This window comes from Stegodyphus dumicola, chromosome 12, assembly GCF_044657685.1.
Source record: "Stegodyphus dumicola isolate Sdum_Otavi_A_Nest chromosome 12, ASM4465768v1".
NCBI classification, from domain to species: Eukaryota; Metazoa; Arthropoda; class Arachnida; order Araneae; family Eresidae; genus Stegodyphus; species Stegodyphus dumicola.
Window position 1 is genome coordinate 83684408 of NC_140779.1, and position 72089 is coordinate 83756496.

Genomic DNA, 72089 nt, shown 5'->3' on the forward strand with positions numbered 1-72089 from the left:
ACATCCATTTTATGTTAACCTAACAAAAAACATTTTATAACTGAAAACTTCGATACACAAAAAATAAATCTCAAATCAGATCAATTCTCCATTCTTATTAAATTGAAATTAAGTGTTTTTTGCCCAGCTGCAGGGATTATCTTCAGAAAAGGTTCATTTTGTTGATTAAATGGTTTCGTAGCCACCCAGACGGTATAGTAGTTAGGGGAGTCTACCATGGTACCGATGTGTCTGGAATCGAATCCCGGGTATGACATGGATGTTTGTAAATGTATAGTGTCGGTGCGGCATGGTGGCACGGAAATATGCGGAGAGCCGAAAGTAATCTCGTGTGGATTGGTGAGAGAGAAGACTGCTCTCCCTCAAAATTGGGGGGTGAAAAATAGAAGTTCAACCTCTCTTCCGAGTAGGCTCTGGCAACCATTGTTCCATGCAATATGGATACAACGGCTCCGCAGCGAATAACAAAATTGCAACACTTATATGCGAATAATTTTGTATGCCTGAAAATATTAAGCATGTGCTTCTTAATTTATTTAAACTTCAAACTTTGACCGTACAGCGACTGCACAATAATGAATTATTATACATTTACATAGTTTTATCCATAACGTGCAAACGACTTTCGTAACATTCTATATCAGCGATTTCCAACCTTTTTTTCTAATGCAGCCCTTTCATCATTGCTGTAGGATTATTTCTTTATTGTTTTCAGAGTTCTAATATTATCGGTACTTTTATTTCAATTTAGATTCTTTTAACGTGTTTCTTAAATCAAACAAGAAAGTATATAAAATGTCGATAAACACCAAAAATAATAAAAACAGTTTTTATATTCACAAATATCACATTATATTCGTAAAATAGTTATTCATAAATACCTTCATAAAACCAAATCCTCAACAGGTAAATAAAACGGTGAACGAATTCCCCTATCAAACTATAAAAAAACCTCACCCCCAGCCAAGTATCGCTCTTCTATAGTTCATTTCGTAGCTAGCTAATGAAGCAAAGCTTGCAAGAGTTATCTGCCTAAGGCCGAAAATGCCTTTAGGTGAACGGCGTAAGGGAAAATTTCAAATATTTACACCATCAATAAGAAACACCATGCACATCGTTTGTTACCAGTCACTTCTGCGATTTTAATAGGAGTTTAAACTACAGGTGTTTAACTTTTTATTCATTGGGCATTAGTTAGCCTGTATGCTTGGAATACAAGAATGAACCATGTAGGTACTATTTAATACATGGAGTGCAAAAGATAACAATCGGTCTCATTTTCCAAGAAATTCACAAATGTGAAGCTAGTCATTCAAGTTGAGCTTTAACACTGAATAATTTGCTTCGTTTTATACCACTCACTTCCAATTTAGAAATTATAGAAACATCTTCCTATTTAAGCAATTGTAGGAATTGACGCAGAGGAAAAAGGACAGAACATTAGGCAAAGAGTAACTAGTTCTACATAGTTTTAAATTAGATATTCTTAAACAAATTTAAACTCTGCAAATCCTCTAGATGCTCGCTTAAGATATGAAACACTTCAGAAAACAAAAAAGGCAGTAAAACGTTAAGAGCGAATGTCATTTGTGTTCTGCAGTCAGAGCTTAGGACACTTTCGAGCAACTGTAGAGTCATATGACCCTGTCAATAAGACTAAACTTTGCTGTAAAGACTCGTTCATTGAGATGAAGTTTAGATTATTAGCAAACCAATATTTCATCACTAACGTCTTTTAAGCTATGTAGGGAACTGAATTATACTTTAAGTTACAGAATTATGCTGTTTGTGACCAACATGATATTCAAATTTCTGAATGAGAAAAATTTCCGAATGAAATTCCGACGTTTTAAAAGTTTAAATGTAAGAGAGCTTCGTAAACAATTGAGTTTTGGAACTTACAAATTTATAAAAGAAACGAGAGGCAAATTAGCCTGATAGTATAATAAATATCAGATCGACTTATTTAATTTCTACCATCTCGCAAAAATCTTATTCTCCAAGTATTTTGAATAAACCTAACACATAGAATATTCAAAGAATGAATATCAGATGGAATTTGCGTGATATTAAAGATTTATTAGAATCGGATAATGAATTGGCTTCTGAGGAAGTGTTTTAATGAGGAAAAACAGCAACAGGTTAAGAAATAAAATTTATTTGAGGTATTGTATAGAAGATGGTAAGAGATACTAGAATAAGGTTTACGATTAAAATCACAAAAATTCAGATTTCGTGATAAAATTAACTTCGATTTATTAAATATTAAAAAAAATTAAATTCTCGGCATTAAAATGTAATGGCCAGCGTTCATAAATTCAGGAAATGTTATAATAACAGCCAGTCGATTTAGATCAGTTACTAGTCTTTAAGCCCTCTTCGGGCGGTGTTTCTTTAGGAGGTTGATCCTTTAAGCCCTCTTCGGGCGGTGTTTCTTTAGGAGGTTCATCAGTTGCTTTTATCATTTCACCGTAAGCCTCCAAAAAAAGTTTCCGTACCGTTTCGAGCTTCTTCTTACGGTCATTTGCACGTGGAATTTTCTGATCCTTTTCTGCAGGTTTTTCACCAGGTTTCCTGTAAAAGAGAATCACGTTATAATTTTGTTAAGTTGTCAAATAGTTTAAGACACAATAACACGCCGAACAAATACTAATTCAGAAGTCAAACAACAAAATTAATGCAAACATTGTCATAATAAACATGACGTTGATTTGATAAACATTCCGCTTCCACTTCAGATAAAATTTCAGGAAGGTGGTTTAAATTCAGGCAAAAGAAAGGGTTTATATACAATACCGTAGAACTACATTCTAACTAGAAGAGAAAGCTGAATAGGCTTGAAAAAGGTCTCTTGGTTCCATATTAGATTAAAATTCGAAGCACGGATTTTCGAATGTGTGCAAGCTTTTTTTTTTAACTTTGTATTAATATATACGGTATATATTAATTTGTATTGCATTACACGCCGCAAGTCTTATTTAACATTGTAATTGAAGCTGCATATTGCAGATATGTTCGAGCTATGCATTTAGAAAATCTCCATGGTTAACATATATAATGAGCATTTTGATGGGTACAGAGAAAGTATGCAAGACTATGCGCTGTCACTGTCAAGTTGGTTGGTTAATTTTTTAATGGCACAAAACTTCGAGGGTTATTTTGCGCCAGACAAATCTTGAGTAAAATTCAAGATCAAAACACACTATCAAGTGAATTGATGAAATGGATCTAAGATACTGATGAAGGCATGGAGAAATGACTTTGAAATGTCCATTCACTCTAGCAACAGGTAGATCAGGATAAAAGGGAAATAACTTCAAATCGTATGGTAAAAAAGGATGTCTTAAAAACTTATGAGGTTGATGTGGGAGCTTATTCCAATGAGATGAAGGCATGGAGAAATGATAGAAATGCTCTAGCAACAGGTAGAGCAGGATAAAATGTAGTTCAAATCATATGGTAAAAAGATATATAAAAGGCTGCACAGCCTGACGCCGGTATAACGAGAGAAGTACAAAGGAAGTGAAAAAAGTGCTTCGGGACCTCTCCCCCACACATGCAGGTTATTATATTGAAGACTGCTGGGTGCCTGGACATGCTGGCATCAATGGCGATGAACTCGCCGATATCACAGCAAAATCTGATATTACCTCAGAAAATGCTGTCCCTTTTACAGACATACGAAATCTTAAAAATCTTATAAGGTTGATGTGAAAGTTTCTTCCAATGAGATCTGTTAAGATGACATTCGTAGAGTTAAAATAAATTTCACGTTTCTGACTAAAAGCGGGACAGCAGGTTGAAATACGATTGACTGAAACGAGAACGTTGCAAGTGCCAAATAGGCTCATTATCTCCTTTCAAGAGATACTAATGTGTCAGTCTGCAATGACCAATGCGAAGGCGAGTCAGCAGTACATCCTCCTTCAGATTCCCTCTCGACTCCCAGTACTCCAAATTGGGTTTTACCCGCCTTAATTTGTTCAGAGTTTGGCATTCCCAGAATTCTTACCACCTGGACAAGATCTTTGCTCTGATGCAATTCGTATGTCTGTAAAAGGGACAGCATTTTCTGAGGTAATATCAGCAGATTTTGCTGTGATATCGGCGAGTTCATCGCCTTTGATGCCAGCATGTCCAGGCACCCAGCAGTCTTCAATATAATAACCTGCATGTGTGGGGAGAGGTCCCGAAGCACTTTCACTTCCTTTGTACTTTTCTCGTTATACCGGCGTCAGGCTATGCAGCCTTTTAAAGCGAAATCCACATGTAAGCGAGATTACCAGACGCCAAGTTCTGTTAAGCCTATATAAACAGCTTTAATATAAATTATTTCTAGTTGATACATTTTAACATAAAAGCATTTTACGATATATTAAAATACTCTTTGATGTCGCAAAAGTAGCATAAGAAAATGATGGATGTCGCAAAAATTTCGCAAAATTGCAAATATTAAAATTTTAATAGCACAAGTTTGTCAAAAGTCACAAATTTGCGAAAAAATCGCAAGGTCTGGCAACACTGCAAAGAACTACTAAACGAAAATAAACAGATCTAAATCTGTGTGCGCATTTTTTAAATTCTTAGTATTAATACATGGTTCGCTGCGATATTTTTAATCATGTCCCAAAATCATAAATCCAGAATGAATTTCAAACCTAAAAATTTTGTACTCGAAAGGCCGTGAAGCACTTTAAATGTGCATCAAAACGATATATTAATCAGCATTTCTTAATTTGGAGCTTTCTCCACAACACTACTTTTCCCTTCGCGAGGTGATTAAATGTGCCTATTTTACCCAACTTGGGTACCACCAAGATCGAGTTGCGTTATATAGGACCACGGACTGCGAAGTACATGTAACAAACATTTGAGAATACATCATGGAATAATAAATAGTTGCTCAAGATTCTTGTGAAAGTAATTTCGAATATTTGTGTAAACAGGAAATGCTGGTTCTCACGCAAAGATGCAGTTTGCCAGTTTCATCGATTTTTTATACTGGAATCTGTGCATAGCTTTAAGATGGTTAGAAATAGGAATGTATGTAACGAACATCTACAAGCCTATTCGCCTATTCACGGAGTGACCAGAGAATATGCCCACCATGCTGTTGTAGCCCATAAAAATTAATCCTAGAAGTATGGCGCTGTGATGTCCAGTCTTAGTGCAACCAATTCTGGAAGTTAAATTACTGGACGGTTTGAATATGAAATTTGATAACAGCATCTGTAATATAATTTGATTCTTCAAAATTTACTTACCTTGCCATGAACTGGTCCGATGTAAAATAATCGAGGATGTTAAATCCTAAGTGCATTATCTGTAATATGAGAGTTATGAGAATTTGAAAAAATTTCGTTAAAGCTTTGAACTTAATGTTTCTATAATATATTTCGCAAAGAATCAAAAAATACATAATTTCTTTTAATCTGTTTCATAATAAAATATTTTTAGTTTGAATGAAATAGTTTCACAAAATTATGAGAGCGTGACAGAGGCAAAAAGAAGCTATATAATTTTAAATCTTGCGAATGACAGAAGCTGGATGTGAAAATATGGGCAAAATACATAATATGGTCCCTTTAATTTCCAAAAACCCATTTTAATTTGGATTGATATAGTATACTTAATGCAAGTGGAAATTATTAGCACGGAGTTATTTTTCGAATTCTTGCCTGTGGTCTCCAAAACACCCATACGGAAATCATGCTTATACATGTAAAATATGTAAATAACATTTCTAAATTTAATTTGAAATAGCTTTTTGCTTCACTATTCTGTTACCACCAGTTTCCATCCTAAAAATAATCGCTTACATACCCTAAACTTATCCAAGAATTAATGCTCCCAGTAAGATTGTTGTCAGAAATTAATGTTTCAAGATTCTTGCGATGCATCAAAAACGTTTATCTACAAGAAAATCACTTCGTAATGCTAATGATTCAGATATTTACATTGAAGTTATTGGCTTGATCTAATAATTTCAAATTCAGAGTCTAAACTTCAAATTAATAAGGATTAAACGTAACTAGAACTATTATCCTGAATCGGACAAGTGTGCAGTTTCACCTCTCCTTATGTCGCCTCCAAGATCACTCTCCGTTGCTGCTATTTTCTCCACATTAAGAATAAAAATATATTCAAGAAGGATGGGTACACTTACCGATAATTTAACAATGATTCATAAAAATGTTAACCAATAATATTTTGTAACCAACTGAAGTAAAGCTACAAGATTATATCATTCTTCATTAATCGGTTGTCATGGTTAACTACCCATCAATATTAAAATTTTTGTGTAATTAAAGCCAAGTATTGTATATTTGTTTCCATATTTATTACATTCCATTACCATTGAAAATATGTAATAGCATTAAGTACCATACTGTTGCATTCTAAGTATATTCCGGGTAAAGAATTGGTTCCCATAAACATCCTAGCAGAAATTTGAAAACTGATGGGCACTGAAACCGAGTATTAAAAATTCGTTAAATACAACGATTGCTGAAAATTTCATGAATATTCAGAGAAAAGAGTTTAGTATTGTGAATCACGAATTATACGGTTTATCTACGTAAGACAAGGGATGTCTTTTTAAGGAGGACTTTTAAAGCAAGTGGCCCGTATGCACGTTACAAAGAAAATAAATCGGCATTAACACCGTTGCAGTCGGAACATTCACTAGGGTTCGAAACTGGGTCGAACTACCAAAGCACAGCAGCTTCATCCACTCGACTACTGTTGCAGTGATTGAAAGGAATGGCATATTAACTAGTAAAGAAGTTCAACACTTGTGAATTAATCGTGCACAGGAATTAATATTTGTAAATAATCAGTTAGGGCTTTCTTAACGCATGGACCCTCTGGGCACTCGCCCGCGAGCTAGGTGCCCCTTACTAATCCATTTACATTTCTGAAAGTTGTAGGTGCTTCAGCACTCTGGTTTGCCCAAGGGTTTATATGTTGTTAAGATAACACTATACAGAGTATTGACAAAGCGTAGCTAAATTCGATCATTTAGTCTAAACAGCAAGATACAGCAAGCCCAAGGGTTTATATGTTGTTAAGATAACACTATACAGAGTATTGACAAAGCGTAGCTAAATTCGATCATTTAGTCTAAACAGCAAGATACAGAGAAAGTTTTTACAAAACATTAATTCACTATTAGAAAGTTCATAATTGGAGGAGAAAATTATTACCTCGCACCTGTCCTGAATACGTTTCGGTAAATCATGTCTGCAAATAAATTTCGATCAGATGAGATTCTATATCATACAAGAAAAATATGCAAGATCTCTAAATGTTACCACTTACGTTCCATTCAGCAATGCTTACCCGAAAAGGTACCAATCATAACCTATAGTTAAATAGGCCATTTCTATAGGACTCAAAGATGCATGGATCAAACCATCGGCCCAAAGCGATAAGCGTAAAAGGGATATGAAGAATGGTGTTCGATCGCACCCAATAACGCAATGTATAAGAACTCCTTGTTCTGGAAAAAATTATAAACAATTTACTACACATTGCATATTTATTACACAATTTGTTTGAAGTTAGAATTTGTGGATTACTTTGTTGTAAAAGCTGTATATTATCTAGCATCTTCTACTTTAATTTTTATAGTTTTAGATAGCCTTCATAAGCTTAAGCATTTTAGCATGTTATTAGCTTAAAATTAGCATAAGAATATCATGTACAATGATGTTCTAGGACCCAGATTTTGCTTTCAAGCTGTTTCGATAAGGTTTCGAATTTCTTACATGGAAAGGTTATAAACTTAAATGGTTTATTCGATAATCTTAATTGTCCTTGGGTTATGAGTAAATAAGTTGTAGATTAACAGAAAAATTTCAGTTTCCAAAGAATGTTTAAGTTACCTGTTATGATTAGGTCAGTGAAGCACCAACATTTCAGTAACTCCCGATTTGAAAATAAACAGCGACTATACTAACTAAAAATGTTAACCAATAATATAAAAATCTTAATATATGCACAAGCTAATGATTTAGTTCTAAAAGCAAATGAGTTCCGCTTTTTATCAATTATTTAACTTTTATCACAAATGTTACTGGAGATGCTTATCAATAGAAATAATTTTAATTATACTTACTGGAAGTCACGTAGGCCAATAGAAGCTGTAGATAATTTTGCGTCAGTTTAGGAACACTCCATTCCTGGAAAATACCAAAGTTACCCCATGTTTATAATATTTAGGGATTCAAGTTTACAATTCTTACATGCACTTTATTCAGCATCTTCACGAAAACGTTACATCGTTTCCTGAATATAAGGTAGTACATTAAGTTATCCATGCATCATTTATCATTCATTATTTTAAAATTTATGTATTACTTAGAACTGGTCATTCCATTTTAGAACGTTATAGAATGGATGGTAGAAGCATATAATTTTAATTTAACTCATTTTCTTAAATTTATGCTAGAAATAGTGACGAGGAAACTGAATAAGAAATAAAGAACGATTTTATTTTTAAAAACCAATTACTTTGTTATAGATAATTTTTAATCGTACTGCAAGTTCACAAATCACACTGAAGCTATTGTGCAGAAGAGGAAAGATTTTATGGCAGACTTCCTATGAAAAATTGCTGCATATTCATCTTACACACGGGAGAAAACGTATATAAGCAGCCCCGTCATTTACTGGAAATAGAATTGGATGAAGTACTGTTTTCTACAATTTAAGCTACTCTAACGTAAAGCAGAAGAAAATGTTACCTTTCTGATAAATTAAGACAGAACTAACATCTCTGCTGGAAATTACGAGTGTGTAATTGCGATTCAAATTTGAGACAGGTTAAAATCTAAAAAGCTTTAATTTATTCATGTTTTTAGAACCAACAACCAACATAGATCACCTAGACATTACAATATTTCCTTTACCAATAGGTCCATCAAATCTCGAAATCTCTTGCTTCGAAATTCGCCCCCGACATACAGTTTAGGGAAACTTTTCAGTCGACATGGTTTAAAGTATTTACGGTATAACTTCTAATTTTAAAATTAAATTTCAGTGGTATTTTACGGAAGAAATTTCTTCCTTCGTCAATTGCAGCGTGATTAACAGGCACAATTACTGGGCACACCCACCTGCAATTGCATAAGCAGGTATGTCCAAACCCCAAGTTTAAATGCTTAAAACTGAATTCTGACTCATTTCATGAGAAACTAAAGATTTCCATCAATGTAGAGTCATCTTTCAAATGAAAAATCGAGTATTAAAATTAAAGCTAAGACAAAAATTTGTAGCCAAGTTGGATGGTTTGAAAATTATAAACTGGAAAATTCCAAAATATGGTTAAGCAACTCCATGTTTCGACACGAAATACACTTTTAAGGAACTTTAACACGGTGCTAGTTTGCGGATATTAGTTGAATGAAGGGTAATACGGGCGAGATTATTATATGGTAAAGCTAATTTTTGCATGCCATTGGTTGCAACAACATTGGGCATTCATAAGAAAGTTCTGCCTTCAGAATAGCAAGCTTGTGTTACTAGAGATTTTTAATGCGGTTAACCTGGAAATCAAGAGACCATTATTCCAAAATACAGGGAAATTTGGATTCGCATATATTTTTATCAATAATAATAGCAAGATATCGTCGGTATAGTTGCGATTAGTAACAAACTTCCTGTCTTACTAATTGCAACGACTGGTTGCTGATTTAGTTGAAATATTAAATCTGCTCTCAGAAATAGTTTACGGCTTTGATAGTTGAACATAACTAGCATTAGCTGACAATATTTTCTTGCGATCAAACCTTGTCTCAAGTAGGAAGTTTGCGATTTCAATTTCTATTTCTTAAGCCTTGCCTTTTACGTTACCCGCTCAGACCTGAAGGTCAAGCAAATTGTAAGGCAAGCTGCGAGGGTTAAAACTAAGATGCAATTTTAGTTACGGAGAGTTCTGTTGAACTCCCTTTGCACAGCCATTTGCTGTAAAATGTCCTTAAAGCAGGAGCGCAGACGTTAGCCAAGCGCTGCAGGTGCAGAATTTTTTCCTTTGCAGTTCTGAAGGGGTTTTTGAAAATTTAATATTTCAACTAAATTAGCAGCTTGTCGTTGCTGATTAGTAACAGACAGGAAGTTTCAAAACGAATACTACATAGCTAATGGTTTCCTGCAGGTCTATGAAATGGCATTTTGAGTAAATCATTTTCCCACTTTATTATGGCTTAACGCTTTGCAGATACTAATTTTAACTTTCTTCAACAATTAGGAAAATAGGCGGCGATGAATAGGTTCGCTATAAGCGTTTCGAACAAGAGCATCATAATTCTGGTTTACGTACGAGACTTCAATACTTGATTAAAGCGAGCAGCTCAGAGAGTGCCCCCAAATCGGAAGATCAGCGGTCAGAATAGGCAAATTTGTAAATCCAGCAATATACATGTCTATATTTGCAGTGCCGAATTTCAGCAGTTCTGATGTTCAAACGAAAACAAATCTCCGTACACACGATAACGGTAATGCATCAAAATATAGTATGAAAATAGAATAGTGTATTTTAAATGCATCTTTAAATTCCCATTTTAAATTGTGTTCGGTTTCTTTTGATTTGCTGATAATTGTTTACCGATAAATATTCATGTCGTGACAATACATAGGATGAGAAAAATATTTGTCTCCCTATGGTAGAAAGTCATCCATTTCCTTTTAGAAAACGGCTGGACAATTTTGGCGTAGTGTAGGCTTTGCCTTGCGTACATTAAACACGTATACGAGTGCGTTCTCATCGTTTTAAAGGTTACCGCCAGGTTTTCATAATTTCCACCAACTTTCAAATTTCGCCGAAGGGATTGCAGTGGCTATTTTAACACATACTGAGATTTCATCAACATTTCTTTAAGGTGACTAAGTAATTTAAGTTTTTAAAGTTTATTTAAAGTATTAATTTTACCAATTCGATAAGACTAGAACGGAAGCTATTAAAACGTTTTATAATTTACATGCAAGGTGCTAAACACTTTATTAATTTTCAAAAATCTTTTACCTTGTACTTTGAAAAATTTATGCCAGGTGGAACAACAACATCAGTTGTAGGTAGTTTCAATTCGACGCCTACTTTTTTCTGAAATAATTGATTGTAAAATTATAAGCTGTACAAAATAACTAGGCAAAATATTCAACAATAAAAGCTTAAACTTAAGATTACAAACTAAAGTGTTAATTTTTCAAGTTACTGGATTCATTAGATGTTGTACAAATTGATTTAAATTACAGTTAAATTCGAGCATTTACTTTAAAATACTTCTAAACTTACTGAAGTGGCAACCCGCCATTGTGAGCTGAATGTTAAAAATTTTGCCACCTTACAGGTAGCTGTGTCATGAACGTCACGGTGAATAATTACTTTCAGCCTCCCAGTTTGAGATTTAGCTTATATTCAAAGTGGTTTTTTTCTAAAGGGAGAGAAGATATGGTTTGGCAATTGCGGAAAGACGAGATATCACTATTAAATTTTTCCAAGATAAAGGTGACATTCATTTTGAAAAACGTTTGAAAACAACTATTTTTACAACTACGGAAGAAAAATGGCGCATCAACGGAAAATTATGCAGCGAGCTGGAAAAGTTTACAGAGTGAATGTTAGTTTCGAGTTTCGCGCTCGTTTAAGTTTCTGATAACTTAGCTTTTACTTCTGGTGTCGAAAGCTCACGTTGAGAAAATTGTTAAACATAAATTTCAGTACATCTATCGGCTACAATTTTTTTTATGAACGCTTACGGGAATTTCTGTACTTGTCTTTATTTACCTGTAATTTAATAAAATAACCACTATCCTTATGGCCGGTGGCCACAAAAGTTCTTACCGAGCTTTTATTTTCGTAATCTTTGGTTCTAGATGTACTGACGTACTTTCAACTGCGAGTGGAAGTAAACAAGATTAATCACTGCAGCTTTATCCTTTTATATTACATACAATGATACCAACCGTAGAAACCATGGTAAGTACTTATTTCATAAATTCCCACTTCTCAGAGCGATAGATTATAAGTCCGATTATTACTGAAGTACGTGCAGAAGTTCTCGCTTTCGGTATGAATAGGGAAGTGCAAACTCCAACTCCTAGGGCTGTATTGTCACCATCATATTCAATGACCTCTTGCCGTTTTTTCGGTAAATGAAAAGCCTTAGGTTTGGAGTTGAAATCATGCAAGTCAACCGAGTTTGCAAAAGTCGGTTGATAAAACTAAAAGAACTTTTTATACGTTCTTCTGGTCCGTATACTACGCTATAAAATTTTTGGAGTCTGTTCAAAATATGAAGCACAAAAGCAGGAGTCCCGTACGAACAAAATTGACACTGATGCTTTGTATTAAATTCGAATATATTCAAGGCCTGTAAACAAATTAAAGAGCAAAATGTTTGCAATTATACGTAATTAAAGTACAATTATCAGTTTACAAAAATGCTTCTGATATTAAGAGGTTAGGTGACAAGCATTTTATGCAAAGTGTTCATGTAAATTGCTTTCAAAATGGAAATCTTATTTCCAGAATCTTGTACAATTCGCGTTCTAGAAAACACAGGCAAGCTTCAGTTTCAGCACGCAGCCAACTTGTGTCATCTGCAGCACTTAAAAATAAATATTTCCTACGGATGGAATTTTTGTACGTTTCTCGAATTAAGATTCTGAAGGAACAAAACTTCATGAGAATACCAAGTAATGTTTCGACTTTGAAAGATTACGCGAAAACTTCAGTAAAAATTCTTTCGGCCAAATAATATAACAAAACTAAAGACGAGTAAATCACAAAAGAACATTAAATGTCGTTTAAGAGGAAGTTGGTTTGATTTATGAGATTCCGGCAAAACCTCGAGGGCTATCTTCATAACGAGAGGATTGTCTTCATGGAAAGCTTTTTAAGGGAAATTGGTTCGTATACGTGTTGCACGCGGGAAAAACCACAAAACACCAAACACCCAGTTGGTTCATAGGATGTCAACCTCGGACGGAACTACCAGTGTTCGGCGACTTTACCGCTCAGAGGCCCCGTTTAAGGAATATCGATTATTCCAATTTATTAACAGACCCTTCAATGTAAATTAAAAATGAGGTCAGAAATGACAAATTTTTGAATTAAATAGCTCGGTCAATCTTTCGTAAGGGATTCAAACCTTTAGAACTTTATTGTTGACTAAAACATTTTCATAAATTGGTCACCAGAAGAACGTAGAAAAAATTAGTAAAAATTGGTAGAAATTTCATGTCGCAATTTGCAATATTGGTCTTTAAATTTTAAAATGGGAAAGCATTTTCATTTGCATCATTTGAAACATTTTTTACTCGGAAGTACATGTCTACGTCCAGCGTTTTCGAAAATGGTCGATAAGAACTTTTGTGGGCACCATCATTACGACTGTCATTTTGATATAACCTTAAATTTGTGCAAACGTTTACGTGCGGCTGAAGTAGCGCCCCGTTAAATGAGAAGAAACCCTTTTCAATTTTGTGCAATTTATCAAATTCTTTGAAATGTTACAATTTGACACTAGTCTTTCGAGAAAAGGCAGGACAAATCTTGGGTCTCCAACTTTGAACTAAACGTTCAGGTCACGTTTCTCACACAGCCTGCGGTTTCCTTCTAATTTAAAAACACAGACGTACCTGAGTCCAGTCGTAATGTAGTTTTTCAGGATCTGGATTATAATGGTACGCTATAAAATACTCGATACCTGGAACAAAATTCAGAGAATTAGCTTTTAGTTAAAATATGAAAATTTTCCACGATTATCGCTTTCATTACATTATAGATTGATTAAAGTTTTGCTCTTGGAAGCATGATTTTTTATTAATGATTCAGAACAAATTGAAATTAAATGCTGCGGGGAAGAATGTGCAGCCATGGATTTATATCTATCCATGCCAAAAACTTCTAAGAATGGAACATTGATTTTTTAAAACACATTTCAACAATTATATCAAGCACTTTTATGTAATATTGTAGTTTCATATTAAACTGAATAACTATTGCTTTAGATTTAGATGTCGCTGTTTGTTACAGAATTTTCCCATTAACGTTATTAGAAGTATGAGAAAATCAGATAATTGCTCCTGTGTCATTTTCCCGTCTGTATTACATAAACATATTTCTTTTGAAGCATCACAAATTCTGGAAACATATATAGAAGAGGCTGAATATTATTTTACCCTTCACTATAATAACACGTAAGGTGATTCACTAACAATACGATGCTTCGAAGGACTTTTATTCTTTTCAAATTAAGAGTTCATTAGACCAAATTAGTTTATTTTATATTATAAAAGACTAGTTTTACTAGTCTTATATAATATAGTGAGAACTAGTTTTCTAGTGAAAACAAGAAAAACTTTACCGGCATCTTTAGCACTTCAGATTCGTTGTTTTTAGATCTAATTCAGAGTTTCTTTCAGCACAAAATATTTTCAAATTGAAAATAAAGAAATCAACATGCCACTAAATTATGACTATATATAGGGTATTAAAATATTGGCAGACTGATTTCAAACAGTGTTGCGAATGCCACAACAGCTAGAGGAATCCAGGTCGTATTTTGTGAAAAACCCATTAAGTTGTGCAGATGAAATCGGACTCTGTGTAAACGATTTTCAAGATGTTTGCGAAACAGACGCAGGGTTAAATGTTTCATTCCAAATGCACACCAAAATTTAAACTGTTTTATTACGGTTCTACCCAAATTGAGTTTGAAATTCAGTTATCTGTAGTACATAGGTTTGGAATTATCCTGCCCCAAGGCCTAAAGTGGAGCTATCGCCAGTTTAACTCAGAATTGCTCCGACAAGGTACCTCATAACGACCATCGCTAGCCGAGACAAAAAACCCACCGAGTACTGCTTTGCGACTGTGATGTTTCTGTCTCTATACAGAACGTTGTTGCCTCTCCACCTCCTCGAGGTGGGCATCATCTGTAATACATCCAGAGATCTGCGCTTGCCATGACAAAATGCATTAGGAACTTCCAATCTTGTGAAATACGAAAGGCCACAGCTGTACGCAGCTAATTCATCGGCATGAGCAGTCCTCACAGAACACTGTACAAGGCTGCCACATCTGATACAGAGAAAGAATTTAAGGTAGTGCCAAAACCTTTCGATTAGCCCAAGTATAAACTAAATCCTTATTTAGTACGGCAGTTTCTAAAAATTCGAAGTGTTTTGTCAACTGATAGTAACTTAATTTTCGCCGTTTACAAACTAGTATAGCATAATCTACCTCTAAAAGGGCAGATTTTCAATCATCTTTCAAGACACAAAATTTAACTTCTACGATTGATAATAAAATTACAGGCTATTTACTCACCTGGGTATGGTACGAGAACAGTATTGAAGTTTTCGTACAGCTGCGTGCAAGCTCCAGAGGAAGAATTCACACTGTAAAACAAGCGGATGTTAAAACCTAGCAACAAGGTTCTACACTATTTCGTAAAAATAACAGAATAACTTACATGTCAGTATATTTATCCTTCATGTTTTTTACCCTCAAATCATAAATGTAACGCACATCCAAATACTGTAAAAGAGCTACATCATCCTTTAGTTCCTTTAAATAGTTTAAGTTCCTGAAAAAGATACTTTCAATAACTTAAAATATCACTTTCAGACAACTCTAGGAGTTTTAATATGAAGAGAAAAAGTAGCAAATGTTTTAGATAATGCTTTCACAATGGTTGCATTTTTATCGCTTACCAAGACTAATGAGGGAAATTTCTATACAAATAATCTTTGATAAAACAATATAGGTTAGATAAGTTATTGTCAACAATTTAGTTGCAATGAGTTAAAATCATAATTTGATGCAATTAAAATGAATTTCATGTACATACATGTGATCTTAACAGTTCGCTTAAATTTAGCATATAGAGGGAAAACAAGTTGTCTAACATTACTGAGACTAATTTCGATCTTTAAAAACACATTACGGTTCGGAGAGGTTAATACGTTTGGATATAGGATATGGCAAAGCATACGAGGGCTTAAGTGAAGGTATGTTTTCCAAGATTTGTTTTAAGGAAGCTGGCGCATATTTGTTACACTTGCTGAAATCAAGTAATCCACTCATGCAGCCAGCACACTTGCCAGGATTCGAACCGGGTTAAATAGCAGTGTTGAAACGTCTTAACCTCTCAGCCACTGACGCACTAGAGTTAAAGGTGTTGGAAAACTGCTATAACGTGATGAACACTAGTTCTGGAAGACTTCTTGCAAAATGCTATGAAATAGATTTTTAAGCCTGGAAAGAAAGTTTAAGGTTGAGAATCTACTATAAATTTGGTGGAAATAATTCCTAGATACTCTTCATGCGAGAAAACTTATTCTCTAGAATTGTGGAAAAACCTAGTTGAAAATAGATGAACTGTTGATTTAGATTTGATAACAAAGCACCCAAGGGCTATCTAAGGGAAGGGATGCCTTAGTAGACGAATTTAAGCGAATCTGGCTCGTATCCACAGTACACATGAGTAAAACCGCGAGAAATCCCATGCAACCAACCCGTTCACCTGAAATCGTACTCCGGTCAAACTACCAGTGTTCAGCGACTTTAAGAGTCGACCGCTGGTGGACCCTGTTGAACGTAAGCAAATCTGCACCTAATATAATTCCGAAATGGCATAAAAATGTGTGGTTGATAAGAAAACCATAAACAGCCTCCGAGCAAACGAAGATGGTTCGTACATTTGATAATGGAAAAGCATGCTAAGGGACGCCATCGTGTGGGGCTAAGAGAAACTGATTAGTATCAGTACGGCAAAAACCACGAAGACGCCCATGTGACAAGCCCATTCGCCTGAAATCGAACACAAGCGGAACTAGCAATGTTCGGCGACTTTTCCCCTCGACTACAATGAGAAACGTAGGAAGATGGGTAATTAGAAATACTTTAACCCTAAAACCGGTAAATCGGCTTTAGAATCCAACGAATTCGTAACAAATCTGCAAAGAGAAATATTATCCTTTCAGTAAAATATTTATATGTGGAAAGGCAAAGAGGAAGATCGTGGAGAACTAAGGGAAACTAGTTTGCTTTCATACTGCATAAGGAAAACCACAAAAACACATGCAGCCAGCCCGTTCGCCGAACTAAGTATATAGTGATCTTAATCACTCGAAAAATGGTGGGGGGTCAAACATCGTAGAGAAAGCCATATATTTCGTTAGTATATGCATTTTAACGGCAAAATGAATCTTATTTAGGTATCTTAAATTAAAGATTTAACAAAGCGCTCAAAATAATGGCATACTATCGCACAAACTTTCTGGGAAAAATAATCTCAAGCATAATGTTCATAATAGTATATTTAGTATAAAATTCCCGAAATCAAAATGTCTCCCTAAAGTCCGGACATCAATTTTATTGAGTATATTCAGGTTCACTTGCAAGACATAATTGAATAAGTATCCTTTCCCTCCCTCCAAAAAGATTTAGCAAAAATCCACCATACATTAGGAAAAAATAAACTCAAAATATTGTTAGATCCATGCTTGAAGACTTGATCAGCTATAAACGTAAAAGGAGGCCGCACATTTTATAAAGTATTCTTAGCGGTTAAAAATTTATGCTCCAATATTTGACCACAACTCATTTTTTCACAATTACACATTAATATTTAATATTTTTAAAGATTTGTCGATCGCTCTAAGGCATGCCATTAAAAATTTTTAAATTGAACGTTTAGTTCCTTTAAAAAGTGTTCGAAAGCTTACGCTCCAATACTGAAACTCACCAAATACATTACAAAACTTTCACCAGTTCAAATTTGGAAAATAGAATCCTCTGTGCTTTGGATATATTGAGCTTAAATACTTGTTTTCAATTCACATTTCGTTGCTGTAGTGCTAGCATGACAAGTAACGAGAGATTGCCTGTGTAAAGACTACAGTGAATAGTTTACCGCTTACGTTAACTAATTTTTTTTGTAAAATGAAGAGATACAAAAGCATGGTTAACAGGTTAATTGCTTCAGTGAACAAAACACGGAGTGCAGTTTGAAAGCTTTATTGACAAAGCTTTGGAAAAGATTACCATCCAAACGATGTCTTGAACGATCCCCAAAAGGCGACGTCCGAAAATTTGGCGCTTGTTATATAACTGTTAATATACCTTTAAACTTTGGTGGTCGTGTGCTTAATGCATGATATAATTAAAGAAAATAAGAGTAGACAATCTCCTATAACAAAAGAATATATTAAGTACTAAATTACAATTTAAATTACATTGCAGAGATCAACGCAGAGCTCGGAACACAGTTCATGCTACCGTCGCGTACAGTTGTCTGACGAGAAGTCCGAGTGAGTCATGACGTCGCTTTGCTGCTCCAATTAAGAACTGGATTTTACACGTGGCGCCATCTCATTAATAGAAGTTGAAGTATCTGTCGGAACGCCACAGTACTCCCCCCCCAGTACCATCGGTACGTTATAAGTACTTTGGACTAAATTTAACCTTTCTTCCAGATCTGGTAGTTTTTAGGTTGCTCTTTAACGGGATGTAAGCTTTCTTCCGGGAGTGATGTTGATGAGGAAGTTGTTGGATCTTGCATTAGAAATGCTGGTTCGAGACGATCGATTCCAATCACCGATTGTTTGCCATTGCAGATGGTGAAATGTTTCGGTGTTCGTTTGACAACTTTGAATTGACCATCATATGAAGGTGTTAAAGTTGGCTTAATTGCATCGTTGCGCACGAATACGTGCGAAGATGTCTCAGGCGCAGGATGTACAAAATAGCTTGGCTGGTTATGCGAAGATGCTGGGGTTTGCGAGGTATTGCTCACGGTCTCACGTAAACGTTGAAGGAATGTTGGAGGGTCGATAACTGGAGTAGATTCTGGGTGAAAGAATTCACCTGGCAGACGGAGGGTTGCACCATATAACATTTCAGCACAAGTGCTACCAATGCCTTCTTTGAATGCTGTGCGAAGACCAAAGTTGAAGTATCTGTCGGAACGCCACAAAACTATAAATATATACGCATTCCATAAAATGTCCAGCATAAAAGAGAGTTAACGTAGACGATAAATTTAACTTGCTATAGGGAAAGTAAGTTCGAAATGAATATTTCATTTATGCTTTCTCATACAAGGCAATAACTAGTTTGCAACTTAACCTGGACTGGCAAAGCAAAAGGACTACGTAAAGGAACCTGGCTAGTGTTTAAAAAGGATTACCAAAGAGGTGTGTGCAGCATGCCTAATTTCAAGTCTAGGATGGTTTTTTGGTTTGACTTAAATTCTATTTAGGATAAATAATTTAGCGAAATTAACAAAATTCAGATCAGAAAGCTACATTACTTCAAGAACAGAACAATTTCCTTTTGCTTACAAGATTAGGAGTAGTTTAACTTGCCCACTTACGCGAGTGGAGCAAATGCCGTTTTTCCGAGAATTGAACATCGTGAGGGTAATGAAAAGAGCACACGGTCGAAGTGCAGCAAATGTACAAACTTTTAAACTGTATATATTCTTGCCATATTTCATGCAAATTATTTTCACGTTCTACACACAAGTTGCACATACCAAAATCTACAACCAAATCTTTATCCATCTGAGAAATGCAAGTAGATCTGAAAAAAGGGATGCACCACCAAAGGAAAAAATCCAAGGGTCTTGTTACTGGTCAAGAATGGAACCCGAGGGTTGATGAACGATGAATTTCTATTTATATGTCTATTCAAAATCAATTATGTCCATAATACCCTTATTTTAGACCTTCCTACACAGGTAAAGTTTTAGAGATTGGGGTTGTTGCCGTATTCTAACGTGCCTAGTGCAGATAGATTTTCTTGCATATAACCAACGAATTTTCGATACAAGCATAAGCTATCACCAAACAATTTTAAAACAGCATACTGATAAAATCAAACGAAATAATAGAATGATGGACGCAGAGATGAACAAGTACATAAAACCCATATAATTATTTTAGATTTAAAATGAAAAATAAGAATTAGGTGCATTAAAATACACATTACTGAGATACTAAGAAACAACTTCAGATCAAAATTAAAGAACAAAAGTCATCCGTTTCAGGTGCTGAAATGGCACCGATTTCTTCGATTACATGGACAAGAAACATTCGCTAAAATGCTTCACTCGAAGTCTTAAATACGTAAACTTAAAAGCGACGCACCGACACAGCGCATGGATAGAAATATTCTCTGGATATTCTGACAGCAATAAATAATACACGGCGAGATGCAATAAATATAAAATTCAGATGGGTAGAAAATTTTCTACCAACCCACATTACTGCATGTCATGTATCTCGGATATGCCTCATTTCAAGTTACGCGAATTTCGTATTCACCCTGTATATCTACGAGACTGTAGCCAAGATATAAAGCGACAACTGCTGCCAAGGGTTACAGCTCTCTATTTCCAGGGCAATCTTTGGAACTAAATTAGCAGGTGAGAAATATTGCAGCAGTGTAACTGCATGAAAGAATCCTAACCGAACCACTAACGTTGGAAGATGAGAAAAATCGTGCTCGACTAAGATAGTGAATCTCTTTATGTATAGGGTGAAATTTAAACTGTATGAATTATAAAACCAAATATCAACATGAGAAAATTCTATTTAAAAAATCGATGTGAGTAAAAGTTAATATAGCAAACTCAAAATGTTAGGGCAAATGAATCGTATACATAGTCATTTCATAACAGAGTATCTTGGCTTAGGCAGTGAGTGGAAAAAATCAACTAAGGCACCTTGACAAGACCAGCTGAAAAGTTCATATTTGTACAAGATAAAAACATGTACTTCATTTCTCTTATGCAAAACTGGGATAATTATTGAAGCAACTAGTTTAGGTGTTTCAGATTTTAATGTATCAAAACGGTATTTCTTAAACCTTTATTCACAAGATTAAACGTCAAGAAATGTATCCATGTTTCCCAACAAATCAAGACTACTTGCAAAATATTTGTCGAATTTTAATAGTGCTTTACATACCACAATCTGCACAAAAAATAAGATTAGCCATTTTGAATATAAGGAATTTTAATTTTAAATAACGCTTAACTTCTTTTTAAATAAATGCAGAGAGAAAAACGAAAAAATCAGTTTCTTCCACTCGAAAAAATTTAATCTTTCATTCATTCCCAGATCTTTTATTGTTATTTCGCACGCAAGGCATGTAAAACCTTTTGCAATGCTTCACGAAATCAGTTTACCGTAGAGGCAGTTATTAAATGCATGAAGTCATTCAGCACATGCTAGTGGAGCTCTCCGAATAAGTGACTCACTTAACAGCGTAAATGGAAATAATTGGCTAGCTAGTTAAAACACCCAATATTGATTTGGTTTGTTTTAATTATGTCAAAGCACTCCAAAGTTATCTGCCTAAGTTGGGATGCTTCGTGGAGGACTTTAAAGAAAATTGGCTCATACTTCACTATATACGAAACCCTGAAACGAACTATCAATGTTCAGTAACTTTACCCCTCGGTCGCTTGTGGGCATTGCTAGTATTGAACTCTGGGCTACTGTAACAAAATCAGGAAAGAGTAGAGGCTACCGTAACAAAATCAGAAAAGGTTTTACGGGTAACGTTGGTAATTTAAAACTTTCGAAACCTGTCAAGGAGAATGAACTGTTGAGTTTTAATGACATGGATTTTAATTCTGCTATAAATTTAAAATACCACGGTAACATTCTGCAAACAGCTCTTTCGTCTTACTTATAACTTTCGCTATCTCAGCTGTTCATTTTAACTATTGCTAGAGCGATAAGATACTAATTCTAGATTCCTTATAGTCTACTTACAGTAATATAAAAACTGCAGTGTCAATATTCATCTCGTATTCAAAATTTTCTTCCTGAAAAGACCTGAAAAATAAAGGAAATGTTGACATACAGAAAATAAACTTAAAATTCATAAATTGCATGGTACAAAGTATTTCCTCTACTGATAACCGATCATATAAACTACGTATGCGATTTATTCAGTCATATTATTTCAAAAATATTCAAGTACTTACAATTATAAAAGTCCTAATATATAAACTGATGCTAAGTAGTTTGATATTCGAAGGTTACCTTAGAAGAAAATGGTTCGGAAGACTGTCCATAAAAGAAACCCAAGAATTCTATTCATGATGCCCTTTCATTCGGCTAAAACTAAACTTGGAACTATCAGATTTTATTTAGGTTGGATATATCTAGTGATTTCTGGTCAGGTTTTATTGTACGCGTAATAAATCGATGTATGCCAGAGAAATTTATAGCAAGGATAGTAAGATTTATGAACCACAGAATTCCAACGCATCGGGCGAATTCATAAATGAATTTTCAACAGGCTGCATTGGATTTTATCAACTCAACGATAAGGAATGATTTACCTACAAATGAATACAAAATAACAAAACTTATTAATTTCCTAGTGTGAACTTTAATTCTATTACCTTCAGCTTAAAAGTACTTGAATTGTTCAGATAGCAAAAACGTTTGAGTTGGTTTGAATTCCGATTTCAGGCATCTAAGAATCTGGAGTTTTTCAGGCGCTCGAAACTTCTGTAAATTACAAATCTTAGGAGTGAATATAAAAGAATACCAAGAAATAGGCAGCTAATCTAAAGATTTGCATTCGGAATGCAGATAATAACACTAGCATTGCACTGTGTTACTTCATCTGCCAACCAATTTGTGAAACCAGTTTGAAAGAATGTCGGTATTTCTCATTAGAAAAGCTACTTCATTCGTTTGCAATTGCCGACAGGAGGCTGATGAAAAGAATGTGCATATTTGTCTAAAAACACATTTAAGGGTTTGTTAATCCAACTGAAGGTTGTAATCCAGAAAAATTAACTACAAATTCAATACATTATATAATTGAGACGCTGCTTCATTTACGGGATTGCGTGGATTATAAATACTTTGTTCATGTCAGGTTGCATAGCACCGTCTCTTCAATCACTCGATTGAACCAAAACCGAGATCCACTTTAAACTAAAGATTATATCTCTATGCTGGATTTTGTGCATAGTGTATAAAAATGTTCGTGACTTATATTATGCAAAGTTATTCTTGTTCAAAGTATTGTTAATGCCATCATTTAACGACCGATCACTCCCGCAATAGGAGACAAATACATTCGATTAAATAAACTGATCTTAAGATAGGACATATCTTGAGCATAGCCTCAAAACGAAAGTAGTTCAGAGAAATTCTTCGTAATTGACTGGAAGTTTAAACGAGGAAAATTAAAATATTTACTTACGTTTGTTGTTTTCCTCTTTCAGTCCATCGTATTGCCATACTCTCATATACAGACGAAGAACGGCATATGAACTAAAATTGAAAGAGAATGGAATCAATAACTACCAGCTCTTTAAGGTTGAACTTTATAAATTTAAATTCAGTCAAGTATTTTACAGGATTACAGATTCATGTACTTCCGGAACTGATTGAACTTTCTTGCATGTGTCTGATTATGGAAGCCTCGAGGCTATCTGCCTAAGGGGAGGAATGCCTTCGTGGAGGACTTTCCAAGGGAAGCTGGCTCGTATACACGTTACACATGGAGAAAACCACGTAAACGCCCATGCGGCCAGCTCGTTCGCGGAATTCGAGCCTCGGACCGAACTACCAGTGTTCAGAGACTTTACCGTTTGGTCGCTGGTGGGCCTTTCTTGCATTTGAAGAAAGACGATTCAGGTTGCTATGATGTACCGATCTGATTTTAAGCTTCTTTGAATATATATACGTGTGAAACACAAGCCAACGCTTTTTTTAATATCGATATTAATAAAAAATAGTATTAAATATTTACTTCACAGAAAAGGAATCTGAGCATTGTCGAAAAAGGAAAAAATTAGCGAAGTGTGCTAACTTTGAAATTTCGATCATCGTAAATTGTGCGATCTCTCACATTTATTGAAACGAAATAACACCTGTGAAAAATGTAGCAAAATAAAAATATCGCCTTCAAATTCTAAAACCTGAAATAAACTAGAAGTAATCAGGCATACGGTGACCATGAAGGAAAAGGCATGAAAACGAAACGAGACTAAAGTCCGAAATTATCGACAGTTTATAATTAAAATGTACTGTAAATACTTTGGCCTTAATGAAATACAGTTTTCAAACCACTGCTAAATATAAAAACCGCTTATTATAAGTCTGTTTATATATAAAATCCTTAGGCATATTTATTTTATTTTCGCAAACTTAAAATCGCAATTAATTGTTTTAAATTGAAACATTAAAAGCTTTAACATCTCTGAATTCTTAAATTTGTAAAACGTTTCATGCAAGTCACGAAATTTTTAACAGTCACATGATACGGATAAAAGTACTTGAAGTTACTAAAAATAGACTCACGCAAGATAATTTTCAAAATTTGGGATTTGTACCGTATTTCGCTTTTACTTAAAGGGTCTGCTAAACAGGAATTCCATCTCTATCTTTCTTTAATGTTGTTCAATGATATTACTTCGATTTACTAGTGTGCAATGGACCAATGTTTAATTTTTGCCCACATAAAGCCTTATGGTTCATAATGGTCACCTGCAGTTTCATTACTTTAGGAACATAATTTAATATTGAAAGAATACATTGGACTAAATATTTCAGTTTATGAAAAAATTATAAGTTAGTTATGGGCCAGTTTTGAAAGCAGACACCTTTCATTTAACTGTTATTTTGGCAAAGTCAAGTGTTCAAAGAAAAGTTCGTAAATTCACAGTATTCCTATTAGCGAGTGAATTGAGTGGTCTTAATCCATATATACGACAGAACTTTATTATGCCGCTAGTAGCTATTGTATTTAGATTCATATACATAAACACTATTTACAGCCTTTTATATATACAGAATGTTGAAACTTGCAATTTCTTCATGGGACGTTAACCAACTAATGGAAAAGTTTCTTTCTCCGAAAGTGAAATTCAATTTAATCGCTAAAAGGCAAAATTTGTAGAAATTTAACTGCATGTACTTAAGTCATTTAAATGAATTATTTTAATGATGAAGCTTCACTTTCATAATTTCAGTAAAATTGAGAAATAATCTTGATAATTCCTTTTTAGATTGAAGTCGCATGTTGCAGGCTCACGAACTGGAAATGAATGCAAGTAAGGCCACGTAGTGTGATTTGGCTAATGGCGAACGTTCACGTTCAAACTTTGGTAGTAAAATTTTTACAAATACACTAACACATTGAATAATAATTGATAAGTAAAGTACTTAATCTGCTTTACCAGGTAGTCCAAATCCATTCCCTGCTTTGGCAGGAGAAATAAAAGTATAAGAACGAAAAATTTCCATTTGCCGTTTGTACAGATTTACTATCACCATCGCGAGTTGTGAGGAATCATTCCATGTCTTAACAGTGCTTTCAACTGTTGTATCATAGTTTACAATTCCTTGATTGGCTAGATAAAGCGCTGCGATTAAGATTCGGTCATTTTATCTTTAATTCTTCATGGACGTGGAATTTCAAACAAACCACGGAGCGTTTAAGGTTGCTCTAAGTATTTTGTTTTGCAGGACGCTGATCTTTAATCTGTCTGCAAAGCAGTTGTCTATGCTGGGACGGCGTACAGCAAAATGGGGAGAATTAAAGTTACGTAAAGAGTTCTTTTCACGCAGATGTTCAATTTAGATTTTCTTATAATGCAAAATAGCGCCATAAACGCTGCAATTCCTTATTTTCTGTAGCACTAACATTTTCTTTAACCATTTCATTCTTCGCTTTGTACGACCATGAACACAATATTTTAATTTTAGAATGAACACATTTTATTAAATGTAACTATAGGGATCTAGATATTCTATACATAAATTCATCTAAAAAGCTCTTGCAATCGATTTCGTAAGCTTAAAAATGTCATTGCATTTAAAATGTTTTTGTAATTGGAAGTACACCTTGCCCACCTAACTGTTGCGAAACCAGAATTTTTAACAGAGTTATTTATAAAATATAATCTAGTAAGTAGTTAGCTATTTGTAATTAAATGTGATATTACATACGCCTCTGAAGGAGAGTAAATGCATAGCATAGCAAAGTTTATAAATGGACATCTAGGGAGAACTAGCAAATATGCTTTAAAAAGGAAAACATTAAGGATTCTCAAGCTAGGCACAATACAACCCCAATTTTAAGCTTATTATGAAACATCTTATAAATTAGCAAACAGATTAACACATCTGATTGCAACGGATGAACTTATGCGAGAAGAATGATAATACAAGAATAGTATTTAATATAGTTACATACATTCAATATGTGTATCTCAAAATCGAGCGGTTAAATTAAGAGCATTATTCGCATTCCATACTGAAAATACAAAATATGGTAGCAAAGCGGAATAAACCAATAGTCTGCAATTATCTGCAAATTTACGTTCTCATGCACACCATTCTACTCTGGTGCACGTTGTTCTGAAACAAAGACAAATATATTGAACTATTAGGTCGACTATGGCAAAGTACACGAAGCTTAAAATAACACACTACTTAAAAATATAGGTTTCCAGGGCATTATGTATTTCTACGTTCTTTTCTGTAAATGGAATCTTAAGAATCATACAAGATTTAATCTATTCCATTTGGAAAAGTGGATTTATGTTTGCTACACTACATAAAAGGCCAGAACAGCTGTTTTTGATGCTAGGCATCCAAAAACTCTTCCCATTCTAGCATGAAAGAGTTTCGCTAGGGTGAATACACTCTAGCATGAAAGTGTTAATCAAGTTTTAGTAAAACACTCTTCCCACTCTAGCATGAAAATAAAATTTATCTCCCAGATGATCGAATTATCAAAGCAAAACTATTTGAAGTATTAGTTGTGAATAACATCCTAAATGAGCCTGTGTACAAATCCAACAGGTACACTAAGGTAAGGAAGGTTCAAATTTAGTTACTGAACTTTAAGGTCGCTTCGCTTTCAAATTAGTAATTAAGTTACAATTAAGCTCTGTAATAGAACTCCAAGATTATTCATTTGAAATAATGTTAAGCTGTAGTACCTTGTCAACTTATGGTTTTCTGACACACCTTGCTCTTTCTATATGTTTTTAATTAATATGGTGGTCGTTACTTGAGCTGAATCGTTACTTCCACTTAACGACATTTTTTCAATATTCCTGGTAAATATACACAGTTTGCATATACAGACTACGGAGACTTCGTGGCTCATTATTTTGATTCAATTAAAGTAAGTGTTCCTAATTGAGCACTAGTTTTTAAATTTAAACCGTTTACACTACTTCCGAGTTTCACTTTTTCGAATAAGGATTCGTCTTTTAATGATTAACAATTAAATCTAAACTGGTTTCGTTGTAGATCTTTCCTAGCCATGATTTATGAATATAAACGTATTCTTAAAAATGAAACAAATTTACAGTAATTTTTGCCATCATTCCATCTAAAGTATCCAGCATTCAGGTTCAGATTTTGCCTTATATTAGAGTGAAATAACTAATGACTTAAAAATTTACAACTGCCCATCTTTATCAGCGGAAAAGCAGACGAAGTGTAAATCAGGATGTTAAACCTCCATCATGTACTACGTAAAATTCATAACGAATAGCTGCTACAAAACCGAAAATAAACGTCGACATTTTCGCAATTAAGCGGGACGATTCGATGAAATTTTAATGTCATAATGTACACCTTATATGAATTGCAATTATAAGTATTTGAAATTCAGTAGAAATTAATCATAACTTCAAAGATCAATTATGAGATGCTTTTTTAACTCGGCTTTTAAATGCCGTAGCAGACAATAGGTTTATTTAACGTCTAGATAAGCTTCCTTCGTATTTAAAATTAAATTAAACAGCTAATGCCTAAAAAGAAGTTTACCTAGCCAACTAATCTTAGTACGAAATTCTGCCAATAAGTTGATATTTGAATGCAGTTAAAATATTGAGAAAAAGCATTTAGACTTATGGTCTCCAACAGGTCACATTTGATTAGAAATAATATTTAACGAACTAGAAGATAAACTTACGTTTCCTTCGAACAACAAGGCAGGTACTGGAAACCTACGTCTGCGCCTCACTTTACGAGTATCCTGTATCATTCTCTGGAACATTAGAGGTTCAAACCTACAAATTAAATGGTTTGAAAAGTAAGTATGCAACTACGCAATTTTAGAATGCAATTGTCGAATAGTTAAGCGAAGATTAATTTTAAACGGGAGAGCTTTAGAATGCTAAATTTGAACCAAATTACCGGTACATTGTCGTTATGAACGCGACGTGCTTATACACCGCCAACAATTTATTAACGCTTCAATGGTAAAATATTTTCGATAACAGCAGATCAGTTGACCAAAATTAGATTTCCGGCAGCAATTGTTTAGCAATCGCAGCTATACTATCAGAATATTAATCTTTCGTATGAAATTATTTTGTCGGCCATAATACCACATCCTGACCAAATATGTACAGCTGTTCTGTCTTGGTAAGAGAGCCTATTTTCGTAGAGATATGTTGGAAAAAATACTTCAAGTTTAGCATTATAATGAACTTTTAGACAAATTGACGATATAAGCTTTTAGATTTTTCGCTTAAATGAAATAATTATTACAGGGACAGTCGCCAGTTAAGTATTATACTAGCGAGACTAGTTCTCGCGAAAGAAACAAGAAGTCAAGTGACTTCCCTCGAATCAATTCCCAGTTCATTCCTAGTTCTTATTCCAAGAGGAATTAAGCAATTTGCCGACATTACATTTTGAATCATCTTATGCAATGAAACATTGTACGAAGTACCTTTCACGGGAAATGGTTACCCTCGCCCCCCAAAAAATATACAAAATCTGAAATTTTTCAAATTTTACATACATATACAAGTATCGAGAGAATTTGGGTAATGTTCCTTAGACTAAAAATATTTAAAAACGGCCTATCTTTAGAATTTCTGATACACAGCCTCGCGCCCTGGTATAAAAATGCCTTTTAGTACAGCTTTGCCATTATTTCCCATTTGCTTTGAAATCGTAGAGTTCGTTAATCAAAAATGCATTAAGGTTTTACAAAATAGGAAATAGAAAATTTAAAAAATTCGGTTTTTTGCTTAAATGAATGTTTCCAGGTTTCCATCTTCGTGTGCAGGATTAAGTTATTAAAAATTTGATGTCTCTGGATACCGTCGTTTTTTTACATTACCAAAAACATGTAAACATTCACGCAAATTCTTAATTATTTAATTTCTTTAAATACAATACAGGGCGATATATTTGGTCGCAACAATTTTAAAAGTGATTCGCCTTTTATAGTGAAACGCCAGAAAGTGCCATTTTGAGAATTAATAGCCTCTTTTGGCGTAAAAATTGATGCAATGCATATATGCGCTTTAACCAATTGGACAAAAACTGACCCTGAAAAAAATTTCATTCCACCCCTGCTTCATTGAATAGGGCATTAATAGAAAATCTTACTACGAGAATTCAGAGTAACTTAGGAGTTGCATCAATGCTCTTAGGAAAACATTAGTAGCATTATTGGGAATGCATCGGTGACTACCGGCTAATAAATGCCGCATCATTAATATTAAAGCTTAAATTTAAAAAGCGAGTCAAAAACTTGAAATTGTAGTCTTACCACCTTGAAGATTTTAACAATCAAGGTTTCAGAAATTTAAAAAGGTATTAAAATTAATATAAAATAATGTGAAAAGGAAACAAGAATTTGTAGGTAAATTTTACTTCGGGTTTGAAAGTTGTAGTTTGCTTATTCATTTAACAATGAAACTTTTAGAAATTTAAAGGGAATTAATTTAAGGCAATGGAAATTAAAAATTTTACATCCAAGTCAATTGTTTAAAACGGCAAAAATAAAAATAAAAAAATGGGTGCTTTTTTTCATGTAAATACCACGTGGAGACTTTGTTGTTTAATAATGAATTAGTGAGTTAAATTACCTTAATTATTGAAGGCGTAACCGAATTTCACTGGAATACTTGCTTCAGAGATTTGCAACAATTGCAGAAACGTTTATAGGTTTTTAGAGGATATGGAATCCAGTTAGAGAAAACTCTCTCCAAGGGTTTTATTGTTGGCAGGAATTCGCCCAACATATATCCCAGAGTTTTAATTTTAATGTACTGTAAAACTACACTGACATATTGCTACTCTATTTAAAGCAAAAATCGTAATTCTACATATATACATTTTCCAATAGTTTTAAAGTGATAAGAAATAAAATACCAAAAAAGTATTTAAAACATTAAGCGCAATTCCTAATGGCATGGAAGTATCTACAAGTTTCGCTTATACAGACTTTGTTTAACAAGTATTTACTACATTTAAATTAAATGTGGTTAAACGCAAATCTCGGTTAATTTCCTTCTATAAGCAGGTCTTCAATTTCAAGTAACTGGGATACACGTGTCCATAGATATGGAGTAGGATGCGTGATAATCCCGAGAAAAAGGTTAAATTAGAGGAGTGCTGTGAAGTTTGATTTTGCAGTTAATAGTGCTCATCTTCAGACGTTGTCTAAGGGGACGGATGCCTTCGTGGATGAATTTCTAAGAAAACTGGCTCGCAAATATATATATTACACATGGGGAAAACCACAAAGATGCTTATGCAGTAAGCTCGCTCGTAACATTGAAACTTCGTAGCAAACTACCAATGTTCAGTGACTTTGCGGTTCGACCCGCTGGGGCCAGACTTCTTAAAGGAAACAGTTTTCTATTATTCCCTTAATGTATGGTAATATGTAAAAGAACCCATTTGATTAAATGATTTATTTTTGTGTTCATTTGGCTACATTTAAAAACATTTTCTACCAGAAAAATCAGAATATTCCAGATAGAAAAAACTTAGAATTAAAGCTTCCATACAATGTGAAGTGTTATTTTAATCTTTCATATCAATTTTATTAATTTAAAACCTATTATATCGTTTTCAAATAGCTTTCAAATCACGACTTTAAATTTAAAATCAATAGAGCACAACATGAATAGCTGTTAAACAGAATTGTTTAAACGAACGACAGTTGCTCGAAACTTATTTGAAAACTTAAACTTAAATTCATTTTTAATCTGAATTTTCGTGCAATTAAGATTCAATTTTATTTTAAATTCCGATTTTATGTCTATTCGTCACTACAACTCTTGCAGAGTTTCTATAAATTGAAATCAGGATGTGCAATTTTTTTAGTGTAATACGTTTAGTTTGGCGAGTGGAAAGTATTTCACGATATAACTATGGCTAATCACTGAACATTTACAACTAATTAGAAAAATTATTGGGTGTTTGTGTGATTATGGCAAAGCCTCGAGGGCTATCTGCCTAAGGGGAGGGATGCCTTCGTGGAGGACTTTCTAAGGGGAACTGACTCGTATACACGTTACACATGGGGAAAACCACGAAAACGCCCATGCAGCCAGCCCGTTCGCGGAATTCGAACCTCAGACCGAACTACCAGTGTTCAGCGACTTTACCGCTCGGCCGCTGGTGGGCAAAATTAGTATTGGTGCAAAAATCTTTCGTTCGTTAATATTCAGTGGCACGAATTTAAGAAATGCAGTTTTTAATCATGTTTATTCATTGTTTAAAGACATAAAAAAAATTAATTTTGGACTCGCTATGCTGAAAGCCACTTAGACATATTGTAGAAAATGAAAAATAAGACTTTCAAATGGCTTTGCTAATTACATATCCGATGGTTTGAAAATAATATTTCGTTGAAAATAAGGTCCACTACGTACATGCAACTATAAGTATTCTTCAATTAAGTATAATCATTCTTTAAATTAGAAAGTATCAGTTAAGAAATTTACCGAAGTCTATGAATTTAATTCATGAATTACGAGTTATGATTCAGATATGTAGTTATTAAAACCAAGATTTCAACGACTTGAAACACTTATGAAAAAATGCAATTAAGAATTTAATTTCTATTAAAATTTTTATCAAGATGCGAGATAAAATTTATGAAATGAATACGGAATACTAACTTGCGAGATTCTTCAGAACTGCCGGTTTTGTCTTTTACTGGAATAATGATTCTCGATGGGTAGTTTGGTGTAAACATTCCATCATTTACTACAAGCTGTAAAGATTTTGATATTATAGTTCCATTAATTAATATTCCATATCAGAAAGTATCAAACTTACGAGTAAATTTTAGCAAAAACATGCATCTGAATAATAAATAGTTAAAAACATGATCGAAAAGACAAACTAACCTCACATTCATAGTCCTTTTCAAAAAGTTTTAAAGAGTTTCTATATATATCTTCATCCTCCTGCAAAAGAAATTTTAACGAAATTTAGGTACTATACATAAAATTATGTGGATTATGAAATTAATGAATATGTGATTATAAAAATGTGAATGGTACTTCCTGGTTATTCGGTATCCCGATACACCATGAAAAGGTTTTCGCCAACATTTGGCGGTAAAATCGTTTTTGATTTCGACCGATAATGTTAAAGAAAATCTGATTTTTATTCTCTGCCTCCATATAAATTCTGATAATTAAGAAGGCTAGTGATTATGACCTGCATAAAAAAAGTCTAAATGTTTAACTGCAGCTATTTAAAAAAGAATACTTTTAGCATTTGCAGTTCTTAAACAATTTCGAATATAAATTTAGTTTCTCTTGAACTACCACAGATCTATTTCGAGAATTATACTAATAAAGATTAAGAAACATTTTAGCCATTTCTTATTTTAAAACATCTAAACTAGTACATGAAAAAAACTCACGATTACTAGACATTTTACCTTGATTTGAATACATTAAATATACTTTGGACAACTAATGTTAGCGAAATTTCAATGAGGAATATCAGCAAATTAAAGAAAACATTTAAAATTTCATTTTACAGAAAGCGAACGTCAGAGATTTAGATTTAGAGATAATTTGATTTCAAGTGAAATTGTCATTCAGGCTCAAATGTAAAAACACATTAATTTAGTAGACCTTGAGCTACAAAAAGAATGTTGTATCATATTAAACAAATATGTAATACCTTTCGATAAACACCTGCTTCGTATAAATGACACCGAGCTCGGTCGACTAAATCCTTTAGGTCCTTTTCTGTAACCAACACGTCGACTTCTTTTGCCATAATGTGAAGTATTAAGGGAACTACAAATATACTAAAACAATACCCGCTGTTCTTCAACTCAAACTGGAGGAAATTTTGTTGGAAGTACTTATAAGTTCTTTTTTGAGATCTAATATACAACCACGAACTACCAATGACAACAATTATGCAAATTTTACTCTTCCCTTTTCTCAAAGAGATAATGTAATTTAATTTAAAATATTTATAACTAAAATCATATTGCATCATAAATCACAATAATCAATCAATTCACTAACATATATTTTAATTTATGAATTTTAACTTACTTGTACGAAAGTTACTGATATTTATTTTTTCCAACTTGTTATTGAATGTAATCTTAATTTTTTTCATGGTGAAATGGTTTTATTAAACACAGTGTTAAGTCTGAAGTTATTCTTCAATCATTCTATTTCAGTTTTCATCACCAAATGATTCATTATTTCAATTTACATGAATGTTCTCAAAAGTCGGCTAAAGAAATCGACGTGTTGGTTACAAAACAGGAACTAAAGGATTTAGTCGACCGAGCTGGGTGTAATTTTTACACAGCAGCCGTTATTTGAAAGGTATTGCATATTTAATATGATACAACACTCTCTTTCTATCTCAAGGTCTGTTAAATTAGTATGTTTTTACCTTTACACCCTGAATGAGAATTTCGTTTAAAATCAGTGTTACATCTTAACCTGAATCTGCGACTTTCGCTTTCTGTAAAAGGAAATTTTAAGTGTTTCCTTTAAGTTACTGATATTCTTCATTGAAGTTTTGCTAATTTTAGATGTCCAAAGGTATATCAAATAAAAAATCAAGTATATCAAGCATATCAAGTTTGAATCTGTGTAAAATGGCTAATAATCTTTCGATTTTTCATTATTATTTTAGAGGTTTATAATGTATTTTCCTCCTTCCTTTCTATGCCTTCGTGGTGTAATTGGAAGTATACTCGATAGGTATTCGAGAGGTCCAGGGTTCGAGTCCCGGCGAGGGCACTGTACATTTTCACACTTCTGCCAAAAAATAACCTAATGACTCTAGAAGTGTTGCCCGTACAAAAAGGTGGTGGACGATAAATTGTCACCATCAAGACTTGTGAATCGTGTTCCCCAATTATCAATCCCTCTTTAAAAGGGGCAATATATAAGGCATTTTCTCCTTGTTTTTCGCATGCTTTCGTTGAGTAATTGTAAGCATACTCGACGCGTATATTAGAGGTTCAAGGTTCGATTCCCGGCTAGGGCCCTGCGCTTATTTTTACCCTCCTGCTTCAAAAAAACTTAATGAGTGAACATGTTTATTTCCTCTAATTCTCGTGTACGTGCCAAGTAAACCCTCTGCGAAATTCCATAAAAATAAATGTACAGCTTACAGGGAACATTAGTCGATAAATCAAAATGAAGCGAGGTACAACGATCAATTAAAATTTAACGCAGATCACCATCAAGATTTTTTTTACATTATCCTTACAGTTTGACATTAAAGTGGAAACTTAAAAGTTTAAAGCTTTACTTTTTTTTCTTTTTACAGCTATTATAGTTCCTAAGCTACGTAAGGGAAGACTTGCCATAAACGAAAAAATTAAATTAACCAAACCTACATAACGTAATCCGAATTTTTATAAAAGTAACTGAAAAGAATACAAATTTTTTCAAAAAAACCTGAACAAAGTTAGTCTTTATTTTGAAAGTTAGCCCGTTTTGGCTTTCACTTTGCCGCACTGAAAGTTTTGAGCAATCAAGATTCAGTTGTACAAACGTAGGATAAATATTCACTTTTAATTTCCAATCGCTCCCAAAGATTTTTCTTAATTTGGTTATTTCTCTTTTGTATCTTCAAAATAAATGCGTATTTTTGAAGGACGTCATTTCAAAATTGATTTTTGTTGAACGTTCTTATATACCCTATTTTTTACGTATTTCTCCCCCCCTTTTTTTTACTAATTTTTTAGTCCGCAAATCGAGAGAGAAAAATTAATTTAATTTTCGAAGGATGCGGTCACAGTTAGAATATAAGAAATCTAAACTAGTCAGGGATAAACTACAGGTAACCATTATAATATTATTTATCTAAAGGAAACCTACATTTTAATAAGAATATATAGTAATATTGGTGTCATAAGATATCTTCATTTGCATTTCCTTGTAACTTAAATCGTGTACATTTTTACTGTTGTCTGCACTACTCCTAAAGCCTCAAATAATTTGTGAATAATTAGAGCAGCTACTGCGCAGCTGACTCAGCGAAATCATAGAATGAATGTCAGTTCATGTGTACTACGCTGTGATTGGTCGGTTCTTGTATTAGGCTGGCATAAAGGAAAGGTTACAAAGGACAAAGGTTACAAAGGAACTGTTACAAAGGAAAGGTTAGACGTGACCTTCGCAGCTAGTTTGAGAGGGTTTGTCTTTGTTAGTAAGACGAAAACAATCATTATGTTAATCAAATCGTTTCCAATACCAATAAGGAATTATTGCTTGTTTATCGCGAGGAGCGCGACGTTACCAGCTCTGCTGAAATAATGCCTTGAGAGCGGCAATTCAGATTGTTATCTACGTGAAGGGTATTGTGTATGTGGGACGGTGATTTGAGTCCGGGAGAAGAATGGGGTGTCGATGTTACACCATGAGGTGAGGAGCAGCGCGGCTACACCTTTCGTCGCTCAGGAGAAACTGAAGCTCTGGCAAAGAACGTCTAACAAACGCTAAGACAGTTGAAAATGATTACAAATAAATGATAGAATGAACAACTATGTACATTATATATAAATACGTATGTTATTTATAGATACTTACGAAATCGTTTCAAAATTTAGGAGAGCTCTTATTTGAATGAACTGAATAAGGAAAAATTTTCGGGAATATTTTTTAAATGTTCGAAACCTGATGCTGAAATTCTGGGGGGGGGGAGGATATACGAGGGAATGTGGTAATATTAAATACCCAAGTATTTACAGAAGTGATAATAAAATCTTTTATCTATTTATAAATTGAATCTTTAATTGAATCGATAGCACTAACCAACTGGGATAATTTATTATGTCTTTCTGCTGAGAGATACAGTATATGTAATTTCACAATTCTTGATCATAATATAAATCTTTTATCTTCTCATGTTACCTGTGAAGAACTAATTCTGTCTCTGCCGATTCTCTTCGTCACTTATTCTGATGCCATAAAAATGGGACCACAGTATATTTATATTTATATAATACCCAGAGAGTATTTTTTGCCAGTTTATTTAGGTATATATTCAAGAAAGTTATGGACAAGAACAAAGAATTACAATGGACGCTTGTTGATTTATACTCAAAGGTTCTCAGAAAAGAGTTCGAATTATCCGTTGTTAAGTGGAAGTATAACTTTAAAAGTGGATCACTGAAGAAGATAATTATCCAAGAATTATAACCCTAGAAAATATATTATACTATGCTGTCTAAAATTAAATAAATTAAAAAGCAACAAATGATTACATTAACCACAAAAGGAAGCAGAATATATGCAGCAGAAGTAAACTTATTAATGTATTAATTAAAAATGTGAATCAGTCTTTTGAGAAAAACTGTAAAATGGATGTTTGGCTTTATTTATTATGCCTACATTTTTCAACCAGCTTCTCGATCTGAAGTAAACATTTCAGTTTATTTTCAGATTAAGGTTAGATCTGAATAAATGCTTTCAGAGTTTTTACAGAGTCTATTAAGGCTTGATCACTAGTTTTGAACCGATAAGGTCTCTTCTTTTTCATCTTCTCGGATAGTTATTATTATATCATTGTCGCTCAGATTTCCAAAGACTTCCAAGTATTCAACTCTTACATAATTCAGAAAAGTGACGTTATCAGATTTAAAGTTTTTGAATTCAGGAAAAGCTGTATCAGTGTCGTCACATTCTTCGATAGGAGTGTTCTCTTCGACGGGTATAAATTTAAAATGACGAAAGTAATTACTAATTGTGCTTTCTTTAACAGCATCCCATGCGGCGTATTGATCATTTATAGTTGTCCGCAGAGTAATGTTGTAGTTTCACCATAAATTAAAAAAGGATTTTTTTGTAGGTGTCTTTTACTATAATTTGCTTTAAAATCCTGGATGATTCCTTGATCCATTGGTTCCGTTTGGCGGTAAATATTCAACCTGTATGGAACTCAGTCCTGGATGGTTATTGTGAAATGTTGCGTTATACCCAAATAAGATAATTTTACGCTTTTCCATCGAAAACTGCTTATCTGTTCTTTTTAACCACTTACTGAAAATGTCTTGTGTCATACCTGCTTTTGTATTGGATACATAATCAACTGACAGTGTTTGGATTCCCTTAAAACACAGTGGATTCTTGAACTTTCCAATCATTAATAATTTATGCGTTTCGCTTCCATGCATATTAACTCAGGCTGTAATCCTCTGTTTACTGATTTTACTTCCTACTCAAGCAACCCCTTTAAAATGAAATGTCTTGTTTGGCAAGAGTTTATAAAATAGTGCACTTTCGTCCGCATTAAAAACATCTTTCGGCAGGTAAGTAGGGAAGAGTCTTGCCAGTTTCCTACCGAAATTTGTGGATACGTGTTCATATGCAAATGAAAGCTCTGATGTATCAGAGCTTTACCCACTTTTAGTTTGATAGGAAATACTGTGTCTTGTCTTAAACCGAGAAAGACATTCATCACAGCAATTAAAATCTTCAATACCCATTAGACTTGCAAATTAATAAGCCTTCCTTTGCAATAGCGGTCCTTTTATCAGAAAATTTCGAGATCTAGCATCCTGGAAGCATAGCAGTAAAATGTTTTCTAGATTTTCTTGGGGACGCATTTCTCATGAGTTTCTTTCCTCTAGAAAATTTAAATTTTTCCCAATCTTAAGTTGATGCCTTACTTTTTCAATACGGTGACAAAGTAATTTTTTAATTCCATAATCAGCTGCTAACTTTGTTTTACATTCACCATTCTCTACTTTCTTTAAAATTTCTATCTTTGTCTCCAAAGTTAGAGTTCTGTACTTTCTATTTGCAGACATTCTGAATTTCTACATGTTCGCACCACACACTGAGGAAATAAAACTAGAGCACATTAACTTGTCTGCAATGCAGGCATAACCGAGGCAGTTCTAATCTGTAGTAAAGACTGGTTTTTCTGAAATTTTAAGATACTTGATAACAAATGAAAAAATGATTTTCCCATTACCCCAACTCATTCACAAAAGGTTCTGAATTAATCCAAGGAAACTTGTTAGTACAGGGAGCTTTGCTCGTCAAGCACTAATAAGAGGTGGACAATAGCTCCTAACGTTTAGCTGAAATGCAATCGTCTAGAAATGCAGGCATATACCTTGTACAGTTGCGCGCCTCCAACCTGCACGCAACAAAGTGGTGACTGCTGAAACTGGAAATAGACAGAGTCTTGCGAAGGGTTTAAGTCCCTTTTTATTCAACTTAAGAAATTACAATTGCGTGCTCTTGACGCTCACAAACTACGCCGACCCGGCAGTAAAATAAAAATAAGAACCTGAAAAGAAATAATAACAAGACTCTAACTACGAGGCTCTCTAAACGTAACTAACCTCACCGCGTTTTACAATACCGCTGCTAATTCAGCAAACTTTGAATATCACGTTGAACGATTAACAATTCTCCGAGGTAAGCACACAGGCCGAAACGCGGGGTTCTTCAATTTCTGACTAACTACCTCCGCTCTCGTGAAGTAAGAAAAGCACATCTCGAACTCGTTTCCTTTCTATTTAACAAAGAATACTTCCACTGATAATTTGAATCCTTGCGCGTTCTACAAAAATTTACATACTCTGGCATTGGCAGTTCCGGGAGAAAGTAAGGCTTGACAGGAAAGATAGTTTCAACTTAAAATAAATGTTAGTTAAAATAAATATAAACCCTACATTTGCCGCTGCCAGAATTTGGAAAACTTGGAAGCAGGTCCTACAAACGACCTGTTGTAAAGTTTCTACAATTCTGAACTAACTTTTAAGAGCCTCGTTTACACAAAAAAATCTTATGTAACAAAAGGTATACTAAATTTCTGTAGATATTTATTTAAATCTCTCTTCTTACAGCAACTTTTCCTGGACTTCAGCAATCAATCTTGTTCTTTTCCTTCCAGCCTCTGGAAGGAATAAGTATCAGTATCTTTCTAAATACATTATAATTTACATTTTCTTGACACTGAATACATTTTTGTTTTTAAACGATTTATTTTCCTTAGTTACTGCTTACTTCACATCCATTCAAGTATTCAAACATTAATTTAGCTTTACCCTGGCTCTCCACCATGTGTGGTGTCAAACGGGAATATTCGTGTTTTAGTATTACAACACTTCCCCTAACCACCATGATTTGTTAAAATTCAACGACCAAATAGACACACCTTACTCGACATTCTACAACTCGATGAGCTACTTTAACATTCTTAAAATTCAAGTGTAGGTGGAGAACCCTACAAAACACATTCATTCTAACTTCCTCCTCATTCATCTTTAGACATGCAGGCTTTCGCTCTAAAGCATGATTTTATCTACAGTTTAATACTTAAATTTTGAATTCATTGGTTTTGAACATTTACTTTCAGCATCTAAAATTTTATGCTTCTAGACTAAATTCTACTTTTACATAACATTCAAGTATTTACGTATATTTACAAAATTCTAAGACATATGATTTTTACAATTTACCATCAAATGAATAAGAGAAAATAAATTTTTACTTTACTCATTCTTCGCCAAGCTGGCGGCACTGAAACTAAAGTTTTTATTAATACAAGAATACGAAGTTATTTTTATCTTCGTCCAAATTTTGGCTTTAACATAACAGAATTAGTCTTTCGACCAACAGAAGCTACTTGTTCTTAGATTTTATACTTAAAGAAAATAATACTTTTGCCTTAGCTAAATAAAGTAAAACAAAACTAAGTCTCAACCGAGACATATTGACTTTCGTCAAAACATAGAACTTCGTACTTACGCATAACATTTCGGAAGAAAAGAGAAAAAAAAATTTATGGAAGATTTTAACTTATCTTTGAGTTTTCGATGATTGAAACTCCGTCATTCTTTTCTGGCAAAACTGTTCCCACGTTATAGGTTTCATGGACGTCAATCTTCTCCTTACTGACCTCCGAGTGTCGTCCACATAAGTTTTTCTTTTGCGTCCTCTGCATGCTGGCCTCTTGGCGTAGTAATCGTCGGGTTGCTATCTTTTTCGTTTTTCCCTTGGAAGGCTGGTCTTGACGTCCTCCGGTCTGGAGTCCTTCTTGAATTTCTTCTGTTGTTGCTGGTCTTTTCGTTCCTCCTGCTGTCTTTTTAGTTTCCGGAACGGCGGCCTTGTTTGCACCTGACTCTCTGGCCCTGGGAGCGTTCTCCTTGATGTATAATTTCAACTGCGCTACGTTGTAGGTGGTGTTTTCCTCTTTACCAAGGTTTCTTTACGCTGTCGCTTTGCATTCTTGTTTTTCTTAAATGCTGGAGTCTGAAAATTTTCGTTTTTTCTTTTCGGTACCGTCGCCTGGGTTGTAGAATGGCTAGGTCTCTCTTCAGTTCTCTGCTTCTTGGGTGGTAGAACGGGTGACGTTATTTAGGGACCTTCTACTTCTTTTATGCTTGAGTCCTGTAAGAAACTTTTAAGGATTTCAAAATCATTTTGATTATAGTATTTTTTCACATGGTCGGGACTTGCTTTACAGATTTCCCCTCTCTCGTTCTTAAGGTTCAATACGACTCCTTTGATTTCCTGAATTACATAGGGGCCGTCAAATTTTGGAGCTAACTTTGCAGTAAAATTGTCTGGGGCACTTGATAAAGAAAATTTCCGCTTCAATACTTTATACCCAACTTTAAAATCTGCTTCACGGCGTTTTCTATCGTAATATATTTTTTGCTTATTTCTTGCCGTATCCGAGCTTTTAAGCGCCTGATCAATAAGTTTTTGCACATCTTTCTGTTTAAGCTCTTGCTCTCTTTGTTGCACAAAGAATAATTCATCTAAAGGCGTAATTAACTTTCGGCCTAAAAATAATTCTGCTGGGGTTTTCCCGTAGTATCGTGATTTGCCGTTCTTAAAGCATAAGCTAACTCATTTATGTAGCCATCCCAGCGCTTGTGATGTGTGCTAACGTAACTGGGAATTATTTTTACGATGTTTTTATTAACTCTTTCTGCTATGTTTGCCTGTGGTCTCTACGGAACCATTTTGATATGGCGTATGCCAAGTCCAATGCATATGTTTTCAAATATTTCACTAATGAATTGTTTACCGTTATCGCTAATGACTTTTATCGGTGCACCGTATTTTAAAATGTATCTGTGTAAGAATGCATCTGCGACTGTTTTGGCTGATGCGCGTTTAAGTGGAACAATTTCTGCCCATTTTGAAAAGTGATCTACAATTACTAAAAGAAAACGATTTTTATTTAACTCGCTCTGGGGGAAAAGACCAAGGAGATCTATGCCTAAAATTTCATTCGGAAATGTAGCGCGAATGCTATTTAAGTACCCGGCCGGGCTGTAACTAATATCATTTATTAACTGACATTGACTGCAGGACCTGACATACGCAGTTACTATTTTGTATAATTGCGGGAAATATACCGCCTCGCGTACCCTTTTTAAAGTCTTTCTGACCCCTAAATGACCCGCTGTTTTCGCGTCGTGTAATTCCTTTAAAATGCTTAATCGAAGCGAGGCTGGGATGACTGGTTTGTACTCGAGATTTTCGTTTGTTGTTTTCGTATAAAATAATAAATTATCTATTATTTCATAGTTTTCTGCTCCATTTCTTATCGCATCGATATCTGTGTGCTCAAAGCTTTCGGGGTCTTTCAAATATGCATAGATACTTCCAAATTCAGGATCAGCTTTCATTTCAGCGATAATTGTATCTCTAGAATCTAAAATTTTTGAAGTCAACACAGCACATTTAAGTTCATTACCTTCCTCGTCCAGTTTTATACGAGAAAGTGAGTCAGCTACATTGTTTTCCTTACCCGGTTTATATTTTATTATTAGATTATATTCTTGGAGTTTTAAAGCCCATCTTATTAACCTGGGCGTTAGGTTTTTCCCCGAGTAAAGTCTACCAACAGCCGCATGATCCGAAAAGACTGTTACTGGCGCTTTGCCGAAATAAACTCGAAATTTGTGTACAGCCATTAATACGGCTAATGTTTCTCTCTCTGTAGCTGTATAATTCCTTTGTGTTTGATTCAACGTTTTACTAAAAAATGCCAAAGGATGGCTATTTTGCATAAGAACCGCACCCACCGCATAGTCCGACGCATCTGCTGCAATTTCCAGGTTTTCGTCCCCATCCGGGAATTTCAAAACAGGGGCATTGATGAGCGCTTCTTTTAATCTTTCAAATGCGGTATTTGCTTCCGCTGTCCACTTAAATTTACTTTTCTTTCTTTTAATTACTAACAGTGGTTCAACAATATAGCGAAATCTTTTATGAATGACCGATAGTAAGAACATAACCCAAGGAAAGAAGAAAGTTTCTTGGCGGTGTTGGGCGGTGGGAAATTCTTGATTGATTTTATTTTTGAATCTTGCGTTTCTATACCCTTTTGCGAAATTTTATAACCTAGATATTTAAGTCCTTTAGTTGCGAACTTGCATTTTGAGGCGTTAATTGTAAGACCGGCCTCTTTTAATAATTTAAACACTTCTTCTAGATCTTTAATATGTTGTTCCAACGTACTACTCGTTATAATTATATCATCTAGATAGATTAAAGTCGATTTTCCTAGGACAGGCTTTAGAACAATGTCCATAGCTCTCTGGAATGTTGATGGGGCCCCACACAACTCAAAGGACATGCGTAAAAATGCATAAGTGCCCGATTTTGTTATAAACGCGGTTTTATGTATGTCTTCGGGTTTCATAGCTATTTGATAGTAGCCAGACGTTAAGTCCAAAGTAGTCATGTATCTAGTAGATTTAATGTTTCTAATAATTTCCTCTATAACCGGCAAAGGGTAAACTCGGAATTTAGTAATACTATTCAGTTTTCTGTAATCGATAGCAAACCTCCAAGCCCTTTTATCCGGAGGAGGAAACTCGTTCTTTTTCCTACATAGTACGACTGGACTCGCGTACTCACTATTTATGGGCGTTATTATTTTGTTCTTTAACATTTCCTGAATATGTTCTTCGATGATTAGGTCTTTTTGTTTATCATAACGATACGGTTTAGTCCTACAAGGTTTTTCGGCAGTTAACTGTATCTGATGCGTAACTATTTGACAGCTACCAGGCCTTTCTGAAAACAAGTTTGAAAAAGTACTCACCACTTGCTGGATGGCTTGACTTTCATGGTCATTCAAATGGTTAAGGTCAACTTGCGGTTGTTTCATTGGTTCCACCACCCTCTGGTCCATCTCCATCACAATAGAACTGTCCTGAAAATTCAATTTGGCCCTCGCGCCCCTTAAAAACTCCATACCTAAAATAAGTGGATTTTGCAAATGTTTTACTACAAAAATTAATACTTTGAGGCTTTCATCTTTTACCTGTATGTTTAATGATAACTTCCCGATGCATAGACAGGTTTTTCCTTGCGCCGCTATAATTTCTGTGTTTTTGTTTTTAAATAATCGTAACCTATAAAAATTCTTCTTGAAAAATGTATCACTCATAAAATTACCTTCTGCTCCTGTATCGATGAGGGCTTCTACTGGTACATCGCCAACCAGGACTTGTATAATTGGTAGATGTGAGTTCTTTACGATGACCGTATTAAGTGTCTTTTTGAGGGTTTTTTTAAAACTTCCGGGTCTGGACCCTCGTTTTCACAGGCCCCTCAACTCGTTTAAAGCTTTCCTTTCAACTTCTGCCTTCTGGGTACGCGGACGTTTGTTTTCAAATTTCCTTTTTGGGCCTTGACCTTCGAGGTTCGATGAGTTAGCTTGATAGCTCTTTCCCCCATAAGAGCGGTTTGCATTTCTGGTCTGCTCATTTGAAGATTGCCTTCGGATACTTTGAGAATACGATGCCCCTCTAGCTTTTTCCGCTATTGTGAGATTTTGAAACTTCACCGCCAATTCGAAGAGCTCCTGCAATGTGCTTGGGTTTCTAATTTCGAAGTAGTCTTGAACAGCAGGTAACAATCTTGGTAAGATTATTTCAATAATCTCCGCGTCAGGTTTTTTCCCATACAGCATATCCGTCAGCTTAATTTTTCGCAGAATAAAGTCCGTTAATTCTTCTATATCCCGTTCATAGAAACTATATAGTTCGGCTTCTAGCCTTGCTCGATCTTTCACTGTGGGGAAGGCCTTTAATAACGAATTTTTGAAATTTTCAAATGTATATGTCTGGCCTCCAAATTCCCCTAATAAAAATTTGCCTATATTCTTCCACCATAGCGCGGCCTGTCCTCTTAGTGCAGATGTGGCGATGTCAACTTTTTGTCTTTCAGGCACAGGGTAGAGCTGGAAGTGATTTTCTAGGCCTTCTAGAAATATCGCCACCAATTTTTTTCCGTCGAAATTGACGTTTGGCTTAATTGACGCTCTCAACGTCTGGACCAGGTATCCAAATCCTTCCAATTGGCTTGCCATTTCTTGTTGTTGTCCCGCGGCTTCCATCCGATTTTCGGCCATTTCAGTTCGACAAGTGTTCGGGCGCCAATGTACAGTTGCGCGCCTCCAACCTGCACGCAACAAAGTGGGGACTGCTGAAACTGGAAATTAGACAGAGTCTTGCGAAGGGTTTAAGTCCCTTTTTATTCAACTTAAGAAATTACAATTGCGTGCTCTTGACGCTCACAAACTACGCCGACCCGGCGGTAAAATAAAAATAAGAACCTGAAAAGAAATAATAACAAGACTCTAACTACGAGGCTCTCTAAACGTAACTAACCTCACCGCGTTTTACAATACCGCTGCTAATTCAGCAAACTTTGAATATCACGTTGAACGATTAACAATTCTCCGAGGCAAGCACACAGGCCGAAACGCGGGGTTCTTCAATTTCTGACTAACTACCTCCGCGCTCGTGAAGTAAGAAAAGCACATCAAAAGCAATCAAATATTTTTCATCTTTCATGAAAATCTGTGAATAACAATAATATTTCATAAGATCTAGAAGTCTTAGTGCAATGAAACAGTATCAAAAATAGAAAACTATTTTCAAAATTTGAATTCCCATTGAACATTTTAGATATTCTTATGTAAAGTTATATCTGAAGTTATATCGATTCAATCGAACTTGAAGACCAACCAAATGTACTACATGATTTTACACATTTCTGGTATTTTTTCCCGAAAATAGAAGTTTATATTTTTCATACGCAAACTATTACAACGAATTAATGACATTTTATACTGCACAAAACTATTTTAAGTTCCATATTCGAAGCACAGCATCCATAAATTTCACATAATACTACAGTTACACAATACAAACTATAAGAAAAGCTGAATAATCTATATTACATACAGAACATAGACTACAATACTCAAGGACCTAATTATAGAGTACATTAAAGCATTAAAAATTTTATATAATTCTATGCATATTTCATATATTAAGCACATTTCACGTTTTTAGAAATGTAGCATCACGCTTCCCAAGACAATGCCCAATGTATCCAACCTTATGAAAGTGAATCATCTAAAATAAGAAGGGGTAGTTTTATTATCTTCAACCGGTAAACAAGTGATTAGGAAAGTGACGCCTTTTAAACTACCACTACTAGGATATGTACATATCCTTGTTTAACAAGGCCTCATTAATGTCATTAATTCGTTGTAATAGTTTGCGTATGAAAAATATAAACTTCTATTTTCGGGAAAAAATACCAGAAATGTGTAAAATCATGTAGTACATTTGGTTGGTCTTCAAGTTCGATTGAATCGATATAACTTCGGATATAACTTTACATAAGAATATCTAAAATGTTCAATGGGAATTCAAATTTTGAAAATAGTTTTCTATTTTTGATACTGTTTCATTGCACTAAGACTTCTAGCTCTTATGAAATATTATTGTTATTCACAGATTTTCATGAAAGATGAAAAATATTTGATTTTTTCCTTGAAATTTTTAGTGTCATTCAGTAAGCACCTGCAATTAAACTCGTATGACACTCTCTAATTAATGTGAAATGATATATATTCTTTGAAAAAGATTGGGCTATGTTATTAGAATCTACAAAATAGTGAAATGTTTGGTATGAAGCGATAAAAATTTTGCATGAAGTTCGGTATATGTTCACTCTCATTATTGAAGATCTCTTCCTAAATTCTGAAATAGTGATGTTTTCACTCTTATTATTTTCAAAGTTTAGTAGTTCATGAATTAAATAACTGTATAGATGTACTAAACCTTATGGAAAATTCAAATATTTTATGAATTGATTGGTTTTACTTAAATGGTTTAGAAGTAAATGAGCGGTATGTTAGGAAGTTTCTTTCAGAAATATATCCGTATTTGAAAACTCTGTAGATAATTTGACTTATTGAAATTGTTCTAAATTTTTAAAAATATATGGGTGATATGTTATCATCTAGAGTGTCTTTTCTATTTGCAAATAGTATATAGAGTTATAATAGGAATTGAATATTCTTTCTATAGCAGAATTTATTAGTATTTCTAGAAGAGGATTTAGAAAAAAAAAATTTTCATGTTTTTGTAAAAAAATAATGTAGTATCTGGTTGTCGTTATGGTAGAAAGTGTTATTCAAAAGTTTCAGAGTGGTAAAGTACGATTGTGAAATGACGTTTTCTGAAAATAATCAATGTATTTCTCAATATTATAAATTAAAATAGTCAAAACTAGAAGTCTTTTACACAATGTGAGCATGAAAGCCATTGAAAAATCTGTTGCAGTCGTATAAAATTTAACACGAAGATGAAAATTGTTGCTTGCATGATTAAACAATATCAAAATTTGGTTTGATACTAAATCACTGAGTGCTACATATAGATGTGATCGTGATTGTTTCAAGTTCTTTGAGTAGAAGATAGAATTATTTTCCTTTTCCGATTAAAGTAAGTCTAAAGCTAAATCTTTGGAAAAGTGATATATTTTCAGATTTTTGTCTGTTAGAAGAAATGCGCATGCCTACATAAAAATAAAATAGGAGTATGACTGAATTTTTTTCGTTACTACAAAAGGGTAGATTTAGAAAATAAAGGAAAATTTCTAAAAACGTTGGTTCATTACCTTACTCTTACTTCTTAAAAGTTGATAAGTTATAAGAAAAGTCTTTTTAATCGTATACAGCTTATAGGAAATGATTTGTTACTCAGGTTTTATATTAATGCATTACAATATTTTACATTTCGTTTAAAGTATTGGTAAGATTTTACTGTTCCTAATGAGTAGGATTTTCTTAATGTGTATGTGGATTTTTAAATGCATTTTCCTCAACAACGCTTGGGAGTAATTTAATAATATGTCGCATAAATATGCTTTTCTTTTAAAAATCCTAATTGAAAGTTAATTAAAATTATTTAGTATTAAATGTATGTAAAATGCTAATTGTACTACAGAATGATTCATGACTTTTTTCGTGTATACTGACAAGGGTAGATAGAGTGAACTTCAGGTTTTTCTCACTGATAGTAAATCTGGAGCCGATAAAAATCTGTTATTGACTTAGTTATGACCTTAGGTGCTTTCTATCAGCACATTTTCTAAACATTTGTTAGGAATTCTGGATAAATAACTTAAATTCGGAAAAGGTTATATCCTCATTTAGGTAAAACCTTAAATATTCTACAGTGAAAAATGCTTATTTCATATTTAGTTCTTAACATTAAGAAGATAGTTCTAAGATAGTTATTCTCTAGTGTGGTAATACTACAGGAAAAGCTAAATGATATATATGGTGTTTGGAGTTTTTCTCTCAGAAAGAGGTAATATTTAGCAAATTACAGTTCTCAAAAATGGATAGAAAGTTCCTACAATGCAAACATATATGTACAATTATAAGAAAACATAACACTTATTTGGGTGTAATTTTGAATTGAAAAGGCGTTATTCCTCATCAAATGTGTATTAGTAAGGCATGTTTAACTGCTATGATACGTATTGTACGAAGAATGTTCTGTATTTGTGATGAAGGAGGTTAAAATATTCGAAATTATAGTGGAGATTTGGGTAAAAAGTCTCTTACTCTTTCTCTCTTTGGTTCCTTCTGTAAATATAGGTATATTGGTAATGATATATGTTGTGTAAAGGTATGGTAGTGTTTTACAAGATTTCATTCATAAGAAAATAAATTAGTAAATAAATTAATGCAAACTGACATTTGCGAAAAGAACATTTTAGTCTAAGAAATTAAAAAAACAGACTATATATTATATTGTCTAGGGAAATTAAGTTGGAACTGGACTAAGTTACAAAAAAAATGTGTTAACACTATGTGTTAGAAATAAATGTATACCAATAAAACAAACTTTCAAGAGATGAAATTGTAGCCAATGGGTAAAATCGATTGTCCTTCATTTCTTATTCAAAACTGGAAATGTATTAGGACTTTCTTTTGGATATGTAACCTAAATAATCGTCGATTTCACATGAAAATCATTCATGAAGGCAGAAATATCCATACTTAGTGTAGGCAAAGGTAATAAAATGAAAATTTGCATAGTCAAAACATTTAAAGTGATGTAGAATGCATTCAATTAGTACAAATTACTGAATTAAGAGGTACTGAGCGTTCAAAATAATAAGAAAGAATTTTGTACGAGTACATGAAAGAATGAATATGGGTCTAAAATTATGGATGAAAGTTGAGATTTCATTCTAAAAATTCAGAATCTATCAAACTAGCTTAATGATAATCAAGATTCAAAACTGAACATTGGTAACACTGAAGAGCTTAAAAACATATATTCAGATAGAAAGGGTATTAAGAATTAAACGGAAATGCCGGAATACGCAAGAAATGTTAAAGTTTGAATATGCAAATGAAGTTAATAATGAAATAAAATAGTAGGATAAGTCATGGTAAACGTACTACAGAATGATAAATTGTAGAATTGCTAAATTAAAATAGTACTATAAATTATGGATTAGGTAGGGGCTATTCAACGAATGGGATATGAAGAACAGTTAAAGGTTGTAAAATAAAATGCTTAATTGAAATCGATCTCTATGTTTAAGAAATTTAAGCATGTTAACTTAGCTGAAATAGTAAAATCAAAAGCGTAATTACAATCAAAAATTATAAAACAGAGTTAAAATTTAGAGTATGTTGGAAACTAGAAAGAAACCCAGTGCCAGAAAAGTATAAAAATTACATCTGAAATTAACTAAAGTTCATGCGTATGGTAGGAAAATGTAATAAACAAGTTCAAAATTAGAGTACAGTAAAATTTACGAAGGTATAAAATGTAAACAAGTTAAAAATAACATCTAAAATTAAATAAAGCTCATATACATGGTAAGAAAATAGAGGAATTAAGATAAAATTAAGAGCCTGTTTGAAATTAGGAAGGTTAAAACGTATGAAAGTCGTTACAAATTAAAGGAAAGTCATGTGAAAATATAACAAATTAGTTAAAATTCTTAGTATGTTGAAAACTAAAAGTGGTAAAAAATAGAAAAAGAGTTAAAATTTACATCTAGAATTAAATAAGTTAGGTATATGGTAGGAAAATGTAATAAGCAAGTTCAAAATTAGAGTACTTTAAAAATTACGAAGGTTTAAAATGTACGAAACAAATTAAAAATTACATCTAAAATAAAATAAAATTCATATATATGGTCACAAAATATAGGAATTAAACTAAAATTAAAAATATTTTTGAAATTACGAAGGTTAAAACGTATGAAAGTAGCTATAAATTAAATGAAAGTCATGTACATAGTGTGAAAATATAGCAAATTAGTTAAAATTCAGAGTATATTGGAAACTAAAAACGTTAAAATATAGAAAAGAAGTTAAAATTTACACCTAAAATTAAATAAAAGTCAGGTATATCATGTGAAAATATAGCAATTATGTTAAAATTAGGACTATATTGGAAATTATGAAGGTTAAAATGTATGAGAGAAATGAAGTAAAAGTCATGTACGTAGTGTGAAAATATAGCAAATTAGTTAAAACTCAGAGTATGTTGGAAACTAAAAACGTTAAAAAATAGAAAATAAGTTAAAATTTACACATAAAATTAAATAAACGTCAGGTATATGATATGAAAATGCAGGAATTATGTTAAAATTAGGACTATATTGGAAATCATGGAGGTTAAAATGTATGAGAGAAATCAAGTAAAAGTCGTGTATACAGTGTGAAAATATAAACTGGTTAAAAATTTAAGTATATTAAATAGTGTGAAGGTTAAAATGTACAAAACAAGCTAGAAATGTTACATCTAAAATTAAATACAAGTCATCTATATGATTAGAAAATGTATGAAATAAGTTAAAATACAGAATATGTTGAACATCGCTAACGTTGAAAAGAACGAAAAAAGTTAAAAATTACATCTAACATTGAATAATATAATACACGAAAATGCGTGTTTTAGTAATTACACTCATAATATATAACGAATAAGTTAAACGTATTGCCTAACAAGTCTGAAAAAACTCTGGGTAAAATGAATTTAGGAATAAGAATGAGTAATGCAATGAAGATTACGGAAAGTATGTGTGATATTATCAACAGAAGATTTAAGAAATAAGGTAAAATTCTGAGTGTATAGGATCATTCAATCATTAAATTCGAAAATAATCCTCGTTCAGGGTAACTAGGAGATAATCATCATATACGTAGTAAAACAGTTGGAATACGAAGAAAAACACAAAGGCTAAAAATTTATTAACGAAGGGAAATCACCTCCGATAAATCAGTAAAATAAAATCTCTTATTAAATTGTGATGACATGTAGCAATTTTGCAGATATTCAGTCATAGAATAAATACAAGTAAGAAAATAATTATTTTCCAAAGACTGTGAAGGAAACATTTTATTTTATATCTGTTTCTAGAAAATAACTGTATCAGTCACTTAAAACACCTACTTGATGCATGTTTTTAAGAATTTAATATAAGTAAGTAAGTGATCCCATGGATATGTCTAAATCACCAAATTAAAACATAGTACTCAAGATTCTTTGTATTTTAATAAACTTCTGATTTCGTTTAGAATGTGTGAATGCAACCCATTATATGTAGTAGTATTATAGGCATTCCACCTTAGGCAAGTAAGAAAATAATTATCTTCGGAAGAGTTATACTGTGAAGGAAACATTTTATTATATATCTGTTTAAGGAAATGAACTGTATCAGTCACTTAAAACACCTTCTTGATATATGTTTTTAAGAATTCAATATAACTAAGTACAACATTATCATATAACTACTAAATCACCTAATTAATAAAACCTAAGCACACGTCCTTTTTCTGTGACGTAGCAACTACTCTACTCGCATCCACCTCCTGATAAGGCTCCCTGTCTCCATTTTCAGATAAGCCTCCCTTCCACGGCTGAGCCTTCCTTCTCGGGTGTTCCCTCAACTCCCGCTCCCTAAAGCTCCCGAGCCAGAACTCTCATTTCCCCTACTTACGTTAAACGTTTCCAAAACTTACTTTTCACACCTACTCCACAGACAGAAATTTTACCATTTAATTTTATAATTTGGAAGAAAGAACTGAATATTCTTTTTTAAAAATCCTTCTTTACAAAGAATAAAATAAACTCAGAAAGCGAGGAGGGAGAAATAAACACGAAATTGTAAAATGACATTTCATTAAATATGCTTAATTTTAAAATAAGTAAGCTTACATTTTGTAAGTTTTCCTCTTGTAAGTTCCACCTTTTTGGGAATAAGTTCAAACTTCGATCTTGTGACTCAAACAAATTAGCTGTTTGTATTCGCAAAATGATTTTTCTTTTTTTTAAAAGAACCTTTCATAATAAAAATCACACTGCAACACATAAATATTTAAAAAATCAATATTTTTATTTATAAAAAAAGCATTGATTAAAATAAAAAAAATGACATATAAAAGTTATACCACTTCAATATCTTCTTTTTTTTTTTTTTTTTTTTTTTTTTTCTTTAAATTTTGAATGGAATTGAGAAATGCGTCTTCATCTTCTTCTAACTGTAAGAAAAAATAATAGATGATTCATGATATTTGAATATAAGAGCAATATGAATTTGTTTTCAATGTCATTTAAATCATTCTTGTATATATCATCTTTACAGAACCACTTCTTTTGCTGCTTAAAATTCTGCTAATATCCCAATACAGTTCTTGTATGATGGCTCGACGATGCTAGTTTTTAGTTGCAAATGACAAAGTGTGTTTATTATGTAGTTAGCTAATTGATTTTTTTTTATCGATTCAAAATCTTACTACTTAAAAGGTTATCCTTTATTGTACATTTTGATATTAATTAAAGAGTATGGCATGGTAAAAAAAAGTCTGACTTTGAAAGGAGGAAAATTACAGAATTTATGCTAATTAGCTAGTTATCATTTTATTTTGTCTTTACTTTTACTCAATAATTAATTTCAGTCAGTTTCCATCAATAATTAATTTTGTAAGCGCAGAGTTATTGAATTCCATAAGAAGCATCTGACAGTTATGATTCACCACTCGTTCTAATACTTCTCCGCGCAACACGATTATTTACGGCTTTAGCTTACCGTTACTTACTTACTGTTAGTATTAGCTTACCGTTACTTACTTACTGTAAGTATTACATACGGTTTAGCTTCGCTACACTTAATTGCTTTGTGAAATATACTGAAGCCTCAGTCAAATTTAAAAGAGCACACGTTGTTTGTATATCACATTTTGATTTGATCAGAACATTTATTCAAAGATTACCTACAAGTAACAGCTTTTAGGTTATTGGACAACTTGTGTGATTGGCAGGCTGACGATTAAATAATAAAGATTATTATAAATCATCTTCTGAATTTTTATTCGTGGCACTTAAGAAGTAAAAGTCTTCTGTCTGTGTTTATGGTTCTAGAATGCGACGTTTAAGTTGGTCTGGAGCCGTGCAGTGGTAACCAACGTGCCTATGTTATTTTGCAAGTTGGAGGAATGCTCAGAATCCCAATGGGAAGGGGGGATCATGAATTTCGCAGATGTCAGGCGGGCTTCCACGAAGCCAGCCATTGATCTCGATGAAAGAAGCTCATTACTAAATCTTGTACAATTATAGAAAAGTTACTTTCTTTTGTATCGAATTGGGGAGCAAAAGAAGATATGGTAGCAGTGTCTGAGGTGAAAGCGCAAACCGTGGACACTATTCTGTGGGAAAGTAAATCTCTCCTTCTCCCAAATGGGGATGGTAATTGCAAGTAATTTTTTTCTAAAGCTATAACTCATTAAAAAGCATTAAAAATTACAGGCACTCTTCTTCCATTTTGCACTTACGATCATATCTTGCTTTCGATTTCACCGTCGGAAACTTCTCCGAGTTCTTCGAGACCACTTTCAAATCAAGCGCTTCAATTATTTTCAAATGGTTTTAATTAACTGCACTTATGTGTATATTTTAAAATTAAATTTCACTTGATAAAATATACCAACGTGATCGGTGTTTTTATAAAAAAAAAATAATTGCTAACAATATTGTAGGCTGATAATTAACTTTTAAATAATTTTATCATTTTTGAGGCAAAAACTATTAAAAATGGATTTTACAGAAACAGATCATTTATTTAAGAGCTGAAATATGCCATATTCTCAAGCATTATCTAACGAAAATGGTAAAGGGATGCTTCATCAGACTAGTGTTGCTCAGCATTATTTATTAATGATTATAATTTTAAAAAAACATTGTATAATTTTTAAAAAAAAACCTGCAATTATATAAGAACGCTTTTTTCTTAAATCTTAATTCTTATCTATCACTAACAAAAACTCTGATGTGTGCACCACATGACTTCCTTGTCCGGGATATTAAATTATACGCATTTTATCTTGAATTTCATTTAAACTTATTGGATTTAATTAAATCTATTTCATTCATCGATAGCGAATAATCCACAATAGAATAAATGCACTCTTTAAAATTCACTATATTTATTTACCATAGCGACACACTTGCACTAGGTTCACTTAACAGCGTTACATTTCATTTATTTTTTAACTCTATCTACCGGCAGGTTAAGCTGGTGCTCGTACTCTTGGTACGAAATTTGGAAGATGAAACATATTGACGAGCATCTGACCTGCGCGGAAAAGGCGAGGTGGGTGGAGTCCGCCGACGAGCGGAGGGTTGAATGATGGAGAAAATATGCGGTTCGTTGGGGACAGTCACGTGGGTGGTCACCCTCACAAATACTGACCCCTGGAGAAGCTGCTTGAAACTTTGAAAAGTTCGGGTTGGAAGGAGCAAATATATTCATAATAAGGATATGAAAACTTAATCTTCTTCTGTTTTAGTTAACATCAATATGCACTGCAATGCTTGTAATGCGATTGTTAGTTTATGTATCATAGTTTTCGCATTTTTTAGTCTTTGGATTATGTTCGTGATTTTACGGAGATAAAATTCCTTCATTGTCAAGCGTATTTTGGATATTTTCAAAAGTATTTGCATCTGGAAATTTGTTGTGGAGTCTTCTATTGTTGCTTGCGTTTTTAAGCGAATTATTCTGGCTTCGTTTTTCTTGGCTAAGAGGAGCGAAGTTTTCATAGATACAGCCGGCATCTGCGTTTGTTCTTTCTTCATACCGTTTTGAATATTAAACTTCTGGGTCTTTTTACAATTAATTTCTATTAGTATCTGTTGATATTCAACACATCCAGTGAAGGAACTAATATGAAATTGTCCACAGAAAACACACTTGGGAATATTTTAACTCAGAATGCACAAAATTTATATCATCTTAAGAATTCTCTAATCGTTGCCACATGTTCTATTCAAATACTATAATAAATCTAAAACGATGTATAAAAGAAATTAAGCAAAGAACAACAACAAAAAAAAAAAAAAAAAAAAAAAGTGTAAAGTTTTTCCACAGACGATTCAGTATTTCTCATTCAATTAATTCAGTTCTCACTTCGCGACAAGGCAAAAATACATTAAAACTCAAGATGTCTGTATTGAAAATTATGAAGTAAATCTTAAATACTTATTTCCTCGAATAAATTCCAGAATGGATTAAGCATGATTTAATTCGCTATAATAAAAGAAGGCGTTATCTTTGTTATTGCGAAGCTTACTTTCTCTAGATTGGCAACAAATCTGCTATTCTGCTGTTTCAAATGTAAAAAAGCAATGGCCGCCATGGAAACAAATTAGGCTTAGCGGCACTTACACAACTTTTGAATTGTTGATAATTCTAAAACTATTGCATACATATTCACTAAAGACGTAAAAACCTTAACCGGAAGATAAATCTTAAATATTTATTTCCTCGAATAAATTCCAGAATGGATTAAGCATGATTTAATTCGCTATAATAAAAGAAGGCGTTATCTTTGTTATTGCGAAGCTTACTTTCCCAAATTGGCAACAAATCTGCTATTCTGCTGTTTCAAATGTAAAAAAGCAATGGCCGCCATGGAAACAAATTAGGCTTAGCGGCAGTTACACAACTTTTGAATTGTTGATAATTCTAAAACTATTGCATACATATTCACTAAAGACGTAAAAACCTTAACCGGAAGATAAGAACAGCGTAATTCAATCATTTTTAAAGCAAAAAATGCACAATTTACAAACATATAAGAATCAAGAAACTGAGATCACTGAGCTGTGTAACAGAGTGGATATATATATATACTTTTGGTGCGGTTGATTGCAACCAAAATACGAGGTGCACATCTACATGTTATAGCAGTCCTATATACAAAATTTCAAAGTTCTGAGGCTACTCGTTTTTGAGTTATGCGAGATAGATACGTAAGTACGGCACAAACGCGATGAAAAATTCTCTTCAGAATTCATTTAAAATTCGTTTTATAATTTTTTTGAGGGAAACGAGTCCCTTATCCTGTCCTTACGTACAGATGTCACGCAAAAACATTGTTAAATTGCATTCGATAACGGTGAAAATGGATATTCGCGTTGAAATATGATGCCTGAAACTTTTCGCTATTAGAGTACTTACTTTTTACTTAGTACAAGGAAGTAATAATCGTTTGTTGAATTTGTTTTCTCGTTTTAGCAATTAGTGTATTCATTAAAAAACAAAGCTTGTGTGTAAATATATTTTCCGTTCATTGTTTTATATTCGCTTTCTCATTTGTTTCCCTCATAGTATATTTGATACATATATTTAAAATTAAACAAAATTATATCAGAAGAGACATTATTTATATTAATTGCTAATATGCATTTTACATTTCATCCTACCAAGATATATAATTTTCTTTTTATGGCAAGTATTTCTTAATAGTTTCCCTTTACTGTGTTGTTGTGAGATAAAATATATTGCTTTGTTTATTATGAATAGGATTATTTAATTTGGAAATATTCATACACTTAAAAAAAATTATTTCAAAACATTTCTTTCTTATCCAATACTTAAGTTATTTATATCAAAACGAGCTGAAACAATTACAGCTTTAGATTTGGAAGAACTTAATCAGTTGTCTGCATCAAAATTTGTACACTTGTCCAAAATAGAAAATTTAAAGCATCAGTTTATGACATTTAAATGTGCATTGAATTGCATAGACTATTTACCAAAATTTTGTAAAGAACTGCCTTACTTAACATCTATTAATTTAGATTTTATAAATACATTAAAGGCTGAGCATTTAAAATTAGTGTGCTTAACGCTTCCAGATCTTGAGGAAAATAGTATAAAATGTTATTCGCATCTTAACACTTCTGCAAAGTATATCTTTCAATTAAAAAAGCTCCAGTACTTGGATACTTCAGGTTGTCAGTTTAAACCTAGAATCCCTATACATTCGTACCACATGTCTCCTTTTTATAAAGCTATTCAGAAATCTAAATTGGATAAATTAAAATTCTCCGAGCATCTGACTGCAACATATTAGAAGATATCGTAATGGAATTTCTGCAAAAAGCTCCGTATCTTGTCCATCTTGATTTAAGTAGCTGTTGTATAGGAGATCCAACTCTGAAAATAATATCTAAACTTGTAATCCATCTTAAGTACTTAAACCTAGAAGACTGTTGTTTTATAAGTGATGGTGAATTAATAGGAAAAATTCAGCTAATCTGTACAACTTACGAAGATAAATATACGAGTAAACCACTGACAAATACCAAACGCATTGGAAAGCTGAATTTGAGTGGATGTTTTCGAATAACTGATGCAAGTATTATTCAAGCAATACAGTTTCAGTATTTACAAGAATTATATTTAGAAGGATGTAAAATATCCGATAGAGCAATGCTTCGTATGTATCTAAACAATCCATGCTTACGAAAAGTGATTCATCCTAATTACAGTTTGGTAAGTATGTTATATAAAACTAAATAAAATATATAACTGTATAAAATTTTGTGCTAAATAAAAAGTATGAATAAACTTCAATAGAAATAAAGATTAACATTAAGAGTGCCGTGCTGATAAGTTAGCGATGCTAACTGCCATATAATTTTACCTCGATGTGAGTTCTGAAGTGCACACAGATGTTTCTAAATGCAGTGCTTTTGCAGTGTGGGGACATGTTAAATAATATTAAGTCAAAAAAACACTTGATAGGTTGGCTATAGAATACCCAGAGGTTCACGCCTCTGGTGTTTTGTATCAAAATTTGAACGAAGCTGTCATTAGTCATTTAAAAGTTATCCAAAAGCCTGTATTAATGACAGCCACAACCCTCTGCCCTTTTTGTCATGAATCTGATTTGGATTATACACAGATCAGAATGATTATTCACTACTCATTAAAAATACAAGGAGAAATCTTTTGTTTTCCCAAATTTGAATCTTGAAGGGTTTTAAATCCTTCATATGAGAATAAGAAGAATTAAAAGAAAAAGGCGAAAACTTATCCTTAATACAATATTAAAAGCTTTGATACTTAAAACAACCATCTCGGTCATTTGCTGAAATCAGAAAATTAATTGCCAGAATTGGCAAATTTCTTATTACAGTATTGTATCATATAATATGTAATATTTAATGTGTATAATGCCAAATTTTTGCAATTATAGTGTTGATATTGCACACATTAAATATTGTATGTATTAAAGATACTTTTCAATTATATGGAGAAGTATTTATAAGGTAAAGCACTATGTCCTCAAAATTAGTTATCTGACAACCCTCATTGCTGCCAAAATGTATTTATGAAGCAACTTGTTTTGATTGTTGCACAATGCAGAAGTTGTATAGGTTGTGTTTGTGCAATTCTCAGATATTCTTTTAAGTGAAAACGCATTGGTATGTGTTGAGAACAACAATGCAAAACGGATTTCTTGGAAAATATATTTTTTTTTTTTTTATTAATGATGTTTCTAGCCTTTAAAATTTTATCGTGTGATTGCTCTTGTGAGGAATTCGTAGTGTGCTGCCATTTTGAAAATTTTTTTTTTTTTTTTTTTTTTTGTGCGTGTGTGCATTAGTTTGCCGAAAAGTTAATCACTAGCATATTAACAAATGTTCTCCAAAGTGAGCAGTGAGTTTGCATCTTTTGAGTGAGTATATAATTAAACTGAATTATATCATTAAAACTTGAATCTAGAGGCTTATATCCACAACAGAATTATTACATTAATTTTTTCAAATTTATTTTCCAACAGCCTTTTAAAAAACAATGCAAATTTTTCAAGAGTTAACACAAACCTTAAACATTGGATACTAATATTTCTTGACAAAATTGAAAAAATAATAATAAAATAAAAAAAAGATTAATTTTAAGGACTTGTAAAATTAATAAGGACTGAACACTTTTAAGATGTGAGGTAATACATGGAATGCAGATATACCGCTTGAATATCGATATGTTCCAGCAATATATCAATATATTTCATTTTTTTAAAGAAAATGCTACTACTGTGTATAGATGAAACTAATATTCCAAAGTTTTAAGTTAAAATATTTTGATGATTTTGGGGGTTAAGATTCAAGATTTGACTGATGAAAAAGTATGAAGCTTTATTAGTTTGCAAATCTCAAAGTTTTTTCGTGATTCATGAATTTAAATGTCCCATTCCCAATCGGGAATGGGACATTTAAATTAATAGAAACAAAGATTAAATTAATAGCTATTAATAACATTAATAGCAACAAAAATTTGAGATCACGTAAATTAAGGAACATTCATTAAGTGATATATGTTGGTAAACAAAAAATTGATTTTGAGTAGCTAATATTGCTTGTAGTTTATTCTATTTATGATAATAAATATAAAATCATTTCTTCACATTTGATTCACCATAATAAGTCAACAAATAAATAGTAATTGTGTTATTTGTCGAATGTGTTGCTGGAATCCATGGGGTAAAATTTTACATTTATAGTACGAAATTCTGTTCTTGATAGAACTAAGTTGAAAGAATAGAGTAGATTGAAACTTCATTAATTCTGGATTTCAGAAATTTCCAGAGGTACTACTGCATTATGCATTCAACTGTGAGAAGAATTACCATGCGAAGTGCTTTGTTGCCAAAGTTGGTAACCCAGAATTTTATGAAAATGTGTTTATCCGTCAACCCACTAATGGTTTAAGGCACAGAAAAATGCCACCATCTATTTTGATGGTGTTAATGCATATTGTTTTGAAATTTGAAGGTCATGTTTGTTGTTTCTTTCTGCTACTTATCATTAATGTGTAAAGTTGCTTTTCTTTTGTACTGAATCATAATGTCTCTGTTTAGTTTGCCTAAAATGCTCTTTTTATTGAAAAAAGATGGTGCTGCTTTTTTTTTTCCCAGAAATTTGGCATTTTAACTAGTAGTAAAAGATTTAGGAATGCGATTCCATGAAGTTAATTTGTGCAGCTCTATGAATTTTTTTTAAAGTTAAAACAGATCGCTGTGTATGTGGAGTACAGTGCCAGTTTGCTCAACAATACAAAGAATTTTGCAATTCTCCGATGTTTCTTCAATTCAAACAGATCAGTGTGCACATGTACAGAAGATTAGGAAAAAGAAAATTAAGTGTTTTGTTATGAATGTTGATTGCCTTTTGCAGCGGGCAGCAACATGTTGGTTTGAAGCAAGGAAGCAAAGTATTTGATACACCCAAAAGAAGTATGGGAGAGGTAAAAAAATGTTCTGGTTTCAATAGAAGTCTTATTTAATTATTAGATGAATACGTACACTTCTCAAAAATTCAAATTGCGTTCTCCATGTCTCGAAAGCGCGACTTAGTATATATATTAGATTTATATATAGCACTAATCTAACATAGGTATTTTGACACAGAATCGGACTTTTCTGAAATATCATACGAATGTTTTTACATATTTCGATTCTACAACTCAAATTACGTCTAAATATGAAATTTTGTAAAATTTGGAGCGAAATTTACGGATTAATTCACAAATATATGCTGGTACTTTTTTTTCAGTTTGCGCCAAGAATAGTTCACTTGGCGAACTTCTTAATACATGGCAACCTAGTTTCCTTTCCCGTGAAAGAAAAAAAAGTCACCATCGTTTTTTTTTTTTTTTTTTTTCCAAATAATATTCTTTATATTATATTTTTAATTATAACTTTTATTATTTTAAGTAATTTTTTCTTTTTCGAATTTCATTTTAATTGTTTAAGTTGCATGGTTTTTTCGAATAACTATTTTAAAAATTTCTATTTACCTATTCGAACTGCGTAAATAAAGGTGCAGCGTTTATTTTTTTTCAAATAGTTTTCTTTATATATATATATATTTGTCATAGTTATTATTTTAGGTAATTTTTAAATTTTTATATTTTTATTTTAATTGCTTGTGTTGCATTGTTTCTTCAGTTAATTGTTTTAAAATTTTCTATTTATTCCTTCGAACTGAGCATTTTAAATATATTTATTAATATAAATTTTCCTGAATTTGATTTTATTTATTTGAATTCCGTTTCTTTCAGAAGAATACTTTGCAACCCAGACTACGATGCGTTTGAAAACTGCATATATTAAAAGAGAAAATACAATAAAGCACAGTTAACACGCCTTTCAATGTTCCGCTCAGAAAAGATATATATAAATAAGAGAGATGTATAACCGACATTTTAACTTAGGATGACTTGCATACACTTGTTTAAACAGTTTTATCATTGTGCCCATTGGTTTACACAATTTTATCCTACATTCGGTTTCTTGAAATGTTATTCATATTTTAGTCAAATATTTTATTTTTGAAATCCCAAGAATCAAATATCATAAGATTAAAAGGTTTTAAATCTAAAAAAAAAAAAAAAAAAAAAAAAAAAATACAAATACTAAATTTTACGCAAAAATTTATTTTTTCTTCTCTTTTTCTTCAGGCATTCTACTTTATTCTTGCTCTTTTTCTTTAGGCATTCTGCATGTATATTAAAAAGAATTCAACTTTTCGAAATATCTTGGTATTTCTGAGAATCATTTTAAATAAAGTTATCGCCTTCCATTTCATAAAGGCCCACAAACGGCCGAGCGGTAAAGTCGCTGAACACTGGTAGTTCACTCCGGGGTTCGAATCCCAGTGAACGGGCTGGTTGCACGGACGTTTTCGTGGATTTTCTCATGTGTACCGTGTATGCCAGCTGGTTTTCCTTAGAAAGTTCTTCACGAAGTATTTGGTCAGAGCCTTTATCAGTCTTTAGAGGCTAAACATTTTGAAGATATGAGATGAAAGGAAAGACTGGTTTCCTCAAGAGGTTTTGGTTTATTTAATTACGACAAAGCACACTAGGGCTATGTGCCTAGTGTGCTTTAAGGGTAGGGATGCCTTTGTGGAGGACTTTCTAAGGGAAACTGGCTCACATACACGTTACACATGGGGAAAACCAGGAAAACACCCATGCAGCCAGCCTGTTCGCGGGATTCGAACCTCGAACCGAACTATCAGTGTTCAGCAACTTTACCGCTCGGCCGCTGTATCATCAGGAGGAAAAAAATATCTTTAGGTGACATCCACATACGTCACTGGATAAACTCCTGAATCTTCAAATAATTCGACTGAGAAAATCATGGGATTCTCCATTTATGATACGATATGATGTTCTATAACGTAATTTAAATGTATACAACCATATAGTCTAAAACCAGTCGCTCTTCACTTTAATCTGCAATGATATCGTTTTTGTCTTTTCTGTTAACACAAGCTCAGTTGATGGTATTTGCTGGTGTACACGTCCAAGTGTTTTCTCTTTGAACACCTAAATTCTTTGAAGTATCCTGAAAGTATATTCAAAAGCGTCCAACTTTTTGAAACATCTTGGTATGTCTGACAGCCAAATATCCCTGCAAATTTTTGCTTACTTTTCTCCCTAATTTTCTTCTTTCCTTCTACAGTTATTTTCAGTGCTCACACAAGAAAATTAAGATTTTTCGATTGCTAGACTTCCATGAATTTTGCATTCTTGTCAATTTTTTAAAATATCAATTGCATGAATTGCGTTTCAGCTGAAAGACAGCTTTTCATTTTCTAGTCATTTAACTATAAATAAAGTTTAAAGCGAAATCCAAAGAATAAATATTTTAATTAAACAATTTTTGCTAAATGACAAAGAAATAAAACAGTCCAGCAGGGTTTATTCTGTACCACCGAGTAACCCGATTCTTATATCGGCTGAAACAATCTAAATCATATTAAAGATCACGTTTTTTTATACAATCTATAACGCGAGAGAAAAATTAGCTTCTTAAAACATTCTTTCTAATAGAATTAATGTAAAAGATTATATTTATATATATATATATTTAAAGCTGGGACTTAACCAAAATGTCAAACTTTTAAAGTTTAATTTACATGGTGATTATAATTAAAGTTCCAAATTGAAATGATCATAAAAGGAAAACTACCGGACCAAATGTTATCAAACTTGGAAATCGTGTAAAGGAGGTTATGGAAATTTATCTTCCGCGGGGGAAAAAAAAAAAGAGTTTAAAAACTCACCACCAGGGGAAAAATGGCGCTGTATACAATATTGTTAAATGAAATAAGACATGAAAACATCTGTTTAAAATGTGTTTAATAGTTTCCGAAACGTGTTGCAATGCATGTTCAATGTAGCGTCCAGCATTTTCCGAAGGCAAGTTAAATCCTGTTACTGCATTCTCAACAGCAGCTCTTAGCATATCAGAAGGAATGTTACGGACATGTCAGTGTATCACATTTTTCATTTCTGCCAAATTGTTTAGATTATCACCATAAACAGTGCTTTTGAGATAACCCCATAGCCAAAAGTCACAGAGGTTGAGGTCTGGTTGGGAAGAAGGGAAAGATCGGCCTATAAGACGTTCATTCATGAAATGTTGCCTAAGTAACTGTGCGACACACGTGAGGTGGGGGCCCAGCCCTGCATAAAAATCATAGTATCAAAAATGCCACATTACTGCAGTTCATGTATCACGAAACATTTTAACATTGACTCAAGTGAGCTGCAATCACAGTGGTCCAGCTGTCGACTCCTCTTCAGAGAAAAAGGGTTCAGTTATAAAACAAGCTGTCATTCAACACTAAATGGTGTGGAATGACTGCTATGCAATCGAATGCAGTAGGAGAATGCAATGGAACTAGATAGATAACATGAGAGATTTCTTTGGCCCAAATCGATTAAAAACGTTTTGAATCAGTATCTTCATGTTTTAGAGCCGAACTCAGGCTTCAAAAATTACAAATTAGCGATCTGTAAGAAAACGATTTCCAGATTGTACGCACTTGTGCGATTGATTTGCGATCTCGCATTTTGTAATCGCTAATTCGTGGTTTTCACGGACGAATTTTTCACTTACACGGATGGCGCACTCGACTTTATCGAATTTAATGCCTTTAAATGGTAATTTGCTTACTTCAAAGTTTCTTAAGGGTATACAACATATTAAAACTGTGTAACAAAAGTTTAAGTTAGATTCCGACCCATATTTCGTTTAATAATATTGCATACAGCGCCATTTCCCCCCTGGTGGTGAGGTTTCGAACTGCCTTTTTTTCGCGGAAAATAAATTCCTATGACCTCCTTTACACGATTACCAAGCTTGATAACATTTGATCCAGTAGTTTTCCTTTTATGACCGTTTCAATGTGGAACTTTAATTATAACCACTCTGTTTATTATTAAATTTTAATTTGAAGCTATGCGTTATATGTATATCATGCGTAAATTTTCCGCTTTTGTGGAAAAATAAAGAATCGAACAAATATACTTAGGATAATGGACCATAACTGAAAAAAATTTTCCCTCCCTCCGAAATCAAATATTGAAACTTCGACTTTGAATTTATTGGGTTATCGAAATATTTAATTTGACTTATCTTCTAAGTCCTAGTTCCAACAACAATTCCGAATTATTTAAGCTGAAGTAAAAGATTTAGTATATATTCACTCTAAGTTAATAAAGTAATCAGAGCGTAATAAAAATAGATTATAGAATTTACGCTGATGCAACTTTTTGTCTGACTGCACAATATGTAATGGAAGAGAAGGCTTGTAGAGATCTGTTTTTGACATGCCTCTAAAAGTAGATGTCGTACTCCTTTTGTCTCTTCAATGTCAAAAAACTTTCCCTTGAGAGGCAACTTTAGTTTTTGGGAAAGAAAATAAATCACAAGAAGACAAATTTGAAGAACATGCAGGACGATTGAATACACATACTTATTTTCGGAACACAAGCGGTTTTCCGACTGAATAATGAAAACATGCATTGTCATGCAATACAAAACATTTGGAATACGTTTTCCGTCAGAAAACCTAAGATTAAAAGTCATCTGCTTAATTCACAGCCATTTACAAGTCAACTGCTCGGGCAATTGCAGAATCGTTTTGATCCTTAGCTTGTAAGACAAACCTAATGTCACTGGATTTAAACACTTCTTTAATCTTACAAGAACGTTCCTTCTTTAGCTCATATTCCAAGTGAATGCAATTATTGCAAAAGAAATTGAATATTCATTTGCACTACGGCTTGGTAGTTTACTAACGAGTTAACAAAACTTAAATTCTGCTTTTTGTGTCTAAGAATACAACAATATTTTAAATATTTACAAATAAAATATTAAATTATAGATTTAATTGGAGCCTCACTAGTTGCCTAGTATTTGCATATTGTTAAATACTAATTGTTTGTTGCGAAGTCTGCATTGTTGGTTTTCGTAGTTTTTTAGGTTCTCTTTACAAAGGTTCTCTAAGAAAGCATCTTAATCAAATAGCTCCCATGTTCTTTCTATGTTCAAATAACCAACTAACCTAGTTCAAGCACGATTTCCAAGTGAAGTTACTAACAAAACCTGAATACTTATTAAAATCATGTAGCTTGCCATTCGGGAGTAACATGAAGGATACGGCGCCAATAATTGCTGTTACGGTACGCTGTTTCTAAACTTAGATGGTCATTCCTTAATTAAATAGCCCACCAGCGGCCAAGCGGTAAAGACGCTGAACACTGGTAGTTCAGTCTGAGTTTCGAATCCCGCGAACGGACTGGCTGCATGGGCGTTTTCGTGGTTTTCTCCATGTGTAACGTGTATACGAGCCAGTTTCCGTTAGAAAGTCCTCCACGAAGGAATCCCTCCCTTTAGGCAGATAACCCTCGTGTGCTTTGCCATAATTAAATAATCCAATCCAATCCAATCCTTAATTAAATATAATTGATTTGTAACTTCTACTAGAGCTGACGGTAAGAATTGTAGTGTAAATAATTAATATTGTGTGCAATCTTGATTAATATAAAATTAAAAATATTTGCATAGGAAAACATTTTCATTCAGACAGAAAGTTTTTTGAAATATTTGCAATTACTTTATAAGAAAGATTTATTAATAAGCGTAATAATTACTTATTATATTACTGATGATTAGGATTCAGTTCTTGACAATTATATTCTAAATTAGAATTTTAAGGATATAATGAAAATACGCTAAGCACAAAAATACATTTTAGGATAAAAAAATTGGTTGATTTTTTATGTTTTAAAACTTCTTAAATTCATTTAATAAACATCGTATCCTCGTTGTTAATTGAATCCAGAATGTTGGGTGTCGTTTATATAATTATTCTTACTTGCCCACAGAACCTGCTAACTTATCCAGCCATTAAGTAGCTGCAGATCATTTCTCATAACCATTGAACTAATTAACCATTGAACATAAACCATTAATTCGGTCTCTAGAGGGTTGTATGTTTATATCATAATTTGACTTTTATAAAAATGATTATTCTAAATCTTATGTTTCTATAAAAATATACTGTGCTTTAAAAATATTGAATGATGGTATCAGCCGCTCTTTCAGCCACTTCATAAGCAACAGTTTCTTTAGAAATAAATTATGCAGTTAATGTCATAAAATATTTTCATAAAATTCAAATAAACATCAAACGAAAATTCTCAGTTCTAGACAATTTGATTTAAACAAAGTTAAAGTAAAGTAGCAGACGATAAAACGCCGAAGGAAAAAATATACTCTTACAAAAATTTACTCTTACTTTTTTTAAAAAAAGGAAGAAAGAGAGAAATTTTAAAAAATAGTTAAAAATGTGAATAATATCATCTGTAATTTTTTAAAAAATACTTTTCATATAGTATTAATAAATATTTATTACGCATCATTGAGGGAAAATATTTCATATAATTAATTCTCCGTAAAATTTTACTCGAAATTTAAGGTTAAAAACAGCTGTGGCAATTCACTGTAACAAAAATCCATAAACCCCATTTGGCGTTATTATCGCTCGAAAAAAAGCTGCCAAATTTCAAAACGCGAAAATATGTAAATTCGTGTATATCTTTGAAAATTTTGAGTAAAAAAGTCTAATTTTTTGCAGATATGCGTAAAAATACACCTACTTTAAGATGATGATGAAATTTTATAGGTTACAATTCAAAATTTTTTCGAAAATTTTTTTAAATTATTTAAAAATAGAAATTTAAAAAATAAAACACAAAAAATGGGTAACTTTTATTTGGAATGATCCTAAATTTCGAAATGTGAAACGAAAAATAATAAAAGTTTAATAAAAAAAGAATTATTAATAAATATTTAACAAATTCAATTAACATTGAGGAGCTAAAATTTTGAGAGCTTATATTTTAAAAACTACACATACGATTTTTACAAAACTTGGTATTCTGGCATAATTTGAGTTGTAGAATCGAAATATGGAAAAATATTGATATGTTATTTCAGAAAAAATCCGTTTTTGTGTCAAAATACCTATGTTAGAATAGTGCTATATATAAATCTAATATATATCCTAAGTCGCGCTTTCGAGACATGAAAAACGCAGTTTGAATTTTGTCAATCGGCCCAGTAGAACGAGAGATATAGCACTGTCCCATTTTTATTTTTTGAGCAGTGTACCTGCATGGCAGCATTATGCAAGATCTTACGATGTGGATTAATTTCGAAATGACGTAGTTTTATGACGTAGCAGACCCACCTAAACAAACTTATGATCATAGCAGACCACACCCAATTATAGTATATTCTCCCTACTTCCAGCATACCCTGATAGTATAACTGTAGCACACTCAGCGCATATTCAAGAGGTCCAGGTTCAAGTCCTGGCGAGGGCATTGCACATTTTTCACATCTTCTGCTTCAAAAAACCTAATTACTTTACAGTGGCACTTGAACTGAAAGGATGGTTGATGAAAATTTGTCACCACCAGAATTTGGCAATTGGGTCTCCTACCCAGCCATACTTTAAAAGGGGGAGTATATAAGATATTTTCTCCCTCTTTTCAGCATGTCTTCATGCTGTAATGGAAGCATACTCACTGCATATTCGAGAGTTCCAGGTTTGAGTCCCAGCAAGGGCATTCTATATTAGTCACATCTCCTGCTTCATAAAAACTTAATGACTATATATAGTTACTATTTTCAAGGCAGAAAGGGAAATAGCCCAAATTAAAATGAATAAAAGGGGCTATTGCCAATTAAAATTCTAAGTTTGCTTTATATATTTTAAATTTGCATATATTTGTATATATTGTTATGAAATGTACAGGCGCGGTAAGATGGCTTTCCCGCAAAGCTGTTTTAGGATTGCCATAAAATGGCAAGGGAAGGCAGGGTTGCCACATTTGGCGACAAAATTGGCGATATACCATGGACGGATGGAGAACCTTCTGGAACGAATTCTTACCGGTTTAGCCCAGAATGTTCTCGAACACAAGCCGAAAGCTATATAAACCCTGCTGGTCCGCAGTCAGTGTGTGTGCCTCGTCTAGAGTGCGAGTTAGTTTGTATCGAGTTGGTGTCTCGTCTAGCGAGTCAATCCCTGGGAAGTCGATCGAGTTGACAGCCGGGCAGCGAGTGGAGTGGGTCGTCAAGTGCATCAAAAGAGTCTCGTAGTGTATAGTGGTTAGTACATCATTGAGAGAGCGTGTTAAGCTCCGAGAACGACTTAACTGAAGAGTCGGGAGCTGTGCTCGAGTGTCATCGAGTGCATCGCGAGTAGTAGCATGGAGAGTCTCGAGAGTACGTAGAGTTACGAGAACGATCAAGCAGAGTCGGGTGCTTTGCAGGAAGCTGTCTCCACTGTTATTGCCTGACAGTGTGAAGGCTGTGTCGCTGATTGTTCCAGCGTGTTTATAGTAGATCTTCGACGACTGTAAAAGTATTTTGGAGCTGTCCTGATTAATATTGATAAATAAAGTGTGTTTCAATACTTCATCTTTATTTACTCCAAATCTACGAACCCGTATGAACTGGAAGGAAGAAAATAACATAACAATTGGTGTCAGAAGAAAAGAAAAACCGTAACAACTTGGTGTCAGGAGTGGGGTTTGCGAGTGAATGCCAGTGACCCGCCTGAAGAAAAAAAACCATGGCGGAGGACACGAAGACTTTGATTGACTTCTTAGCTGAGATGAGGGCTGAGATAAAAGTCGGATATCAAGAGATGAGAGCTGAGATGAAAGCTGGATATCAAGAGATCAGCCAGACTGGAGATGAAAGCTACATTGGAAGAGAAGAACGCCCGACGAGGAGATTTAAATGTCGGCCAAGAAAAGGTGCGAGAGCAACTCCGACACATGAAAGGGGAGCTTACAGAAGAAACTAGAGCCATAAAAGACGATGTGGAAATGATAGAAGTGGCTTCTGAAGAATCAAATAATGAAGAAATGAAGAAAGTAGCTAATGAACTGTCTCATTAAGATCAAGAAATGAAAGATGAAACAACTAACGGGATTAAAGATAAAGAACGAAAACATAAAGAAATAAAAGACGGGAAAGTAGATATTGATTCTCAAGTGCCTGAAGTGGAAGAAAGTGAAAATGCGATTGTTAAGTTCGTTGAAACAGATAGTGAAGTTATGAAATATTGAACCATCTGAAAATTCATGTAATGCAGAGATGACAGAAGCTGATGTACAGCTTAACCCATTAGCCGCTGGTGTTGCGTTGACGCAATGGTGAAAATAAATGCGTATATAAATATAACTACCTAAGATATTTTATACCAGCAGATGATTTTGTGTAGGGAATGTTATGAAGATTATTTCTGAAAAAATATATTTGCCTGCAACAATCATTTTGTTTATAATAATTAATCTCATACTTTAAGCAAAATTTTCGACCGGGTATTTTTGCTGGAAATATTTGACGAAAGAATCGTCGTCTTTATGAGTGATCTATTTTTAGTCAAGGTCACCGTTTATCAGAGTATTACATCTATCAGATGTTTATATTTGTGTTGGGAAGGAAGGGAAAACAGGTGTTACGCTAACGCAATGTCAGCAGGAAACGAGTAATCAATCTCCTTTTTCATTCATTCCTTTCGATGTTCTGGCTGCTTTAAAAATGCCTATAATGAGGTATCTTACGTTAGAAGAAGCCCTTCAAATATTTTTTGATGAAGAAACAGATGATGATACTATTAATAATAACCAGAATGAAAGTGATATTGTTGTTCTACCCCAGAAATTGCAGAAGCTAGTGATGGAGAAGAAAGGAATGGCAATGTTTTAAATAATGATAATGATATTTTACCAAATGATACTGCTGGGGAAATTGAAATTCACGTAAGAAGTAAGTTTCAGACTTATAAAAGCAGTTGTAGTTATACTAAAAAGTTTAAAAAGCAGAAGACTGAAAGCTCAAAGTGGATAAAAAAGGAACTGTTAGTTATGTCTCAGGAAGAACATGAAGAAAGAGAAGAGAAACTATAAAAGACAAAATACAAGGTAAAACTATTGTACAGATTTCCGATTTTCCGTTTGGTTTAGACATTTATTCTCTTCTCGTTGAACAGACAAATATATACGCAGCATCTGAAGCATATATGAGAAGATTTATTGGAATATTGTTGCTTACAGGATATCATTCTTTACCTCAAGAAAAATTGTATTGCTCTTTTGATAAGGACATTTCTGTTCCTGTTGAACGAGAATCGATATCATGTTCAGGAATATGAAGCAAAATTTGCATTTGACGATAGTCAAATTGACAGTACTGATAAATTATATGAGGTGAGACCGTATCTAAACTTACTATATATCACCACTTTTTACTACTGGAAATATAAAGTCTCTTTTAGATTTCAGATGCGAGAATACATTATTCCTTTTGCAAACTCCTATTGAGAGTGTAGAATTATCCAGAAATAGATCAGCAACAGGAAGACCTAGTAAATTCAGCATTCAAAATCAATTGCATGGAGATGGTAGACATTTTATCGTAAAGTCCATTGGTAACAAAAGACTTTGTTATAAAGGGTACCATAGCCAGACTGTTTATAGATGCAACGTATGTACTATAGCTTTACATCATGATTGTAATCAAGCTTTTCATGCTTGAATCTTTCAATTGAAATAATCTGTATTTGTAAAAGAAATGCAATGTATATTTTAATATTAAATAAATTACATGTAAAGTGATTTGTAGATTTATAAAACGTTATACAGCTAAAAAGTAATCCTGTGCTGCAGTCAAAAGAAACATCACACTAGTACAATCCTACTCAGTAAACATCTGTAGTCTTATTCCGCTAACGTTGCGCGAACGCAACACTAGCTTTTTCCACAGGTAAAAACATTTTTTAAATTTTCAATGTAAATTTATGTTATAAATGCTTAACTTAATATTTTCGTGAGAAAAGAAAGATTCCTTGTAGTTTTGGCGGTTAATGGGTTTTAATTGTTGTTAGTGTGCTCCAGTATTGTAAGAAAATTCACTCACCTTGCAAATTATGTGTGCGTCTCATAGTGCTGATTGTGCGGACAAGGACTTGATTCTAAATCTGGATACTTGTGTTTGTGAAGAATCGGGTTCCGTTAATGATTCTGATGCAAAATTTGGAGCTAGTTCCCAGGAAATGGAAGAAAATTAAGTATATACCAGCTGCTAAAAATACCAAGGTGAACTGTATGCATGCTGCGAATAAACTACAGAGTGGTGAACAAACTGTTTCAGATCTTTTTGTGGATGACAAGTTTGAAAGGACTGAATCTTCAGACTGTGATATGCAAAATAGAAATACATTTGAAAACTGCAGTGGACAGGTATTTGACCCGGGTATAACTTATTGAACAGACTGAGACTGCAATTCATTATGAATTTTAATGTATATAATTTAAAATTGTTATGTGTCTAATTTATGTATATAACTTGTGTGTAGTGTAAATATTTGCTTATTTAGTTATGTTATCTGTATGTTTTAAAGCGTTTTGATTGTATCGAATTTGGCTTCTGACCAAGGGTTGTACTGCGCTGGACATGCAGTCCTTGGGAGGGGGCAGTGTTACAAAATGTACAGGCGCGGTAAGATTGCTTCCCTACAAAGCAGTTTTATGCTTGCCATAAAATGGCAAGGGAAGGCAGGGTTGCCACATTTGGCAACAAAATTGGCGATATACCATGGACGGATGGAGAACCTTCTGGAACGAATTCTTACCGGTTTAGCCCAGAATGTTCTGGAACACAAGCCGAAAGCTATATAAACTCTGCTGGTCTGCAGTCAGTTAGTGCGTGTGCCTCGTCTAGAGTGCGAGTGAGTTAGTATCGAGTTGGTGTCTCGTCTAGCGAGT

At 33.3% G+C, this 72089-nt stretch overlaps 1 protein-coding gene across 2 annotated transcripts; it reads right to left on the reverse strand.

Annotated features, from left to right (window-relative positions):
* Positions 1–2142: 2142 nt before the first annotated feature.
* On the reverse strand, positions 2143–33139 carry LOC146993707 (phosphatidylinositol-3,5-bisphosphate 3-phosphatase MTMR14-like). 2 transcript variants are annotated; one of them, XM_085806658.1, is made up of 15 exons: positions 32968–33139; positions 32178–32237; positions 31947–32041; positions 27986–28082; positions 23249–23319; positions 21796–21858; positions 15480–15593; positions 15335–15405; positions 13642–13709; positions 11024–11101; positions 8120–8183; positions 7342–7501; positions 7206–7242; positions 5265–5323; positions 2143–2574 (listed from the first exon to the last, which is right to left on the reverse strand). In XM_085806658.1, the coding sequence occupies exons 1-15, from the start codon at positions 33064–33066 to the stop codon at positions 2355–2357; spliced, it is 1356 nt and encodes a 451-aa protein (XP_085662784.1). In that variant the 5' UTR covers positions 33067–33139; the 3' UTR covers positions 2143–2354. The 2 variants fall into 2 exon arrangements, with proteins under 2 accessions (XP_085662784.1, XP_085662785.1); XM_085806659.1 differs by lacking the exon at positions 5265–5323 and having other exon boundaries at positions 2402–2574.
* Positions 33140–72089: the final 38950 nt, after the last annotated feature.

What these genes read in the sequence shown, in the direction of transcription:
- LOC146993707 (XM_085806658.1), bottom strand. Translation starts at nt 33,066, where the DNA reads ATGGCAAAAGAAGTCGACGTGTTGGTTACAGAAAAGGACCTAAAGGAT. An exon ending in GAAAGAGGAAAACAACAAAC is followed by an intron (nt 21,859 to 23,248) that starts GTAAGTAAATAT and finishes TTTATTTTTCAG; the next exon opens with GTCTTTTCAGGAAGAAAATT. An exon ending in AAGGATAAATATACTGACAT is followed by an intron (nt 15,406 to 15,479) that starts GTAAGTTATTCT and finishes CTTGTTTTACAG; the next exon opens with TGTGAATTCTTCCTCTGGAG.